At 34.1% G+C, this 72,089-nt stretch overlaps 2 protein-coding genes across 12 annotated transcripts; one reads left to right on the forward strand and one right to left on the reverse strand.

Annotated features, from left to right (window-relative positions):
* Positions 1 to 13,283: 13,283 nt before the first annotated feature.
* On the reverse strand, positions 13,284 to 14,329 carry LOC129906278 (60S ribosomal protein L13). Of its 3 annotated transcripts, none has more exons than XM_055981965.1 (4): positions 14,208 to 14,329; positions 13,843 to 14,102; positions 13,481 to 13,789; positions 13,284 to 13,418 (listed from the first exon to the last, which is right to left on the reverse strand). In XM_055981965.1, exons 2-4 carry the CDS (start codon positions 14,083 to 14,085, stop codon positions 13,314 to 13,316), a joined length of 657 nt encoding a protein of 218 aa, XP_055837940.1. In that variant the 5' UTR covers positions 14,086 to 14,102; positions 14,208 to 14,329; the 3' UTR covers positions 13,284 to 13,313. The 3 variants fall into 3 exon arrangements, with proteins under 3 accessions (XP_055837940.1, XP_055837942.1, XP_055837943.1); XM_055981967.1 differs by having other exon boundaries at positions 14,186 to 14,296; XM_055981968.1 differs by lacking the exon at positions 14,208 to 14,329 and having other exon boundaries at positions 13,843 to 14,126.
* Positions 14,330 to 40,760: 26,431 nt separating this feature from the next.
* On the forward strand, positions 40,761 to 45,446 carry LOC129906277 (E3 ubiquitin-protein ligase Topors-like). Of its 9 annotated transcripts, none has more exons than XM_055981956.1 (5): positions 40,761 to 40,873; positions 41,111 to 41,701; positions 41,761 to 41,978; positions 42,047 to 42,284; positions 42,341 to 45,446. In XM_055981956.1, exon 5 carries the CDS (start codon positions 42,949 to 42,951, stop codon positions 44,014 to 44,016), a length of 1,068 nt encoding a protein of 355 aa, XP_055837931.1. In that variant the 5' UTR covers positions 40,761 to 40,873; positions 41,111 to 41,701; positions 41,761 to 41,978; positions 42,047 to 42,284; positions 42,341 to 42,948; the 3' UTR covers positions 44,017 to 45,446. The 9 variants fall into 9 exon arrangements, with proteins under 9 accessions (XP_055837931.1, XP_055837932.1, XP_055837936.1 ...); XM_055981957.1 differs by lacking the exon at positions 40,761 to 40,873 and adding an exon at positions 40,938 to 40,989; XM_055981961.1 differs by lacking the exon at positions 40,761 to 40,873 and having other exon boundaries at positions 41,036 to 41,701.
* Positions 45,447 to 72,089: the final 26,643 nt, after the last annotated feature.

The following is a 72,089-nucleotide window of genomic DNA, read 5'->3' on the forward strand; positions in this document are numbered from 1 at the left end:
AATGCAGACGCATTATCTCGACGCCCGTGCAAGCAAGACTGCAAACATTGCACACGACTAGAAGAAAAGGAAGTTGTCGCTGTTAGAAGAACGAGAGCTGATCCCATTTGCGGCTGGAGTAATGAAGAACTCAGAATGGCCCAACAGGAAGATTCGGACATCGAACCCATCCTTGCATGGAAGGAACATCAAGAGAAACCAGAATGGGCCGACATCTCCGACCGAAGCCCCACTCTAAAAGCATATTGGGCACAATGGGACTCACTTCATGTGCAAGAAGGGCTACTCAGGCGTAAGTGGGAATCCGCAGATGGTAAATCCTATGTAATGCAGCTAGTCGTACCTCAGTCAAAGGTAAATGATGTTCTCCGAGAGATGCACGGTGGAACTTCTGGAGGCCATTTAGGCATCAACAAGACGGTGGAAAAGCTACGACAGCAATTCTACTGGTTACGTATGAGAGAAGACGTTGAAAAGTGGTGCCGAAAATGTGATACTTGTGCCGCTAGCAAAGGACCAGCTAGAAAAATCCAAAGCAAGATGCAGCAGTAAAATGTGGGTGCACCTTTTGAGAGAATTGCAATAGACGTAGCAGGTCCTTTTCCCGAAACCAACAACGGAAATCGATACATCCTTGTAGTGATGGACTACTTCAGCAAATGGCCTGAGGCATTTGCCATTCCAAACCAGGGAACCAAAACAGCAGGTTCGGAGTACCCATGGAACTTCATTCCGACCAAGGAAGGAACTTCGAATCTAAGATTTTTCAAGAGGTTTGCTCACTCCTTGGCATCAAGAAGACGCGAACAACACCGCTTCATCCACAATCTGATGGGATGGTTGAGCGATTTAACAGGACACTTAAGGAACACCTGTCAAAAGTAGTCAATGATAATCAACGAGACTGGGACCGACATATTCCATTATTCTTGATGGCCTATAGAAGTGCAACACATAGTTCTACTGGACATACACCATCGGAAGTCCTATTTGGCTCAACAATACGTCTGCCAAGTGAGATAAAATTTGGAAGTGTTCCAAACGAGCCATATGAAATGGATGAGTACGTAGATAACCTGAAAGGAACACTGGCTGACATTCACCAACGGACAAGGACAAATATAAAAGCGTCTAGTGACAGGATGAAAACAAGATATGACGCACGAGCGACAGCAACAGGGTTTCAAGAAGGAGAACTTGTGTGGTTTTACAATCCCCACCGACAAAAGGGACTATCACCGAAGCTACAACAAAACTGGGAAGGCCCTTACACAGTAATAACCAGAATTAACGACGTGGTTTACCGTATACAAAGAGGGGTAAGAGGCAAACTAAAGGTAGTTCATTGTGACCGTTTACATCGTTATAATGGTGATAGAAGCAATGGAGTTGTTCGGGACGAACAATCCTAAGAGGGGGGCAATGTAACGATGAATTACTGAACTACTTTTAAGATAAAAGTCTGAACACACTACCTACTACTGCAAAGGTAGAAATGTGAACGGACCTTTAGTAATTAAGAAAAATATCTCACTGAACACATCTAAAAATATCCCACTGAACATCTTAAAATATCTCACTGAACACATCTCAAAATATCCCACACTGAACACATCTCAAAATATCCCACTAGACTGGAAGTATGAAGTGCCCTTCCTGGAAAGGAAGTTTCGAGAGACAGGGACGAGAGCCTTCGAGGACGTTCTCGAGTCTCGAGATTCCGGTATAAAAGGCAGCGTAGACACCGACCGGATACAGTTTAATCTTGAAAGTGAAAGAGTACAGTACAAAGTGAAATAAAGTGTTGCGAATTGTTAGTAGTAAATAAAGTGATTTAAAAGTGTGTTTGTTTGAGCGAATAATAAAAGTAAATTGAGTTGAAATAAAAAGTGTTCTTATTTGAACGGAAATATAAGTGAAAATTAAATAAGTTTTATTGTGAACCCGGAATAAAACATTACAATACCATACAATCTCTTGATTTCCACAAACTTATGTTATTAATATTGTTAAATTCATAGAAATAAATCGTTAAACGGTATATTACGCCATTTTTACTGCGAAATAAAAATTTACCATAGGCAAGAATTATTTTTTAAATCAACTGTAAAACCTTCTTCGGCAAGTTTACGAACGGACAACAAATATCCCCCAATTTCTGGAATATACAAAACATTATGTAAGGTTACTGAAGATACTTGATTATTCTGATTGAGAAATTGTATGGTTCCACTTCCTCGTCCTTCAGTTTTCACTTCATTGCCATTCGCAACATTTATTGTTTCATGATGTTTCATATTTAGGTCGGGAAAGAAACGCTTGTTGCTTGAAATGTGACAAGTAGCTCCAGAGTCAATAATCCAGCCACCCACGTCTTTTGAAGCCATGAATAAAAACTCAGGACTCGTTTCAACTTTGTTTGCTTTATGTGCTTGAGTATGATCAGCTCTAGATTTACTTGCCTTTGACTTCCACTTTTTGTATTGAATGCAATCTTTCTTGAAGTGACCTTTTTCTTTACAGAAGAAACAGTTCCTTTCTCTTTTGTTTCTTATTTTTAGTGAAGATTCTTTGGTTTCTGTACTTGCTTCATTTCGACGACTGAACTCTTCCAACAACTTAGACTGGACTAAATCATAAGTCAAGTCTGCCTCCGGACGTGTCTCGAGTGCAGTAATGAGAGTATCATAGCTTCTTGGCAAGCTACTAAGAAGCATAGCAACTCTCCAAGTTTCAGAAAGCAATTCTTCACCGATGTCTCGCAATTTATCAAATAACTCCGTCATTTGATTTATGTGATTCTGAACATCACCACCTTCTTCTAATTTCAAGTTGCAAATCTTGCACATCAAATGGACCTTATGACGGAGAGTGCTCTTTTCATGGTAAGTCTTCAGAGCCAACCAAGCATCTCTTGCGGAAGACGCTCTTCTAATATGAACAAGCTGTCCATCTTCCACCAGCAAACCGACAAGTGCCTTCGCCTGGTTGTTTGCCTTTTCCCATTCTGATTCAGCAGCAACATTTTCCGCAGCGAAAGTTGGCTTCGCTTTATTGACGACATCCCACAGACCTTCTTTTATAAGCAAAAGTTCGAGCTTGAACTTCCATATTGAATAATTTGCATTATTCAATTTAGTAAGATTGAACTTCGTCCCTTCAGCCATTTTGAAATCAAATTGCAAATAAACAAAACTTCTTATATTTTAAAACGTGATTTTATTTTTAAAACGTGATTTCTGGGCCAATAACCTGTAGAAATTATAACCAGCTCAATTTATAAAAAGAAGAAATTAGTTTATTTCTGTTTAAGAACAATTAGAAGAATGAAAATATTTAATACATAAAAGTCAAAGTACAAATGCAAAGCCTACTTTTCTAAAAATCAATTTGACAAGTGTTTCTAAGAACACAGTGTGTAAATGTATCTCCAACATAAGGACCTATCAGATTGTTGACGAACGGCTTCAGACGCTCACATAGTACGACAGAGAGGATCTTATAGGCGATGTTAAGGAGGCTGATTCCTCTGTAGTTGGCGCAGGTTAGAGGGTCTCCTTTTTTAAGGATCGGACATACGATGCTGAGATTCCATTCTGTGGGCATGCTTTCCTCCGACCATATTCGGCAGATGAGCTGGTGCATACTCCTGACCAGGTCATCTCCTGCTCCTTTAAATAGTTCGGCAGCAAGGCCGTCAGCTCCAGCGGCTTTGTTTGACTTAAGCTTGGATATGACTGCCTTCACTTCTTCCAGGTCGGGGGGACGGAAATGTTGGCCTTCATCGTCGATATTGAATGGTGCAATGTGCAATCTGTCTTTGGGCGGGGTTGGCTTCGTCATCGCCATTGTAGAGATTGCAGAAGTGATTGCAGGAGTGATCTTTCCATATTCTCTACTACGATGTTTCCCTGTTGGTCTTTGCAGGCTTCAGTTCTAGGTTTATAACAAAGTAATTAGACTTTTAAAAAAGCAATAAAAATATCTATATGTGGTGGACTCTTTTCCCACTGTCATTTAATTGAACAAAAAACATTTAATACTTCCATAACTCCTCTTTAATTATTATTCAATACCTGCAATTGTATTTTTCATTTGAAAATTTTATGTTTAAAAACACACTCGCTCACAATCAATCTCCTAACAATACTCACCAAATCACCATAAATTACAAAAAAACCTTAAAAAATCATTTTTCTTTCAAAAAAAAAAATCGAAAAAGTCTACCTTTTTTTATTCCATCATCTTTAAATCCACCTTAATATAATAAATATCACCCAAAAGCCTATTGTTTCAGCTCAAAATATTTATATCGACCATGTCTATACAACATCTACAAAAAAAGCTAGAATTTTTTGAAACCAATCAATTTTTTCACCAAAAAAGTACAAAAATCAATCTTTTTTCAATTTAAGATTGTGTAACTTGTAGAGCACCTACAGTTATGTGTGATATATCAAATAAAAGGTTATGTTATCAGCATGTGTATTAAAGTTAAATCAAATTTTTATGTGCACTACATCAAAAGATATAACGTGTGTAGAAAAAGAACATCTTTGTACCGTTATCTCAGAATTTTGAATATGAAATTAATTGAAATTAAATGAAATGTACAATTATAGTTTATTTAATTACCTATCTACAGTGCAAATTTCATTCATTTATCTATTAAAACAAAAAAGTTATAACAAGTTGAAGTCGTGTCGCGTTTTCGTTTCATCTTGTTTCAAATCACTACGATACTAAAGAAGTTTTCACATCAAAAAAAATCCAAAAAATAAACAGCTGACTTTGAACTTGTTTTGTCACACCACACTCTTTACCACAAAAAAAAAACAAGTGCATTATATGAGCCCATGTATATTTAACATCCACTTTGTAAAAAATTTAATTCAAAATTTTGATTTTTAGAAAATCGACTTTTGTCCAGTTTTTCGACCAGAATACTCCTATGTTCGTCGCCTCTTTCCGCAAGTTATGATGCCAAAATTCTTAAAAGTTCATTAAACAGTAGTTTGGGGCAGACAATACTCCTGGCTTAAAATAGTCGTAACAATTATCCGACTTTGACCTGATTAAAAATTTGTAGGCCATCTTTAAGTGACGGGTAGAAAAGAAAAAGCACACCTCAGCAACTAACGTACTTGTAGCTTTGAAAAATGACTGGGAGAATAATCCTAGTTCTATTTTATTTAATTTTGCCTAGTCCAAGTCTCGTTGGTGCCAAGCAGTCTTCAAAAGAGAAAGGTTACTGAGCAAAATATTAACTTTGAAAATTAACATTAAGAAATCCGGTTAGTTTTTCACAGCTGAAATTCTGACTTTACTTCATTTTTCAAAGATAAGATCATTTTTTTCTGTTGAAATTGCTTAACTGATATATAAACGACCTAGAAAAAATATTAAAACAATATTTTATACCAGTTTTGTGTTATAAAATTTCAATTGATGACAAAAAAATCCGGAATGTTTTTAGCAGCACTGTAATTAGATCGAGTTTTGAATGGGTTCAGTGATATACAGGGGGGTCATTCCGTAATTTTGAAAACGATAATCGAATCGATGATAATCGTTTTACGGTTTGAGAATCTTTAAAGCTATTTTAAGTCAATTCTGATTCAATATTTTCTAAATAGTTTATATAAATAAAAGTTTTCGAATCCTTAGAAGTCGTATTAGTCTAGGTGATTTAGTAGTTGCCTCTTACTCGGGTGTCTGAGGTTCGATTCCAGAAATTGAAATTGTTTTTTTTTTTTTTATTTTCTCAATAATCGTCAATAATCGTCAACAAATAAACGATAGCTAAATAGGTCTCGTTTTTGGAGAATTTATTCGTTTTTGGATGCAATATTTGATTTTTTAATAGTTTATTCCAATCACCGATTAATTTGCAAACTCCACTAACAAAAAAAATATTAATGATTAATTTCTACGAATAACCATAATGTTAGAGTTAATTATTTTAATATGTGTAACAAAACACATGCATTTTCCAAAATTATATTAAATGTATGTAAGTTTTGACTTTTGGGTCATTAAAAAATTCACATTGATCCAGCTATAGCAAAATTTTTAGACGCATTAATTTTGGAAAATGAAAATTTTCAAAAATTATATAGGTACGATACGGTTAAGAAGGCAACTTAGAGACAAATCAAATACTTTGTCTCTTCCAACGCATATGTACATAAGTGTGCATGACCATTTTGATAATAATTCTCACAGATTTTTTCAAAACTTTCGCCTATCCAAAGAAGCGTTCGTTTTAGTATTAGAAACTATTAATTTAAACAACGGCCGCCGTTCAACATACATTCCGCCTATATCTTGTATTAAAAAACGAAGTTTTTCACCTATGAGGATGTACATTGGCCATCTAATAATCACAAATTTCACAAAATTTCATTTAAATTGCTTTCTGTGCATCGTTGTTAACATCCTCATAGGTGAAATATTAAGGGGTAATAACACCTTGTAAACCATGAAATCGAGCGTCATATTCATCACCGTATAAAACAAAGAAGAAATATTATTTTCTTTTGGTGTTTGTTTAGTTTAATTAAGTATATTAATAGGTAACAAAATAGGCTAATATTAAATTTTTTAATGATGTGAAATTTTTTAAATGGCGATGTAGTTCAGGATGATAGTAAAATCCTATGCTCCCATCGGGCGACCAACTAACTCCTACAGTTTTTAACCGATGGGGCTGAAATTTTGTGTGGAGCTTAAAAATACTATTCTCTAGTGAAGTACGTAGGATATTAATTTTTAAAGAAATGGCATTAGTTTGAAAAAATTATTTCATTCCAAAAAACAAAATTCGTTGAAAAAAGACCATAAAATCGTTAAATTTTAATATTTCAAAAAAATCCTACGTACTTCACTAGAGAATAGTATTTTGAAGCTCCACACAAAATTTCAGCCCCATCGGTTAAAAACTGTAGGAGTTAGTTGGTCGCCCGATGGGAGCACAGGATTTTACTATCATCCTGAACTACATCGCCATTTAAAAAATTTCACATCATTAAAAAATTTAACATTAGCCTATTTTGTTACCTATTAATATACTTAATTAAACTAAACAAACACCAAAAGAAAATAATATTTCTTCTTTGTTTTATACCCTAATGAAAATGACGCTCGATTTCGTGGTTTACAAGGTGTTATTACCCCTTAAGTGGCCCAATATCTTAAAATGAGGGTTACATATTGTACTAACAATCCTTTTAATTTTATCCTTTTATCACAAACCGCACAATTATTTTTCATACTTTTACTTTTGCACCTCACTCCTCCAAAACAATAATTTGTATGAAAATTTAATACAAAATTAAAGCAAGTAATTTAAGTTTTGCATGAAAATTCAATATTCCATGGTAAATATAATTCATTTTTTGATTATTTTTGATCCTCATACTATGTTTAAAATATATATGCAGTTCAAAAAAATGCAAAAATTTTCCATGTGGTGCAATGGTACCATTTCAAATGTGTTTTTTATCACTTAAAACAAACACCCTTTAAAATGAAATATTTTGATGAGCATATTTTATTATTTTTTTATATGGTATGGTAAACGTGCGTACAAAATCTTATCAACCTACCACTTTTTTTGCAAGGAGTACTTGGTAATATTCTGACTCTTGCTTTTTGAGTTAAAGACAATTCCTAAAGAGTCCAATAACTTTTTACATCATGGTCGAGACATTTTGGTATTAATTTTATTCGATCGGGCGTTAAGAAATACCTCGAAATCATGTATCATATTAATAAAATTGTTTTATTACTTATACTATGATATGCAATAAAGAAAGTGCAACACAAAAAAACCCTTGTATCTACCCTTTCAGATGGAATACAAGGTGGCCCAATATCTCATCAATATCAAAATAACTCTTATATTGATTTTTATTATTTAATTACCAATGATATAAATTTCATGCTTTTATCACAAAGTGCACGATTTAGATGCTAAGCCGCCTCACTAATTAAAATAATTTAATCTAACATTATGGTTATTTGTAGAAATTAATCATTAATATTACTTTTGTTAGTGGAGTTTGCAAATTAATCGGTGATTGGAATAAATTAATAAACACTATTAAAAAATATTGCATCCAAAAACGAATAAATTCTCCAAAAACGAGACCTATTTAGCTATCGTTTATTTGTTGACGATTATTGAGAAAATAAAAAAAAAAACAATTTCAATTTCTGGAATCGAACCTCAGACACCCGAGTAAGAGGCAACTACTAAATCACCTAGACTAATACGACTTCTGAGGATTCGAAAACTTTTATTTATATAAACTATTTAGAAAATATTGAATCAGAATTGACTTAAAATAGCTTTAAAGATTCTCAAACTGTAAAACGATTATCATCGATTCGATTATCGTTTTCAAAATTACGGAATGACCCCCCAGGTGTTTCGGGGTCGCCAAAATATTTTTTCTCTCAAGGGGGTCATGAACTCAAACAGTTTGAAAAACACTGATGTTATGTCGTTTTCTATTTGCTTTTGAGTTTTTTGTTTATAAATCTAGAAAAAACTAGATTTCATATTCTATTACTCCAGTCAAAGCGTCGGAAAAAAGGGCCTCACCTTGCGCAGAGAGGCACTGTCAGTTTTTATTTCATGGATCGATAGGGGTATATTTAAAAGGCTTAAACCCAATTTCTCACCACCTGATCATTCTTTTTAGCGGAGTTATTCACAAAAATGCATTTTTTGGGATATTTTACTTCTAAGCTAATATCTTTGCTCCAGATTGTCGTAGACCAAAAAATAAACATACATTCTCTTTCTTATAATATTTTCTATCGTTGTATGTAATTTCATTGTATTTGAGTGAGTAAATACAAAATGGCAGCCATTTAAAGTCAAATTCTTGCTGTTAAAAAACACATTTTTGTCATTATTTCGAAAAAAGCTTATGTCATGATTGACATTTTTCTAATTTATTTTGTAGCCCTATTCATGTCCTGCATTTTACAGAAAAAATCAACTCTTTATCACCAAAGATGGCCGAGCAATTGATAAATGAACGCATGCAAAACCGGTGCGAAAACACCCAAAAATATCGTTTTTTGGGAATAACTCGGCTTCAGAGTGTCCTACGACAAAAAATAAAGCTATTAATTGTTCGTTACAACATTTTCTATCGATTTGGTGCACATTATTTTTGTTGAAACAAATAAAAAATAAGTTAAATTAAGTCAAAGACGTTTTTTTGTTTAGCAAACTTTTGCCTTATTATTTTATAAATAGTGCAAGTATTTGCTAACAAAACAAAATACCCTTTAAATTATCTACAATTTAAAAAAAAAAATTAGCTCTCTACGACCCACACGAGCCGAGAAATTAATTTTTTAAAAAAGTTCCAAATGCCCAACGAAAAACATGAGACAAATCCTCTTATAACAAGAAACAATGAAAACAACCCCTCTCACTGAGAACTATTATTCGACTTATAAACGGGAATTTTTTTTTAATTTTCTTACGGAATGATGCTTTCTTAAAATTATAATAACTCGGCTCGTGTGGGTCGTAGAGAGCTATTTTTTTTTTAAATTGTAAATAATTTAAAGGACTACAACAGTATTTTATTTTGTTAGCCAATACTTGCACTGTTTATAAAATAATAAGGCAAAAGTTTGCTAAACAAAAAAACGTCTTTGACTTAATATAACTTATTTTTTATTTGTTTCAACAAAAATAATGTGCACCAAATCGATAGAAAATGTTGTAACGAACAATTAATAGCTTTATTTTTTGTCGTAGGAGACTCTGAAGCCGAGTTATTCCCAAAAAACGATATTTTTGGGTGTTTTCGCACCGGTTTTGCATGCGTTCATTTATCAATTGCTCGGCCATCTTTGGTGATAAAGAGCTGATTTTTTCTGTAAAATGCAGGACATGAATAGGGCTACAAAATAAATTAGAAAAATGTCAAAATAAATTAAAAAAATGTCAATCATGACATAAGCTTTTTTCGAAATAATGACAAAAATGTGTTTTTTAACAGCAAGAATTTGGCTTTAAATTGCTGCCATTTTGTATTTACTCACTCAAATACAATGAAATTACATACAACGATAGAAAATATTATAAGGAAGAGAATGTATGTTTATTTTTTGGTCTACGACAATCTGGAGCAAAGATATTAGCTTAGAAGTAAAATATCCCAAAAAATGCATTTTTGTGAATAACTCCGCTAAAAAGAATGATCAGGTGGTGAGAAATTGGGTTTAAGCCTTTTAAATATACCCCTATCGATCCATGAAATAAAAACTGACAGTGCCTCTCTGCGCAAGGTCAAATGACGCTTTGACTGGAGTATATTTGCAGTGGAAAATCTGAGATTTTTACACAAAAATCTCAAAAGCAAATAGAAAACGACATCAGATTCATTTTTTTGAATCTCAAGCCGCAAATAGATCATGGAATTTGAGATTCTTCCACTTTTTTCCCTCTTCATCCGCTCTTTCAGCTGTCACAAATCTGATTCTAAATTCCGTCGATAGAAAACGACATAAAGTATCTGATCGAAATGCTTCTCGTATAATTTTAAATGCAATAGAAGCATTAGGGCAGAGTTAAATTGGCCATGAAATTTCAAAATCAGCCTTACATTCAAGAAAAAAAGAGGAGAAGGTTCTCAATTCGTAAATATTTTTCTTTAATTTTAAGTTTGACAGTTCAGGCTCTTAAAAAGAAAAACGCCTTATTATGACTTGCGAATTTTGGATATGGGCAGTATTCAGCATAACAATCAATTCGGTGAAAACGATATTGCTGCATTATCACTTTTATGTTGGATGCATTACGAGAACACGTTGTAGTTTTCTCATCGGAATACTGCAACATAAGGGTTTGCCATATCAAACGTTCGACTCGCGAGTTATAATAAGGCCATTCCACTGAGATGATTGTTTTCATATAATTGTATACTATGCCACAGTAAACGCACCCATTTAACTACTCAGGCCAGCAAAATCAACAAAAAATTTAGCCAAAATTACTAAAACAATTAAAATATGGTAATTTTTCATAGGATACTCGAGGGAGCTGGATATGATTTCAATAAGCCCAAACTAAGTTTGCCGTGCCATTCGGCCCTAGCGAGGTAATCCGTCAGAGTGGATTTTGTCCGATTTCATCCGAATTTGAAAGATTTTACCAGTCGGAAACACACCTCGAAGCAGTGGCGTAGATAGGGGGGGGGATCAGGGGGATATATCCCCCCCATTGGAATCGATAAATTGTACAGTATAACCAGTCATGAACAAATAAGTTGAAGAAACGCACTCTGAAAAAACGCTATGGATTTCAAGTTCTTGATTAGCTTAAAGGTTATAAATATGGTTACCAACTCTCGTTGCCAATAAGTCGGTGTTTCAAAGAGTGAGTTTAGACTTGGTCTAAGCTATTGAGCTCGCCAAAGATTGAAGGGATCAACTAAAAATTAAACGGGCAGAAAACGACTCATTTTCGAAAATGTTTGTAGTTTCGAAAAAGTAGCTGAAGTCCTTGACATAGGCGTTAAACATAAGAGAATAGGGAAGCGACAAAAGAATCATTCGAACCCTTCGATTCAAAGAACAGAAAAGAATATTTTCGTGTTACTATTTTCAATCTTTACCTCGATTTCTATGTAATGGGCCTCGGAGAAAAATGTACAAACCATGAAAACATACTAGAAGGGTTTTCGGTTCTGTCAAAGGATTCTTCGTCTGAAATAGACAAAGCAGCTAAAGAGTTTAATGAAACTGTTTAGTTTTACCACACATTTGGCTCAAGGACCATCTTCTATTCTTCCACAGAGAAAACTAGACCACATAAAATAGAACAAACACAATAAGATTTCCTTATGATTTTCATCCAAAAAGGAAATATTATTTAAGCAATCGGGTTTTCCTTATTCTTTTGAAATATGTACTTTTGTAGGGTTTTGCCAAGAAAAAAAAAAATAACATTATGTCGGGGATCGAACTAAAGACCTTAACTCTCTAGTGGCACATCTTCCACCTTTACCAACTCAGTATAGAAATATTGGTCACAATTTTTGTTCTAGTGCCAAGTTGAAAAATTCGAAATTATGAAATTTTTACTAAAATTTTAAAAAGATTTTCTCCATGAAAATAATATTTAATTACACCGGCACACAAAAAAAAAAGTGTCATGTACCAGGAACCAGACCTATCTTTCTATATGTTTTTGGACCCGCTGAATCCGAATTTCAAGTCCGTTTGGCACTGTCACCCTCCAGTTTTGAGTAATATGCAAAAAAACTAAAAAAAAAGGAAGTTTTTTGACTTTTTTGGGGTCTTTTTTACACTTTTCTCAAAACTGGAGGGTGACCGGGCAAAACGGACTCGAAATTCGGATTCAGCGGTCCCAAAAACATATAGAAAGATAGGTCTGGTTCCTGGTTCATACAACTATTTTTTTTGTGTGCTAGCGCTGTCGCGACATGTCGCTGTCATCCCCGGCACACAAAAAAAAAGTTTCATGTACCAGGAAGCAGACCTATCTTTCTATATGTTTTTGGGCACGCTGAATTCGAATTTCAAGTCCGTTTTGCCCGGTCACCCTTCAGTTTTGAGAAAAATGCAAAAAACTCAAAACAAGTCATAAAAATTCAAACAAAATGCACGCACAGCTCAAAACTGGAGGTTGATGGGGCCAAACGGATTCAGCGTGTCCAAAAACATATAGAAAGATAGGTCTGCTTCCTGGTACATGACACCATTTTTTTTTTGTGTGCCGGTGTTATTAATTGTTGATTTTAATAAAGTTTTTTCATGAAACAGTTTAATAAGAAAATCTGTTAGTTTTAAGGTGGTCCTGGTCATATTTTTCTCTGTGTGAAGAATTAAAAACTCAGAAAAGATAATTGATCAGAAGGAATAATACTTCCTTTATGAACTCATTGAAAGCGCTCGATAGCTGCCCCGAAAAAAGTTTTCCTAACATTTTATTAAAGATATAAGCTACACTGCTGGTTTCAACTTCAACTACCTAAAAACTTTATCCAATTTTAAGAGAATAAAAACAGTACAGAGAAGCATTATTAAAACTTAAAAACATATTTGCGGACTAGATCTATCCCCCCCCCCCCCCCCCTTAGCGAAAAGCTATCTACGCCACTGCCTCGAAGCATATTTCGTATGAAATCTGAGAATTTCCGCTCAGACGGATTAGCGCGCTAAGGCCGATTATTTTGATGCACCTACAAGAAACTTTTACTATTCGAAGTCATCAACGCAAAACAAGCTTTTCAGGAAAATCATTGAAGATCATTTATTTATTTCTTGGCTTTCTTAACATCTTTAACACCATCTTCTGGGTTATCGGCATTTTCTTTAGCTTTCTTGGCGCGAACTCCTACCAAGCGAGCATCGGATCGGGCCTGTAATAAGTAAACACCAATTAGGTAAAGTCAAGTTTTAGTATGATTCACAGCTGGTATACCTTGCGGAGAGTGGCGAAGGCTCCAAACGACTTCTCTTCATTAGTAACATCCTTATAGGTGACCTCAGGAACAGCCTTAGTTAGCGGCATAATCCTCTTCGATTTAAGTTGCTCAGCTACCTTACATTCCTCAATAGTAGATTCACCCTTGGCAATCTTCTTCTCGTTGATCGGGAAGAGAACTAACTTGCTTCTGTATTCCTTCAAACGTTGGATATTAGTTTGACGGGATTCAATCGACTTGTTGCGACGCCTTTTGTCAACTGAGATACCAATTGACTTGGCAAATCCAGGTGTTAATTCGGCACCCTAAAATAAAGATTCTTTTTATATTGAACAAATTCTCAACATTGAGTCTGTACCTTAAGTTCTTCCAAGGTAAACCCTCTACCTTGACGTATCTTAGTGTGATAGCGAATAGTTGGGCATCGGACTACTGGGCGAAGTAAACCTGCAGCTGGGCGAGGGAATAGAGCCTTAGCTTTCCTTACCCTGTTTTGACGTCTTCTTACTTTCCTTGCCGGTTGGTTGAACCATGTCCTCACATGGCGTTGCCAATATTTGTGGAAATGAGCATTTGGAATCATATTATTTCCCTTCCCCATCTTGTTCAAAAAATGATCTATAGAAATGTGTAAAATTTAGCAATTAGACTACACTACTTATGTAAATAACACTCAATAATTTAAATTTTCAAAACAAAACCTTTTTTTAGAAAAACACGCACCTAAACTTTCTGACGGCAAATTTAAAAAGGAAAAGGAAATGGGCACAATGTTTCAAGCAACCATTTTGAGAACTATCGCCACTCATTTCGTTTACATGCAGGATTCGAATGTCGAGTTGAATTGAGATTTTCAGATTGGGCTTTTAAGCAATCTGTCCTTGTCTTTTACCTTTCTATCATAACTGTTTATTAAAGGAGTACAAGAAAAAACCAACCAATCAAATCAATTCTGAGGAAAACAAAACATACATGCATAATTTATAAACACATGCACGCACAAGCATAAAGGCCCCAACCCATAAACAAAAAATACCAATACCAAGATAGGTTCACGACATTCACCACACCTCGCAGCTTGTAGGCAAACGTCAGTTGACCGCCGAGTTTCCAGTCTTGGTATTTTTTGTTTATGCCCCAACCCATAGAATCCGTTGCGTCCATTCCGTCGAAGTTTTCAACTGACAGCTCGATAAAATACACACGGTCTTATGGGAAGCGACCCATAAGCGACGGATCGGACGGAGACGGACGGATTCGACGGAAGAAGTAGCCCAACTTTCTACTTTTTCATCCGTCGTATCCTTTGACATTGGTTGTCAACAATAGATCAGTTCGATTTTCTGGTTCTGAGTGCACACCGGAGAATTTCAGAACTAAGAACTGAGTTCTTTTCTTCTCCGATTTTATGAATTGTGAACTTTAATTGTATATTTGTGAAGAAAATTTAATAAAAGTAACATTTAATGATATATCTAATAAATTATATCAATAAAATACTCAAATTCTGTTGTAGAGTTCAATTTTACTGTGCCAAAGTCATACCTACAACTCATAATTTGTTAAAAAAAAATTGTTTTTAACTGAAGAGCAAGTACCTAGAGGAAATCTAGTCGTGCATTTTATTTTATTAAAAAAAAGAACAACAATAGTAGTTAAAAATTTCTTGCATCAGAACTTCCTTAGTGCACATTCAGCGATAAAATATCGAACACACCTCGGAATTTGACGTGAGCTGTCAAAAAACAATCCGTCGTACGACGTATTCTATGGGTCACCCTTTTCTGTCCCAAACTTCAACTTCAACGGATGGATTGACGGAACGGACGCAACGGATTCTATGGGTTGGGGCCTTAAACACATACGATACTTTTCCTCAAAATTAGGTCTGTTTGGGTACTGAATAAAACAGAAATATTTCTACTTTTTTCAACATTTTTAACCCAATTCCTGTTTGGGTACTCTGAAAATGTGCATTTTTCCACAAAAAAGATGGCCGCGAGAGAGAAAACAATTTCCTCTCTTCTTGCGAATTTCTGCCCAAAAAATTTCTTCGGCCAAAATCTGAAATTTGTCAAAGGTAGTGCTTTCTCTGTTTTTCTTTATTTTTTCTTGTCGCACAACATAAACAAAACAAACTACAAACATGGCGGTGTGGCTTTTTTCTTTGTTTTTTTTTTTATTTATTAAGTGTTAGTGGTGTAATACTCATGATAAATTAATATTTTATAAACAAAAAAATAAAAAAAGTTTTTTTAATGCTTTTAATTTCTCTATTTTTTTTTTTTTTTTCAATTGTGTTTATATTTTTTGATGAGCAAAACAAAGCATGATACAACTACTAAAGATATGGCATTGCGCATGTTTGGTGTTGCTTTTCACACTTTTGTGCGCCTCGAAGACGTCACTGAGTTGAGGCAAGTAGGTATTTTTGGCGGGTTTTCACTCTAATTCCTGTTTGAAATATCGTATGTGAGGTCACACAAGTTGAAATGAAACAAAACACATTTATTATTGGACGAGTATTTATTGACAGTTTTTTGTGAAAGTTAAGAAGAGACTGAAACTATATTAGACTGACGTTGCCAGCATCACAAAACATTCTGCCCCCAGGGTCGGACTGGGGCATAGGGGCCCGGGCGGCAAAATGATAAAAGGGGCCCGCGCCGCCGCTGCATCCTCCAAGGAACTAAAAAAAAAGTTACCTACAATAGATACCAAAACAATTTTAATTTTTGTTTTGGCTCCGAAAAGGAAAGTATACTCTTATCAAGATTTTTGGTGCTTCGAAACCTAATTTTTGCATATATTTTTTCCGGAATAACTTTCTGTATAATGATTTTCAAATTTTTGAACTTGCAACTGCAAATAGGCAATAGCCCTCAGTAATATGTAGGCCCGAATTTAGCGATAACCTTATTTTAACAAAAAATTAAATATACATCTCTTCCAAATTTAAATAAAATGCACGACTGGGGTCGCACGTACTTGCTCTTGCAATTCAAGGCACTTTTAGGTTAGTTTACTTGTAGGTTTTACGAGCTGCCTCTATAAGAATTTTAAAGAAATTTTGTTGAAGTTGGGGAAGAGCCGACATTTAAGGCAAATTTTTTTAATGAAAAAATTTTTTTTTATTTTTTTTTTGGAAAAAATAAAAATGCAGTTTTATTGCAATAGCTTTGAATATTACGTCTGCAAAGTTTAATTAAAATCGTAAGAGCCGTTTTCGAGTTATTTGGTTTAAATTGAAAAATGTGTATGGGAGGTACACTTTCTAAGCGAGATATAAAAAAATAAAAAATAAACCAACTTTCAGAATTCCATAAAAATCATCTGTGCCTACCAAATTTGAAGAAAATCCATCCACGCGTAAAGGCTGTGGAAATGTGTACAGATGTACGTACAGACGCACGGACGGAATTGTGAGACCCACTTTTTTGGAATTCTCCATCATAGTAAGGTTGGTTTTGATTAAAACCTCAAAATTTTTTTTCGACACGAAACCAATACTTGTCCTATAGAGCAAGTAAATAACGCAATGATTTTAAAATCGACTAAGTTACAGGTTCTTATTCAATTCCAGGTTAAGAAGTTAGATGTATGTTTTATTACTACATATTATTTATTTTGTTGCTAAAATCGAGTTTTGCTAGATTCGAGTCTATTACTAAGGGCCCATGAGTTTTAGACTTATAGACAAAAGAATTATTTAAAATAATCCTGTATTAATTTAAGAAAAAAAAGGTGTATGAAACTTGTTCTTTCCTTTTAAAAACTTTTTTTTTTATTTCAATAAGTTCTGAATTTTAACAAAGACAAAATAAAAAATAATTTTATTTTAAGTGTTTGCATACATTAAGAAATTCAGAGTTTTTTTTTTAAACTGGAAACATTCGCTTTCATTTTCCCCTGTGTGGAGAAGCTCAAAAAAGATCGCCTGTGATTTTGGAATTGAAATAATTTAAGTTTGTATTTGGAATTTGCAAAACCCATTTAATTTGTACAGGGGTCCAATAATGTTAGGTACAAGCAAGATCCGAGGACAAGTACGGTACGCAAAAAACCCTTTATTTTGTATCTATTTTGTTTCTGTTGATTCAAGTCCTTAAGATAGATATCTTAGGTGAAAATGAAGTAACTGAGTGCACATTAGAAATACCGCAAGAAATCGATTTTAGAAATTTGGTCGGGGGAACCCCATAAAATGTTCCGCCTTTTTAGATAACGCAGATTTTTAGATAACCAAAATTTCAGCTCTATTGGATTAATCTAAATGGTGCCGACACTCGCTCAAAGTAACAAAAATCTCTGTTTTTCACTGTTTTTCGCAGAAAATTAGCTCTAGCTCCCCAACAGATGGGGTTATTTTCACTTTCTATGTATAAAATTAAAGGTACTGTTGTTACACATAACTCAGATGCTAAATTTGTCTAGTTTTACTAAAAACAAAAAAATTGTCATCAATTTAAATTTTCAGTACTTACCTCAAAAAAAGCTGAAGTGCAAACTCGATTTAAAATAACAACTCGATTAAAAATAACAAAAAAACAAAACATTTAACAGATTTCTAAAAAACAAAATACTTAATATCGTGTTATGCCCACTTTTCACGAGTCGATTTTAGCCGCACGATATGTCGTTCGACTACACTCAGAGAAAAATGTTGGTAGTCCCAAAAGTTTTATACTTTGTCCCCAGAATATATGTGGGTTAAAAAATTCCCAACAACATGTTCTTAATTTAAGAATGTAAAGTGTTATAACAAAATATTAACAATTTCATTTTAAGAATAAAATGTTGAACCAACAACTTATTTCTTTTAAAACCAAAAGTATCAACAATAAAATTGTTGTATTAACAAAATATTTTTGAATCAAGAATTGAAGTCTTAACTTTATTCAAGAATGCATTGTTGAGCAAACAACAATTTTTTTTCTCTGAGTGTAAGATTTTTTTTCTATAGGGATTGTCACTTTAGTCGCCTGCGACTTACGTTCACACGAGTCGAAAAGCTTCGCCGCACGGCAAAAATCGACTCGTGAAAAGTCCCCATTACATTTCTTATACATAATTAATGAAGTAAATAATAAAAAAAATTTATCAAGAGATTTACTTAAAGTAGTTTTCGAAGCATCGCATACAATTTTCGGCACTCACAAGCTACTTGAAGTACATCTTTAATTAAAAGGTTATTAAAATCGGTTATTAATTTGACTCCTCTTTCTGCCATGTAATTTACGACTTTAAGTGATTGCACTTTTTTAAAGCCTTCTTTAAAAGGAAAAACCAAGGAAAAACCAGGAAAACCCGAAAACCAGTTTTTGTGCTAAAACGCTCGGCTATCAATCCAGGCATAGCGGGTTCAACCCCCAGTGGGTGCCCTTTTTTTCAGTCAATTTTACTCAGTGCTTCTATTGTTGATAAAATTATTAAATATTATTATATATTATACGAGAAGCATTTCGATTAGATACCTTACATCAATCTATAACATAGAAAGTTTCATTTTAAATCGAGTTTGCACTTCAGCTCTTTTTGAGGTAAGTACCTACTGAAAATATAAATTGATGACAATATTTTTTTTTTGTAAAACTAAACAAATTAAGCATCTGAGTTATGTGTAACAAAACTACCTTTAATTTAATATGTAAATAACCCCATCTGTTTGGGAGCTAGAGCTAATTTTCTTCGAAAAACAGTGAAAAAACAGAGATTTTTGATACTTTGAGCACTGCACATCTTAGGTATCTGTTTGTTTCGTTGTTTATTTCTTATGTCCTGTTTCTTCCCTAAATGCAATCTAGCGTGGGGCCCTGGCATGTGTACAAGGGTAAGCACAATTGTACACCCCTGGGGCCCCAAACCTTTTAATTTCTTATATAATTATATAATAACTTTCAAATAGTTAGAGTAAGGGCCTGCATTTGTTGAACGGGTCCCTTTTCTTTGTTTGAAATTTGTATTTGTACTTGTTTTTTACATGTTCCTTATGTATTTTTATTTTGTAACTATGGAATAGCTGAAATTGGTGTAAATTCATTAATTTTGGTGTAAAAGTGAGGAAATTGAAAAAATATGGTGTATTTCTCAAAATTATTGGAATAAAAATTATACCACTGTCTTTTTTCTTTTCTGTAAAAAATTTAAACATTTTTAAAGATTCAGTGCAAAAAATACACCTATATTCAGTTGTTTTTATAATATACCATTAATGGTGCATACAATTATTCGATTCTGAAATCAACCAAAACGGTATATATTGTACACTCTCTTTTTTGTAGGAAGTACACCCTGTGGACATAAAATTCACCAGAATGCAAAAGTGGGAGACGACATATTTTTCAATGGCCTACATTTAAAAAAGAAGACAGCGATTTATTATTATTTTACTATAATAGTATATTTATCGACCTTATTATCCCGCATTCTTGGTTTTTTCGATTCGGTACCTATATAATATTACAAAAGATGTAAAAACAACAAAAAAGTGAATAAAAATTCATTTTCATTTATTTCATAAGAAATGGTGTGAATAAGAATTCATCAAACTGTTTGAGGTAAAAAATAAACTTTGGCTCAAATTTTAAATCAGAATAATTTAAATGGTGTATTTTATCCATAAATTTATTGTGTATTTTTCAATTTCAAAGGGATAATTTTCACCAAAAACCAGATTATTTAATATAGGTACCACTAGCTCCGTTTATACACCAAAAATCGGTATATTTTTTTAACCACCGCACAGTGGCCCGTTTTGACTTTTTTGATTGCAAAACGAATATCTTCTAAACATATAAAGATATCGCCACAATTTTTTTTATCTTGAAGGAAATTTCTAAGGCTATGAAAATTGTGAGTTTCAAAAAATAAACTTTAAAGGGTGTTTCAGAATTTGGTGTTAAAGTAAGAAGTTTTAGATAAGGTTGTAAACATAATGGTATTTTGATATACAATCGTCAAAAATCAATTTCTGAAGTACCTAATCTGAGTTAAGTGACATAGTGGGGAAAAAGGAAAGGAACCGATTCGAGTGAAACAGTGGGGAGAAAAGTATTTTTTTTTATTTTTATGCAATTTTTTATTTTTCTTTATAGAAGAGTACATTTATAATGTATTTCAGTGATATATTACAAGTCAAACAGTGAAAAAAGATAAAAGTAACACAAATTAACATAAATAAAAAATACTAGATTTCTTTAAAACTATCATCTAATTCCGGGGTAATTGTAATAAACTCATCATTTCTGGAGAGTATTGATCCTTTCAGATCTTTTTGATTTCTTACATGCCTTAAGAAGAAATAAGTGTATCCGATGAGGTTGTAAGCCGAATCCTTGAAACTTTGCACGTATTTTGATATCTGTACTTCTTGTAGTCTTTAATTTTGCACACTTGGGCTTCTTTTGACAGTTCTCCAAGTGGAAGTGGTTGATATTCGATGATATTTTGACTATGGACCAATATTTTGTGAAGAGTAGGCATGAGTAGTTTTTCAGGATACCTTTTTTAGAAGCTCTGCTGTTTTCATGGTATACTCTCCAAATTTAACTGCATTCACTACTTCCCTGCAATTCAAAACATTCAGTTTGCATCTGATTGTTCTCCTTGAAGTGTTTCCATTATTAGTATTTCCATAGCCTTGCTTTGGTTTGTCCACAACAAGTCCAAGGTCATCTCGAAAACGCGTTTGGATCGCTTGTTTTCTTCTCTTTTCCATCTCCTTGGTCCCTATAGATTCATTAGAATCTTCTCCTTCTTATCGAAGGGTATACGTAAGTTTCAAAATAAATTCCATGCATCTGATTCTAGCATGCTTATGTTGGTCCTGATTTGATTCATCTTGATGGTTGAAGCTTTTCTGTGTCCTTTTGCATATCGGACATATGACCGCGTAGACTTTGTTTCTGTCAATTTGTTTAAAATTTTTCCGTCAATCATCAGGCAGATATAAACTCTTCACAAGTCCAAATGTTGACAAGAATTTCAAACAAATTGTTATGCGATGTATCCATTTTAAATATTTTTTTTTCAACTATGCGACTGCTCTTTTAAACTTTTAATGATAATTTCATCTAAGTGTTTCATCTTTTTATACCTTAAAAATAAATACGGGCCCTATTTCATAAAACTACAAGACTAATAATTATTTGTGAATTTACTTGTAGCTTGTAAATTATCAGCAAATTTCTGTTTCATAAAGAATTCAAATAGACTAATAACTACAAGTATCGTAGACTTGTAACTACAAGCAAATTTACAAATGAGGCGAATGTTTCTGTTTCATAAACATATTTGCGCAAAAATTTATTAGTGATAGACCTGTAACTACAAGCGAATTTCTTACAAGAGTAGAAAGACTAATAAAGAAAAATATGGAGTCTAATTTTGGATCATTTGCTAGTGTTGTTGACATTTAATGGAGGACATTAGGTAGTTAAAGTGAAATAACAATGCAGTCTTTTTAATTTTAATGATGCCAAAAAGTCAAAAATCTGTTCTAGTGACAAATAGTCTTGGCTTAAAAATCTGTATGTATTCATCTCCCTGCAATTAGGTACCATCTAAAATAGGAGGTTTCCAGTGTAGCTGTTAGCGTTTTATATCCATTAAAAGTGAAACAACTTGAACTTAAATTTTTGATACAGTAGGAAGGATTCATCTTGGTGCCAGTCATTTTTAGTCTATATAGTATTTTGCCCAAAATAAGACAACAAAATTATATGCGTATATTGCACTTGAATTTCCATATAACCTAATTATTGAGACTACAATACATATGAAACATAAAATTTAAAGACCCTTTCAAAAAATACCAATACCTAATTTTATAAATTTAATAAACTAACGAGTAATTTGCACTAAATTTCGATAGTTTCATTAGTTTTTGAGTTACGTTGCACGGCGCGGAAAAAAATGCGTTTCGAGAAAAATGCGTTTCGAGAAAAATGCGTTTAAATTTTTCGTTACCTACTGCATTCGATTTTGAGCGCATGGGTTTGAAGATTATCCAGGAAAGTTTGATGCTTCATATAACGCTAAGACCACTAAAAATAGTTTTTTAGATGGTAAAGAATTTTTTAAACAAAAAGTGCAAAAAGTTCCCGAGGGATTTTTACACTTAACGCGGAAAAATAGTGAATATTAAATTTGGTTATTTATCCTTAAAGATTAATTTACTTATAGATAAATATTTAATTAATTTATGGGTACAAGCTTTTTTGACGAAAATTGCAATAGATGATGTGTTTTGCCAAGTAATATTTAGTGCATCAATATTTTAATTCAAAGGAATTTCACAACATTTTGCCATTCAAAAATCTAACAAAACAACACTGATTCATCTTTAAAACTCAATTTCATTTGTTTGTATCTTTTTTCTCAAGAAACATAGACTTTTCTATCGCCTATTATTTAAACTAAATGTTAAGACCATAATCTACCAAAACCAATCTTTAAAAATCAAGCTTTTAGCTTTTAAAGCCAATAATGTTTATTATATTTCAAAAATATTCATCATAATATTTCGTCTCTCGCTGCTGCTACAGAAAGTTCGAATATTTGTTTATTTTTGTTACCCTGGTTACACTTGTAGTTTTTTAGAAGCAAAATAGTTTGAATTCGCCAGACTACAAATCAATCAAAATTTTTATCAAACAGAAAACTACAACTCCATACTTTATTTGTGCTTGTAACTACAAGTCTACAAGTACAACACTAATAGTTTTATGAAATAGGGCCCAGCACTAAAAAATATTCCAATTGTTTTATTACTTAGAATTTTATGACATCCCATGAAAACTATCTGTATATCTTTATATTAAAATATTAGAAAATTCTTAAATCCGGTAAAAAGCACTTATCAATTAATTAAAAGTGCATAGTTAATTAAAAGTTTTATAAGAGGTTTTAAAAGAAATTAGCTATAAAACCTTTTCAAAAAAATTAGGTTTTTCCTTTTAAATAAAAAATCATGTTATTAAAATCCACCACACACAAAACAAAGAACTCTAATTTTCCAAGATTTTATTTTCACACATTAAAAAAAAATGTCGAAAAAATGATTGACCTTATCAAATTAAATCGCTCTAGCTCAGTTGGATGCAAAATGACGCAGCTGAGCTTTTGGATTTTTTTTAAGAAATATATAAGGATTTTTAATCAGTTGAGCTTGGTTTCATTACGTAGGAATCTTGTTTTTCTATGCAATTTGAAGTCGAAAAAGTGTGCAAAAAACAGTGTTTCAAAAAACATTAAACTAAACAATTAAAAAATAATTTTTTTTTTTAATTTTTGGTTTAAATAATTACACAGCATTTGAAAAAAAAAAAAAATCAAAACGTTTTAGAGGCCCACTTCCTAGTTTTAACACTCAAAGCTAAGAAAAAAAAAAAAATAAAAAAAACAGATTTTTTTTTTTCATAATAAAAAATTATTAACTTTGACTTGCTCTATAAGGCACACCAATAACCCAAATTGAAAATTTTTTTCGAATACTCGAGCTCCAAACATTTGTGAATCCAGTGATCTAAAAAGTTTTTCATTATAGACCCACCCGAAAATTGTATATTGCAAGCACTTTTGCCTAAATGGGCCACTGTGCACCGGAGTTTATTATATACGAGCAAATGGTGTATTTTTTATATTAAAAATGTATATCACGAAAGTGCAAAAAATACACCAGTTATTTTGGTGTATTTAAGACTTGTGTGCTACTTGAGACACACCCTCTATTTCTTAAATCCTTGGTCAATTTAAAATTTTTTTTAGCCAATTAATTGCCACATTGGGTTAATATGTAAAATGTAAACTCAAAAAATTGCCGCGCTCTTGGTTTTTTCAAAAAAGTTAAAAAACCTAATTTTTGAGTCACTTTCTATATAAAGTTAGCAGGACATACCCTCTGTTTGTTAAATCGCTGATCAAAATTTAATTTTTTGTGTTGCGAAATAATTGCCACATTTGGTTTTTTTGTAAAATGCAAACTCGAAATTATTTTTGACCAGTTTTTTTTTCAAAGTAAAGGAAAAAAACTACTATTTTATTTATGTAACTATGTAGGTTCATTCTTTGTTAAGTGGTTCGGGTTCCTATAAAGTCATAAAAAAAAGAGGTTGCCTGTAAAGCCGGTTTACGGACGATGATTTTACGTGATAACGTCGTCAGAAAACAGGTTGTGTGCAGTCCAGCGAAGCTTTATACAATGCCTACAGAGAATTTTTCATCGCACCTACATATAATCCCACTATAAGATACCCCTAAGAAATTTCTTAGGAGTATAAATATCAGCGTTTACTGATAATTTTTTACCGTGGTTAGTATACCAGTTTTATAGGTGCGAATAGCCCTTTGGGCTCGAAACCCTAAGCAAGAATGTTAGTTGGGAATACCAGTTAATTTGAAACTCGGTGAAACGCAAATTAGTTTATCAAAAAGTACAAATGCACCTATCGAAAAATATTTTCTTTTTCCATATCCCTTTAAATACTACACGAATATAAAAGATCAAGGAAAATACATTAAAAATTGTTCTTGACAGAAAATTTACAAAAAAAAAAATTGTTGGCACCCGTTCAGATACAACAGTTAAAGTGTAAATTCCGCTTAAAGGCTTGGCCACACCGGAGGGTACGCGGTAGAGGTACAGGTATTTGTATGGAAAAAATTCCAAACTGACACATCAACGTTCGGGTGTGGAATTTTTTTAATACAAATATCGTTGCCACTACCCGTACCGCTACCGCGTACCCTCCGGTGTGGCCAAGCCTTAAGTTTATAGAAAATTCCGAAATTTCATTCAAAGTTGTGTTTGACACATCATTTTTTGCAAAAAGTATGTTTTTTAACAGTTAAAGTGTAAACTCCGCTCTATTTTTTTTAGAAAATTCCGTAATTTTATTGAAAGTTGTGTTTGACACATGTTTTTCGCAAAAAGTATGTTTTGCAACAGTTACAGTGTAAATTCCGCTTAAGTTTATAGAAAATTCCGAAATTTCATTGAAAGTTGTGTTTGACACATCATTTTTTGCAAAAAGTATGTTTTGCAACAGTTACAGTGTGAACTCCGATTAATTTTATAGAAAATTCCGAAATTTCATTCAAAGTTGTTGCAGCTGTCAAAAACTTAGGAAGCCATCTTTTTTTCTTTCATCTGACAGTTCTCGATCTCGATATAGACTTTCTTAGCGTGATACTACCTTCTTTTCTTATACCATGAAGGCCATATATTCGCGATTTTGAAGGCGTCACGTGTATCATAAATCGAATATGTGAATAGCGCCTTACAGATTAAAGCGGACTTACCTTAGAGGATAATATATGGAGTGTTTGTTCCTATACCTAATACTTTGTAAAGCCATATGCATGGATAGGGGTCGCTGCCTTTGTTTTTCACTTAGAGGATATAATATATGGAGTGCTTTTTCCTATACCTAATACATTGTAACGCTATATGCATGGATAGGGGTCGCTGCCTTCGTTTTTCAGTGTGAGTCCGGTTCCGCAGCTGTAAATAAACACGCTTGTTGATGACAGCCATCAAATGAAAATAAAATAGTGGCATGCACTCATCGAAAAACTTAAAGAAACTAGAGCCCTCTATAAAAGCTTCACGGAACTAACAGTACAAGCACTCCATTATATTATATCCTCTAAGGTTTTTCAGTGAGAGTCCGGTTCCGCAGCTGTAAATAAACACGCTTGTTGATGACAGCCATCAAATGAAAATAAAATGGAGGCATGCACTCATCGAAAAACTTAAAGAAACTAGAGCCCTCTATAAAAGCTTCACGGAACTAACAGTTCAAGCACTCCATATATTATATCCTCTAAGGTTTTTCAGTGAGAGTCCGGTTCCGCAGCTGTAAATAAACACGCTTGTTGATGACAGCCATCAAATGAAAATAAAATGGAGGAATGCACTCATCGAAAAACTTAAAGAAACTAGAGCCCTCTATAAAAGCTTCACGGAACTAACAGCACAAGCACTCCATATATTCTATCCTCTTAGCTCTTAGGGACTTACTTGAATGTGTTATTCATTGGGTGCGTTCACGTACTCGTCTTAAGACAAATTACATAGGAATTATTATACTTTTTGATATGTGTATTTTAAAATTGATTTAGGTATAAAAGTGTGTTTTTTTGTTTATCTATATAGATTTTGTGCAAAAAAACCACATCGAGATTTTTGAAATAAAAACAATTTACGTGTTAAAAACAACAAAAACTTTATCTGTATAGATTTTTGAAAAATCCAGATACTTATCCAGATTTTACTTTCTCTCGATAAAAAACAGTATTGCCAAGGCAGGTTAATTGTTGTTCATACAGAAATATCTGAAAATATTAACAAAAAAAAAAGCGGAGAAAACGAGGTTTGAAAAAAACTCTCATAGAAAAAAATAATCAAAAATTTGTTTGACATGGTTCCATTGAAATGTTAATATCTCGAGATATACGCAATGCAATTTTCAGATAAAAGCCTTAAATGGATCCTGATAAGATTGTTCAACAGATATGTATATAAAATTACCAAAGTTTTTTCGAAAAAATAAAAAAAAAAATAAAAAAGTTTCCACATTTGATTTTTAAAAAATCGACAAAAAATTCAAACGCTTGTAACACAAGAACGACGCAACTAATGTTAATGGTCATGGTTTTAAAATGAAGCTAAGAATATACAGATAATTTTTGGTTTTTGTGAAAAAATAAAATTTTTTGAATCCAAAATGGATGCCATGGCCATATGAAAATTTTTCTTTGCATCCAACATGGATGTAATGGCCTTCCCACTTCGGAGTTAAAATAAAAAGAAAACAAAAGCAACATTTTTGACAGACAGCTGCCAAAGTATATGTACAGTGTTGCCAAATGTTTGCATGGATTTCAAAAAATCCCGGTGTCGTTTTTTGCACAAAATCTATATAGATAAACAAAAAAACGCACCTATTGTTATCATTTTAAAATCATAAAATTGATATTCGTTCACATAAAAATAATTCTTAGAATTAATGTTTTTCGATGTCTTCTTTTTTATTATGGAAACTACATTAACAGCAAATCGAAAAAAAAAATTTATATCATTTTGAGGGTTCCCCTCCAAGTGGTAGGTGGCGTGGAAAGCTATTTGCAAAGTCTCAACAACCCTCCAAGCAAACGAGTCCGAATCGGCTCCGACGTGAGTCCGACCTCGACTACGAAACGGGTCCCGCGGCGGCTCAAATTAGTATGGAAATTATAATCAACGCGAAGCCGATTGCATATGCATTGGTATTTTCACCACGATTTCTCCTTTGACTTGGTGTTCATACACACAAAGTTACAAGTGTGTGAGTGCAACCTCGTTTTTCGCGTTTTGAGGTCGGAGTATTTTTTCTGAGCTCGGTTTTCTTGCTTGAAGGGAATAAACTGGGTAGTGGATTTCATAGACGACTCCCTTCAAGCAAGAAAAGACACTCCGACCTCAGAAAAGACACTCCGTGGGACCCGTTTCGTAGTCGAGTTCGGACTCACGTCGGAGCCGATTCGGACCGTGGTCGGACTCGTTTGCTTGAAGGGCTTCTACACGAAGACGTAGACGCACAAGATGCACAAGGGAGAGAGTAAGATCGATTTCTCCTTTCCTCGTATGTGCGTCTACGTCTTCGTGTACAAGCAGACTATGTATACCAAATTTCTTGACTCGATTGAATTTTTTGTCGTGGTACTTTTGCAAACAGAAAAAAGTGAGACAGACCCTTCAAGCAAACAGGTCCGACCTCGGTCCGAATCCGCTCCGTCTGAGGCGGAGCTGAGTCCGACTTCGGATCAGAAACTGGTCCGAAGGCGGCTCAAATTAGTATGGAAATTATAATCACCGCGAAGTCGATTGCATATGTATTGGTGTGGTGAAAATCTCCATTCCGAGAAAACGGAGCCGAAGGCGGACCTGTGCCGGAGCAGCGAAAACCTACCAGAAAGAGGAATAAGAAAGGGATGACATTTCGCATTTGCGACCAAAAAAAGAACAAGATTTATTTTTTTTTTCACTGAAACTGTTTTATTTTTTATTTTATTTAGGCAAACGAAATTTTTACAATAAATACAATATAAAATACAATACATTTTTTTTCATTTGATGCTGCTGCTGTTGTTGGTGTTTGGTGTTTTTTTTAGATACCCAATCGCATGTTTCACCTTCTAGATTTTTCTTCATCATTAGAGATTACATCTACATAACAAGAAGAAAAACATTTTAACCCAAACACTTTGAGCGATATATACAACATACCTTTTTTTGTTTCCATATTGTTTATAATTTGATATTGTTTATAATTATACTAATATTATAATAACAACGACACGAGACACGACGCGACGCGACTATACACTTCAACGAAACATAACAAAATGACGCTTTTGCTCTTGTTGGCTATGTCTGTTTCACTTTTTTTTCCATTTCTCACTTTCCACCACGATTCTCGTTCGACTTTGTGTTCATACACAAAAAGTTGCAAGTGTGTGAGTGCAACCCCGCTTTTCTCGGTCGGAGGTCGGACTGTCTTTTCTGGACTCCGTTTTCTTGCTTGAAGGGGAGTAACTGCCACAGACAAATAACACAAAAGATAATGTACTGAGGTGGTACTCATCCAATTTTCTATCTCACTTTTGTCAAAAAAAAGGGATGAACTAATAGTTCTTCAATTGGAGTCAATATTTTTATATGAATCCACAATTAAGTGTTTTATAAGGTGTTTTTCTCTTTTAGTTCAGAAGAAAGTTCAAATACAACACACAACCAAATAGAAACAATTATCAAGATCGGTAACTTCCATATGTTTAATCTTCGGAAACTTCAAATAAAAAAAAAATGAAAAATTAAAAATCAGCTGGAGGCCCGCGAATTGGTACAAAATAATAAAAATCTACAATCTAGGATGAGTTGAAGGGGCCCTTTGGTCATTAAAAAAATTTATAATTGATACAAAATAATAAAAATTTTCTTTCATTTTTAAAAATCAGCTGTGGGGCCCGGGATCAGTTGAAGGGGCCCTTTGGTCATTAAAAAAATTTATAATTGATACAAAATAATAAAAAATTTCTTTCATTTTTAAAAATCAGCTGTGGGGCCCGGGATCAGTTGAAGGGGCCCTTTGGTCATTAAAAAAATTTATAATTGATACAAAATAATAAAAAATTTCTTTCATTTTTAAAAATCAGCTGTGGGTCCCGGGATCAGTTGAAGGGGCCCTTTGGTCATTAAAAAAATTTATAATTGATACAAAATAATAAAAATTTTCTTTCATTTTTAAAATCAGCTGTGGGGCCCGGGATCAGTTGAAGGGGCCCTTTGGTCATTAAAAAAATTTATAATTGATACACAATAATAAAAGTTTTCTTTCATTTTTAAAAATCAGCTGTGGACCCGGGATCAGTTGAAGGGGCCCTTTGGTCATTAAAAAAATTTATAATTGATACAAAATAATAAAAAATTTCTTTCATTTTTAAAAATCAGCTGTGAGGCCCGGGATCAGTTGAAGGGGCCCTTTGGTCATTAAAAAAATTTATAATTGATACAAAATAATAAAAAATTTCTTTCATTTTTAAAAATCAGCTGTGGGTCCCGGGATCAGTTTAAGGGGCCCTTTGGTCATTAAAAAAATTATAATTGATACAAAATAATAAAAATTTTCTTTAATATTTTAAAGTTGAAGGGGCCCTTTTGTCATTTAAAAATTTTAAAACTGATACAAAATAATAAAAATTCTGATTAATATGTAACACAATTTAAAATGTTGGGCCCGGGATCAGTTGAAGGGGCCCTTTGGTCATTAAAAAAATTTATAATTGATACAAAATAATAAAATTTTCTTTCATTTTTAAAATCAGCTGTGGGGCCCGGGATCAGTTGAAGGGGCCCTTTGGTCATTAAAAAAATTTATAATTGATACACAATAATAAAAGTTTTCTTTCATTTTTAAAAATCAGCTGTGGACCCGGGATCAGTTGAAGGGGCCCTTTGGTCATTAAAAAAATTTATATTTGATACAAAATAATAAAAAATTTCTTTCATTTTTAAAAATCAGCTGTGGGGCCCGGGATCAGTTGAAGGGGCCCTTTGGTCATTAAAAAAATTTATAATTGATACAAAATAATAAAATTTTTTTTTCATTTTTAAAAATCAGCTGTGGGGCCCGGGATCAGTTGAAGGGGCCCTTTGGTCATTAAAAAAATTTATAATTGATACAAAATAATACAAATTTTCTTTCATTTTTAAAAATCAGCTGTGGAGCCCGGGATGAGTTGAAGGGGCCCTTTGGTCATTAAAAAATTTATAATTGATACAAAATTTTTTTTCATTTTTAAAATCAGCTGTGGGGCCCGGGATCAGTTGAAGGGGCCCTTTGGTCATTAAAAAAATTTATAATTGATACACAATAATAAAAGTTTTCTTTCATTTTTAAAAATCAGCTGTGGACCCGGGATCAGTTGAAGGGGCCCTTTGGTCATTAAAAAAATTTATAATTGATACAAAATAATAAAAAATTTCTTTCATTTTTAAAAATCAGCTGTGGGGCCCGGGATCAGTTGAAGGGGCCCTTTGGTCATTAAAAAAATTTATAATTGATACAAAATAATAAAATTTTTTTTTCATTTTTAAAAATCAGCTGTGGGGCCCGGGATCAGTTGAAGGGGCCCTTTGGTCATTAAAAAAATTTATAATTGATACAAAATAATACAAATTTTCTTTCATTTTTAAAAATCAGCTGTGGAGCCCGGGATGAGTTGAAGGGGCCCTTTGGTAATTAAAAAATTTATAATTGATACAAAATTTTTTTTCATTTTTAAAAATCAGCTGTGGGGCCCGGGATCAGTTGATGGGGCCCTGTGGTCACTAAAAAAATTTATAATTGATACAAAATAATACAAATTTTCTTTCATTTTTAAAAATCATCTGTGGAGCCCGGGATGAGTTGAAGGGGCCCTTTGGTCATTAAAAAATTTATAATTGATACAAATTTTTTTTTCATTTTTAAAAATCAGCTGTGGGGCCCGGGATCAGTTGAAGGGGCCCTTTGGTCACTAAACAAATTTATAATTGATACAAAATAATAAAAATTTTCTTTCATTTCTAAAAATCAGCTGTGGGGCCCGGGATGAGTTGAAGGGACCCTTTGGTAATTAAAAAAATTTATAATTGATACAAAATAATAAAAGTTTTCTTTCATTTTTTAAAATCAGCTGTGGGGCCCGGGATCAGTTGAAGGGGCCCTTTGGTCATTTAAAAATTTCATAACTGATACAAAATAATTAAAATTCTCTTTAAAATTTAAAACTAATTTTTTAAAAATTAGAAATCAGCTGTGGAGCCCGGGATCAGTTTAAGGGGCCCTTTGGTCATTAAAAAAATTATAATTGATACAAAATAATAAAAGTTTTCTTTAATATTTTAAAGTTGAAGGGGCCCTTTTGTCATTTAAAAATTTTAAAACTGATACAAAATAATAAAAATTCTGTTTAATATTTTAACACAATTTAAAATGTTGGGCCCGGAACCGGTTGAAGGGGGTCCTTTGGTCATTAATAAATTTTATAATTGATATAAAAAATAACAAAAATTCTCGTTTTTATTTAAGCATAATTTTGTAAAATTAAAAGTCTGCCTTAGGACCCGGAGTCAGTTAGAAGGATCTTTTGCAAATTTAACGTGTAAAGCAATATGTTTTATAATTTAAGAAATCTTGTCAACATTTAAGTATAAATAGTTAGATATAGGCCCGGGCTGTATTTAGGCCCTTTTAGTGATAAATAGTTATAAAAGCAATATTTTTTTTATTAAGAAAACAAAAAAAATTCGTATCATGTTAACATAGTTTTGAAATAGTAACGGTTTTGGGCCCGGCTAGCTTGAGGGTACCATTGAGCAATAAAAACGTAACATCTTATAATTAGAGCAAATTTGTTTGTTACCATTTAAGAACAGTTTTGAAAATGATATTGTGAAATTAAGGGCCCTGGATGGGTTGAGGGCCCTTTTAAATGATCAATACATTTATTATGTTTTCATTATTTTTTGTCCTATGGGCCCGTACATTGCGTGATTTAAAACAAAATTCGTCATACAGTAAAAATAACTTTGAAATTGTCCTTGGGCCCCTAGATGGGTTCACGACCATTTTAGTACTCAAGTAGTGAGTTATTATCTACAATAACTTTGATTTAATTTCACTCTATAAAATTGTCTGTTGTTTTTTTTTTTATTGTGAAACAATTATTCAACAAGTTTGTGTTATTGTTTTATTTTATTTCTTAAGCGTAAAACTGTTTTTTTTTTTACATCGATAAAAAAAAAATCCAACAGCAGGGGCCCGGATGGCATTCGCCAGCCTTGTTGTATGGCCAGTCCGACCCTGTCTGCCCCCATTAAAGTTCCCTTTAATTAATAGGTAATTTTGAAATTTTTACGATGGGACGCTTGAGTTCTCCCATTTTTGTTCGCAAGGTAACAGCACGCACCAGGTCATCCTTTCCAGGATGTACGGCGATGATTCGCCCGAGAAGCCAGGCGGTTGGAGGTAGATTATCTTCGTGTACAATAGGGCTGTAAAAGTAACGACAAAATGAGTACCCGCATGTATACGTTACTTTTGATACTAGTACCCGTATCAATAATATCGTTACTCGTTACTTTCGTATATTTCGTATGCTTCGTGTGTTTCGTATGTTTCGCATGTTTCGTATGTTTCGTTACTTTCGTTATTTTCGCATGCTTCGTACTTTTCGTATATTTCATGTATTTTATACGTTTCGTATGTTTGGTATTTTAAGTATGTTTCGTACGTTGGTATATGAGTGAAAAAAATTTTTTTTTGAAAAAAACCAAAAACAATTTGTATAACCTAAGCTACATTTTAAAGCCATAAACATTAATTTAAGTTGCGGCGTTCTCATGTTATAAGAGTTTGAAGGAAGCTATACTGATTTTTTTTCGATTTTTTTTTAATCAAACGTGGAAACTTTTTTTTATTTTTTTCTATTTTTTCGACAAAACTTTGGTAATTTTTTGTTTATATCCGTTCCGTAATCTTATCACAATTCTTTAGAGACCTTTATTTCAAAAGAACATCGCGCAGATCTCGGAATATTAGCACTTCAATACAACCATGTCCAACAATTTTTCATTTTTTTTTCTATTTACAGTGATTTTCAAACCTCGTTTTCTCGGCTTTTTTTTTTAGTTGAAAATTTTGCTATGAATATTAAAAAAATTTTTCAAAAACCAAAACACTTTTGTACATTCTTAAGCTACATTTCAAGACCATTAACAAAAAGGTCATGAACACATTGGTTTAGGCATGGGTATATTTCGGCCACATAGAGAAAATACTAAAACGTCTCTTTTAATACTTCTGTATAAATTATTATCGATAACTCAACTATACCTTAACACTACTGTTTTTATCGAGACAAAAGTAAACTCCAGATAATTATCTGGAGTTAGCATTCCGACTACGGTAATGATATCAATACGAGATGCTAAATGCGCCAAATTGAGTGTATCACTTCGTTTCGTATCTCATATATCGGATGATTTAGTATTGAAATTGGAATGGGGTCGTTACTCATATGTTTCGTATCTCGTATGTTTCGTTACTTCAGTACCCAGTAACGAAACATGGGAGTAACGATACTGTTTAGAAAGTAACGTTTCGTTACTCGTTACTGAAGCAAATACCCGCATTTTAGTAACGAATACATACGATTTGCTATAGCTCTAGTGTACAAGGACTAAATCATCAACTGCAATGTTTTTAGATTCTTTTCTCCATTTAGGACGTTGGTTGAGAGTATGTAGATAATCACGTGACCATTGCTTCCAATGATTGTACCATCCTCTGAATTTGTTGCCATCGATTAAGTCTGTGTGGGTTTGTCTCTATAAGATTCGTTTCTGGGAGTGCGGCGATGGTTGTGCCTATTAAAAAATGCCCCGGTGTTAAAGGGTCTAAGCTGCTAACATCGGAGTCGCTGATTTGAGATAATGGCCGAGAATTAAGAATTCCTTCAATTTGTGTTAGTAGTGTGGCCATCTCTTCAAACGGGAGTAAAGCATCACCTATTACACGTCTCAGATGTGTTTTTACTGCTTTTACTCCGGATTCCCACAATCCACCAAAATGGGGCGACGCAGGAGGGATGAAGTGCCACTGGCACTCATTTTGTGATAAAAACGTCGCTACGATGCTGTTGAAGTTGTTCGATAAAACCATTTTGTAGACATCTGACAGCCTTCTTTTTGCACCAATAAAATTGGTCCCATTGTCGCTGTAAATCCCGGCTGGAATTCCCCTTCGCGCAATGAAACGTTTCAATGATGCAATAAACGCATCGGTTGTAAGATCGGATACCATCTCCACATGTATTGCCTTTGTACTAAAACAAACGTACAGTGCGATGTATCCTTTACTTGTTTTGACACATCGTCCCTTGTTGAGGCGAATCTTGATTGGACCAGCGTAATCTACTCCGCAATGTAAGAATGGCCTGCTTGGATGGACGCGCTGCTCGGGAAGGCTTCCCATAAGTTGTTGTTGTTTGATGCGTTTAAGTCGAAAGCAGTTGAGACATTTGTGTATATAACGACGTATTGTACTCCTTCCACCGATAATCCAGTACTTTTGCCTCATGATTGAAAGAAGTAGGGTTGGACCTGGGTGCAAATGTCGTTTGTGATACTGGTCTATCAATTTCGGAGTTATACTGTGTTGCTTTGGTAATATGATTGGGTGCTGGGCGTCATAATTGCACGATGAGTTGTGAAGTCGGCCACCAACCCTCAAGAGGCCATCACAATCGACAAACGGAAAAAGAGACGACAGTTTGCTGCTGCTTTGAACTGACTTCTTAGTTTTAAGGCACCTTAGTTCTTCGGAAAATTCAGCTTGTTGTACCCAACGAAGGCAAATGATTGTAGCAGCTTTCAGTTCGAGTGTCGAGAGAAAGCTGAAAGTAGGTAATGGTGTTTTAATATCAGTTTTTTTTAGAATTACCTTGAACTGCAGCATGCTTTTGAGGCGCAACCAGTACGCCACTGTGCGAATAATTTTCCCAAACGATGATGACATCGCCAGTATGACTTCACAGACTGAAGAATTTGATGTTGATTCGTTTTTCCTCAATTTTGGTTTGGTACGGAGATGATGGTTGTAGCGATGGCCAGTGTGATTTTGATTTCTTTAGCCATAAAGGACCTTGCCACCAGATTTCTAAAGATGTAAGAGTCTTTGGAGATACTCCTCTTGATGCACTGTCAGCAGGGTTATCTTGTGAGGAGACGTATCGCCACGAATTCGCATCGCAGATGTTTAATATTGTTGCCGTTCTGTTTGCGACAAGAGTTGTCCACCGCCGCGGCTGCGAATTTAACCAACTCAAAACTATTTGAGAATTAGTCCAAGCTGTCATGCGTTGCAGATTATCATCGTTGAAGGCCTTTCGTATGGACTTGAATAGTTTAGCAAGTAAAAGAGCTCCACAGAGTTCAAGACGTGGAAGTGACTGCTGTTTAAGTGGAGCTACCTTAGTTTTGGCAGCGACAATTTTGACGAAAATGTTTCCTTGATGCTCGGTTCTGCAATAAACCACGGCTGAATATGCCAACTCAGAAGCGTTGCAGAATCCGTGAAACTCGCAATTTGTAACATTTCTGGTATGAATCCATCGGTCAACTTTAATGTTCTTAAAAAATTTGAATTCGTTTGTAAAAACACGCCACTTTTCAGCTAACCTTTCAGGCACGATATCATCCCAGTTTAACTTCGTCCCATCTGGTAGCTCTACCCAAAGCTGTTGGAAAAGAATTTTTAAGGTGATAGTTGCAGGTGACAGCAATCCGAGTGGGTCGAAGATTTTTGCGGACTCGGATAAGATTGTTCGCTTCGTAATTAAAAGTTTATCGGAGAGCGAACCATGGAAACTGAAGTAATCGCCGTCGGGATTCCAATATAGACCCAAACGTTTTGTGGGCTCGGAATCAAAATCTATACATTCCGATTCTCTTTTATCAGTGGGAACTTTGTTGATAAATTCCTTTGAACTGCTTTTCCACTTACGAAGTTCAAATCCCCTTTTTTTTAAGATGCTCTCCAATAACTCTCTAATATTTGTTGCTTCCTCGGGACTGTCTGCCCCCGTTAGCAAATCTCCACATAGAAATGATTTTTAATTATGCTTGATATTGTTGGGTGAGTTGAACTGCAATCGTCAGCAATTTGATATAATGCACGAGTAGCAAGGAATGGAGCTGAAGACGTGCCATATGTCACAGTTGTAAGCCAAAAATCTTGTATTTTTTTTGATGGATCATCTCTCCACACAATTCTTTGATAATTCTAGTCCTGAGAATTCATCTTAATTAGTTTGTACATCTTAGTCACATCTGCGCTTACTGGTACCATATATTGTCGAAAATTAATTAAAATTGAAAATAAATCTCTTTGAATCGTAGGGCCAACACCCAAGATATCATTCAAAGACACACCAGACGATGTTTTACGTGAGGCGTTAAAAACAACTCTTACCTTCGTCGTTGTACTTGACGGTTTCACAACAGCGTGATGAGGTAAATAAAATCCCTTATTGTCAGCAATGTTGACTTCACTTGAAGGAATTTTTTGCATATGCCCCATAGCAATGTATTCATTCATAAAGTTGCGATATTGTTGATACAGTTCGGGATCGTTAGCCAGTCGACGCTCCATAGAAAGAAGACATGATACTGCTGTTCTTTTAGAATTTCCAAGATGTTCAGATGATTTTGTAAATGGCAAGCGCACAACTAAACGACCATCCAAGTTGAAGCAAAGGTGAGTTTTTAAATGAGTCTCACAATGCTTCTCTTCATCGGTCAAATAGTTGTTTGTTGCTGAAACATTTTCTACTTCCCAAAATTTGGTTAGAGTTCTGTCGATGTCACAAATAATGGTTACTTGATACGACTTGGGATTATCATTTGATTGATTTTCACATTGATAGTGCGGACCAGCTACTACCCAGCCGAAAACCGTATTCTGGAGAATGGGATCATTAGGTGAAAATTTAATCTGTCCATTCTCAAGAACTTGGAAAAAGTAATCGGCTCCTATGAGTTTGTCGATATTTTGGCTCTTGTAAAAGATTGGATCAGCTAATTTGTGTTTGTGAATCCATGGCCATGCTTTCGTAGATATGTCAACCGAAGGCAATGGCGATGTAACCTTTTGAAGAACCAACGCTCTTAAGTTAATTATGCCGTTTAATGTATATAGTTTGAGTACGACTTCACCTTTGGTGACTGCAATTTCGATCGATGAGAGGCCACAAACAGAAGAACGATGATGTTTACGTTTGATACCCAGTAATTGTGCACATGACTCTGATACAAAAGATACCATCGAACCAGAATCCAACAGGGCTCTGTATGGTCTTGATTTGCCCTGTTCGTCTTGAACGTACACCAACGCCGTTGGTAGTACAATTGGACAAGCTGATTGTGTGATGTGTGATGCTGAGTATGATTGAGTGGGAAATGGTTCTTGGTGCTCCTCGTGATGTTGTGCTTCTGTCAAGCTGTAGCTGGGTGTTGATCTTTCAGTAATGCTTGGGACATCAGTGTAATGCGTTCTAATTTGCTCATGCTGGTGAAGAGAAGAATGATGTTTGTCATTGCAATAATGGCATCTATATGTTGAACTGCACGACGATGTCTGATGAAAAACATGCAGGCAATTGAAACAGAGCTTCGCACGAAGAACTAATTTTCGTCTCTCTGGGACAGGCAATGTTTTAAAGAGCTGGCATTTAAACAGTGGATGAGCACCGCTACACTTGGGACACCGACCTGGTTGTGAACTTGAGCCAAACCTGTTAGTTGATTGTGTATATACTGCATTTTGTTGTTGTTGACTGTTATTTGACTCAAAAAATGGATTATGTGCAGTGTAAGCTTCTAGTGCATCGCACCTTTCGTTGATAAATTGTATAAATTCGTCGAATGAGTGAAGTTTTTTTTCTGAAGCTTTGATAGCCCATAGCTGTCGGGTGTAATCGTCTGTTTTTTGAAGCAAGATGTATATCAACCATGGGTCACGTTTTTGTGCATCAGGTCCAACTGTACCCAATCCTCTTATCACTTCATCCGATGTGTCTGCAAGTCGCCTAAGCTGGGTTGCACTTGCAAAATTGAGTTGAGGTTGTTCGATGAAAGTTTTGATATAATTATTGATAATTTGTTTTTTCTTATCATACCTGTCAACAAGCTTTTCCCATGCAGTGTCATAGTTTTCTTCGGTGACGAGTATATGACGAATTTGATCCGCAGCATCTCCAATAAGCAATCCTTTTAAATATTGGAACTTTTGTATTTTGGACAGTCTCGAGTTTGTGTGAACTATGGATTTGTAAAGATCTTGGAACGAAGGCCAAGTGGCATATGACCCATTAAACTGGGGAATTGTCAGAGTTGGCATCCGGAGTTCACTTTGTGGACGTTCATGTAGTGCATCAATTAAGTTCAGCTGTTGTGAGGCTAAAAGACTGAGGGTCTCATCAAGTGATGCGTGTGGTTGTTGATGTTGAGAAATGTCATGTTGAATTGTATTTGCTGGGTTTATATGACGACGAAATGCAGCTTGGGCTGTGTAGAATATTTCTTCCACAATCTCTATGTTAGATGATTCATTTGGAAATGTTGCAATTTGATCATCGTATTCACAAAAATCACGGAATGAGTCTTTCAGGTTACTGAAGCGGCTTTCAATATCCACTGTATCGGAACCTTCAGCGAGTGTAGAAATATAATTTTTCAGTCTTGAAATTGTTCCTTGCGCTCTACCTCTTTTTTGTTTCAGCGTTGGTAAATCGGTCGTCATAATTATGAAAATTTTTGAATAAAATATTATTTTAAGATTTATATTAATTTATTGCAATTTTTTTTTTGGTTTTTGGAGGTTAGCTCGCTTTCGTAAACTTGTGATTCGTAGGTTTTTTGTGACTTGGATGTGTGTTGGCGGTGTGTGAATGTGTTGATGAGTGAATGTGTGAATGTGTGAAGTGCTTTGGAATTAGGTGTGTGTTTGAAATTTGTTCTGATGCTATTGTGTGTTTCTGTATAATTTTATTGCAGGTATAAAAGTTGTGTGTGTGAATATTCTCATAGAAATGAGTTGTGTGACTTGAATGTGTTGAAATATATTTTTTTTTTTTGTTTTTTGATTGTGTGCGTGAATTGTTGGAATCTGATGTAGGTATTGTGTATGTTTGTATAGTTTAAGAATTTATTTGTGTTATATTATAAAAATTTTGCATAGATAATTTGCGAGTGTATTTTGTTACGGCTAAAACGATAACCGTACGTACATATTTATGCTGGTATATACGAACGATTTGAATTTATTTAATTTAATGTATGGCAGTGGACTATATTATGCAAAGTAAAAAATAAATTTAACATTAATTGAAATATAAAATGCGAACACGATTGACATTGATTAAAGTTAAAATAGCTCGAAGGACCATGAAATATCGTATGTGAGGTCACACAAGTTGAAATGAAACAAAACACATTTATTATTGGACGAGTATTTATTGACTGTTTTATGTGAAAGTTAAGAAGAGAGTGAAACTATATTAGACTGACGTCCCAACTAACATTTTTGCTTACGGGTTTCAAGTCTAAAGGGCTATTCGCACCTATAAGGCTGGTATACTACCCACGGTAAAAAAATTATCAGTAAACGCTGATATTTATACTTCTAAAAAACTTTTTAGGAGTATCTTATAGTGGGATTATAGGTGTGATGAGAAAATTATCTATAAGCACACTATAACGATGTCGAGAAGCATTTAATCCTATAGGAATCCACGACAGAGGTCATATAAAGGTTCTTATCATGATAACAATTTTATTCTTATAAAGCTTTACAGGTGTACAAAATATAGCATCTGGACAGGTTTATAGAAGGCATGATACTCAGCTTCTCGATTGTTCTTTTAAGGACGTCAAGGGACGCCACGTGGTTATAACTTTACCTTTTCAAGTACAATATTGAAATAGCTACATTTTGGTTCATTAAAACAAATTAAAAAAATAATTGCTTTCATAAAAATATACACGTACAAGGCTAGGTACGCGTTTTTCATAATCGCTACGTATTTTTTAATTACTGCACATGTATCAAGCATTTTTAGTGGTTTGTTCTTTTCCATGACAATCTCTAGATTCTTCTGTCTCCTGATTGTATTACTATGTTTGTCAGTTACTTAAAAATGTTGTTTGTACTTGAGGAAATCTCGAACTGTTTTGGAAGAGCGACCAGTTGCATTGGCTTTTCAGATGTGGGGTTCCGTCGAAGTCAAAACCTATGATCTGGCAGGTAATGCGAAAGGGACTGCGTCCTTTGCTGTGTGTTTATTTATGTTTCAATTATTTATGTGAGTTATACATCTCTTGTGCTATTTATCTATGGATCAGTTCATCTGTCAAACATTTGTTAGCTATATTTTATTTTCTTCATTTCATTTCATTATAAAATCAACATCAAACAAATCAAACATAATTTCACTTTTTATTCTGAATTTTCTTGGTAATATTGTATTTTTTTTTTCTTCAGCTACAACAACTGTTGGCACAATACGGAGTCATAGTCCCAGGAAGATGAAAACCCAAATATCAAGACAAGTTTACAATCCATCAACAACAACAGCAGCAGCGTCGTCCACAACAAATTCAATCAATCGAGATGATGTGAATGAAAACGAAACGACTGTCATCGTCACAGCTGACGACCGTTATAGAGAAGTCAAAGAAATCCAAGAAATGCTCAATGAAATTACAAAAACTTCAACAAAGCAAAAAAAGGAAACTGCGGCTACGGTAGATGACCCACCCAAAGTTGTAGTCGCAAAACATTAACCACCAAAACAACAGCCGACAACTTCCATTCAGAGAAGTAAGACTGATACAAACCTACGGCGTCCTACCGCACGAAAGATTCAACCAAGTAAAGAAGCACAAACAACACGTTGCAAATCAGCAAATGTAGATGATAAAAACAGTCCAGCCAAGCTCCGTCAGAAGACATATAACTCTGAGGAAGCCACCTCCGAATTGTGCAATTTGCCTTGGGAAATGCAAAAACAAGTGTTTCACTGATTCGTGCATGCATCAATTCTGTTTCAAGTGTTTACTTGATTGTAGCAAGGTATTATCTTTGATGAGTCATCTGGAGTACTTTTACATGTTTTTCTTATTCTTACACAGGTCAAACCAGAGTGTCCTTTGTGCAAGCAAACCTTTAAATCCAATATACACAATGTCAAATCATTTGACCAGTTCGAGGAGTATCTGGTGCAACAGCCAGTGCCGGTACCACCAAATCCGTATTCGTTTGCTCCATTCACAATACCAGCACACCTTTATCCAAGACTGCCATCATTATATAATCGACCTGTTCACATCTATATGGATGATTTGGCCATGTAAGAATGAATAGATTCTTTCCTTAAGTCCTTGCAATTCTAATTTCCTTTTTTTTTTGTCTTTTAAGGAATACATTGGATTTAACAGGATCATCATCTTCGACATCAAATAATGCCAATGCTAATGTGATTCGTAGTAGTTCGACGTATTATCGAAGAATACTGCCACCACCGTCTCAGTTGTTGGACATGTATAGTCAAGAAACTATACAAGGCGAGACGGGCAGTGGTAGCTTGAGTCAACTATGGAGAAGATATGTTTATGATAGAAAATTGTTTGCACTGCCAGAGTGCTCTTATTTATAGGTAAGTAATTTAATGAATGAAAATGGGCAGATAAAGTTAATAATGTAGATGCAAAGACTTCACCATCGAAGCATCAAGATCCAAGTCCATTGGCTGAAAATCACAAGAAAATCGGTCTCTTGCGAAAGCCTGAGTTCAAAAATCACTCCTTCAGTGCCATAAAGGACATAAATATTGACAGAAAATCTAATTATAGATAATCTTACATCGCAGGTAGCTATTCTCACTTCCAGATTACAGACAAATGGAGAACATCTTCTTTCACATCATCTAACACCACAAACCATAGAACACGCTTCATCAAGATTCAAAGGGGATGACAAAGAACAATCCGCCTTAAGTAGCAACAAAAGTAGAGATCGAAAACTATCGGAATCAAATCTATCCGGGAGAAGGCTAAAACCAAAAAGTTCTCCCGAATTGGATTTGAAAATACCAGAAGCAAAACTTCGATCACGTACTTCAGTCCGTGAAAAATCTGTTCAAGTCGATCCAATAGGATCTTCCAAAGGCCAACAACAGCAAAAAAATACTGAACTACCTTATTGGCTAAAGCCAACATTAGTTCAAGCTTATCCTTATAACCTTATTATGGCAGTTCGCAAGAAACTAACTAGAAGCTATTGCAAATCCTCCAGCTGTTGCGTCATCTTCCTCCTCTTCAATGGAACAACAAGTGTCGAAGAAAACTTCCACAGAAACTCCAGTTTCTTATCCAAAACTCCAGCGAAATAACAATGTTAAAAGGCGAATAATTGATGCAAAAGATAAATCTCTATTTAAATCAGTTGAAAAATCATCTTCGAATAAGGAAAATATCAACGAACCCAGATTATCAAGAAGAGTCTCAGAAGTTACATACAATTTCAGTTCGATATCAATACAACTTCCTGAGTCGAATAATACATTAAGCATTCCCAAACCGAAGCCACCACAGCAACATCAATTTCATGACGATGATGACACAACGGTCTCTAGTTCTATATTCTCAAGTCCGGAGAAGAAAAAGAAGAATTTCAATGAAAGATCAAATAATTTTCAATCAGAAGCACTAAGTCCGCTGTATATGGACAATATTACGAATTTACATATTAATTTCAAGTCAATGATGAGTAATATCACTCTTAGAAGAGGGGATCATTTTGAAAATTCCAGTACTACCTCTTCGCATCGAAGAGGGGAAACTGGTTCGATTACAAATAGATCAGATGGAAGTGTTAATTTTCGTCAACTCTTGGATGACTTTCATCGAAGTCTTTCGCAAGTAATCGAAGTTAATCAGCAGTTGAAGACAACCTTGGTTAAGTCACAAATTTTCAGTCCTGAAAAGAAGACTAATTCAGTTTTGAAAACTAATCGTGTTGAATTGGCTGAATATGTGTCAGATTTTGAAGAATCATACAACGCCGAAGGCAAACTTGGATCTAAAAAATCATTTAAAACACAAACTGATAGTAGTATCCATGAAGTTCGACGAGAATCTTCAAAACAATCAAGAAAATCTTCTTCGGTTTCTTCGTCAAACGAAGAAGAAATTCCAGAAGGAGCATCACAAAGTTCACAAAATTCAATTAAAAATATCCAATCATCATCTCGAACACTCAATCAATCACCTATTTCTCTGGGAACACAAACATTAACTGTGTCTTCAGAAGAAACTGGAGTGCAAACACCAACAAGAACTCAAACAATTCATGATAGCCCAGTCGGGATGTACAAAAAATTAAGCTGAAATGGAAATAATTAGATCGTGCAATTTTTTTTCATAGGATGATAGAGGGGATCACTGGGAGCTTAAAACCAGTTTTTCGGGAAAATCGACCTTGTGCTTAAGCCTCCATCTTGGATTAAAGGTAAAACACGTTTTAGTGAATAACTCGGCCATTTTTGATTTTTGACAAAAATTATATATGTAAAACTTGTAGAAAATTTTATTTTCTATAACTTTTGTCTTAATAAATTTTTCTATATGACCTATATTTTTCGAGTTAATTTGAAAAAACTATACCCCTACTCAGCTTAAACTTTATACCCGCTTTGATTATAGATTTTAAGATCAACGCAATATGGGAGTGTTTTTATATGTTTTTGGGGATGATAAATCTAGCTGCAATGTTAGTTTTTGCAAATTCATGAAATTTTATAAACAAAAGGAACTATCTCAAAATCGGAAAGTGTCGTTTTAAACAAGATTAGTAAATATTATAATTGATGTCTAGCAAGACAAGCAAGTTTTTGAATTTTTCAATTCGGTTCATTAATGCCTGAGATATGACCAATTGTTTATAATAAAAGCTTAAAAGAGGGAGTGAGTTATAAACAATTGGTCATATCTCAGGCATTAATGAACCGAATTGAAAAATTCAAAAACTTGCTTGTCTTGCTAGACATCAATTATAATATTCACTAATCTTGTTTAAAACGACACTTTCCGATTTTGAGATAGTTCCTTTTGTTTATAAAATTTCATGAATTTGCAAAAACTAACATTGCAGCTAGATTTATCATCCCCAAAAACATATAAAAACACTCCCATATTGCGTTGATCTTAAAATCTATAATCAAAGCGGGTATAAAGTTTAAGCTGAGTAGGGGTATAGTTTTTTTCAAATTAACTCGAAAAATATAGGTCATATAGAAAAATTTATTAAGACAAAAGTTATAGAAAATAAAATTTTCTACAAGTTTTACATATATAATTTTTGTCAAAAATCAAAAATGGCCAAGTTATTCACTAAAACGTGTTTTACCTTTAATCCAAGATGGAGGCTTAAGCACAAGGTCGATTTTCCCGAAAAACTGGTTTTAAGCTCCCAGTGATCCCCTCTATCATCCTATGAAAAAAAAATGCACGATCTAATTTTTTCCATTTGAAATGTTTAATTCTACTGGAAAATATTGGCGAATCACCCAACAAGGAGAATATATCAGGAAATCAATACTCTTTGGATTCGTTAGAAACCTCGCAACATGATGACTATATTAAAAGTCATATAAACACTTCGCGTGGGGATTATAATGATCGAGTTGAATTACTATCAACTGTACCACCACCAAGTTATAAAGTTTCTTTAGAATCTCAAGCTAGATTTTCGTCGAAATTTATAAATTCCTCAATGGATAATGTATTTGTTAGAATTTTTAATAAATCTGATATCGAAATATCTGTGTTGTCATTGAATAGGAGTTTTTCGGCGTCGACTGTAAATTATTCGAGTATTGGAATGGTAAGTTAAGATTTTAATTTTAATGATTTTTAGTTATTACTGTTATTTTTCTCCTTTAGTACGAAAAATTGATTCAAAAGTAAATCAGACCATTTAGTTGCATTACTTAAAATGCGAGAAAAAGCTTTAATTGAGGTCAAATTGCATGGTTGGAAGAAGCAAAGAGGAATTCTTATGAAAATGGAAAAAGAAAGAGAGGAAATTAAAAAGTAAGTTAAATATTTGGTGAGGTTTTACATTTGAGTCTGGTATATGAATAAGACGATTTTGCCAAGTTGTATCCTTATAAAATACATCACAAAAATTTAAAAATTAGAAATCCCCAAAATATCATTTCAGAAAACTATGCTACAGTTAGCTGTATGGTATAATCCAAAATATTCAAACGGTGGAGTGAGTTTAAGGGGGTATATTATACTGCCCATAATCTCGTAAAGGCCCTAACTACATTTTTCTTACTTCTGTCCATGAATTGGACACTAAATCCAATATCGCAATTTGCATATAAAAATGAAAGAAAAACAAAAGTGCATTTTGAATTGTCTGACTTATTTGAAGACTTAGGCTAGTCGCGCACATTCAACTTTTAGTCACTCAACTGTTTGGTTGAAAAAATGTAGTACACGGTCTTGTATGGGACCCCGCGCACATGCAGATTTGTAGCACAGGATAGTTAGTAAATTTGAATTTTTCAAATCTGAAAGAGGGGTATTAAAAAAGCTTAACGGCCGATTTCTTCACAGAGTCCTAGCGCTAGTACCGGTCCTAGTCCTAAAGTTAGTACTCAAATCGGTATCAACTCATTTCTTCACTCAAGTACTAAGCTTTAGAACTGTCAATTTAGGACCGAGTACTAGTTAGGACTCGGTACTAGCTAGGTCCTCAAAATCAGCTAGGACCTGGTTATTATACCAATCGTTAGTACTCAAATCGGTACCAAGTGATTTCTTCACACAAGTACTAAGTCCTAGTACTGTCAAATTGGTACCGATTTTTGCTTAGGACTTCCTAAAAGTTAGAACCTAAAAATCGACAGTCTAGCGACGATAATACTTGATTTGGTTGGATTTTTTGAATTTATTTAAAAATTTAATGAGCATTTTTGAGCTTTGGTGTCTTTTGAATTGTGTAATTTTTGAGTTTATTGAATTTTATTCTAATTTTGGCATTTTGTAATTTGTATTTTTTTTAAAGATGTATCGCAATAGCAATGCAGTTTTTGAATAAATTATTATGGAACAAAATCGTTGGCACTGCAGAAGATTATCCATTTCTAATAAGAAAACCACAGTTTATGAAAGTATAATTGAAGCCACCTGCATACAATTTTCGCTCAAAATATATTCTTTCTGCACTATTTTACGGTCATCAGTGATGGCCGTCCGACATCTCTCTAATAATTTTCAACACAAAATGTCTTTGCAAGAAGATTCTATTTACAAATAGTATTGCAGACTATGATCAAAATTATCTTCATTCAATGACTGCTATAAAACAAAACTGCACCAAAACAATAAAGATTCAGTTTTCAAAAATGTTATTTTTATTGAGATATACATATATAAACTGTCTTTTTTAATAATAAAATAAATTGGTTTCTCTGTGGCTTTCCCAGGTTATTGAATTAACTTCAAGTCGTTAGTGAACTAGCTATCAGGCATGCCGGCACTTATGCACAAAATCGTCACATTCTCGTCGTTCTTGATAGTGAAGGTTCTTGATAGAATTTATCTTCTTTTCTTGTTGTCTTTGTTCTTCAATCGTCACAATATTTTTTAAATTATTTTAATGTTAATTTCATGAATTGACTGTTTTTTGTCTGTTAATATTTTGTAAAATCTGTTGAAATATCAAATAAAATATTTCAAGCATCAAAATATTGTCAAAATGACAGTTATACCAGTTTTATACGAATTATTTCTTAGGACCGCGTTGTGAACTTAGATCAGGTCCTATAAATGTGAAGAAATGCTCAGGTACTAACTTTTCCTTAGAACCGAGTACTAGTGCTAGGACCTGACCTAGCTAGACCGGGTACTAAGCTGACTTAGGACTTATGTGAAGAAATTGGCCGTAAGTGTTCTGGTTTTCGGGACGCCAGCCCCCTGGCGAAATCCGCTATTTTGGAAAACGTGAATCGCTCTATATTTCCAAAGCTATGGGTCCTATAGAAATGGTGATCAGACCAAAGTTCTTGGAAATTTAATTATCTTCTTCTTTGTCATACATTATTTTTCTAAGCGTGCAATGCAGTTTTTCTCTCCCGATATAACATTAATTATTTTTTTATTAATTTACAGGATTAAACAAGGAATGCTCAATGCACTTATGACGATCCGATGACGAAAAATCCGTTCGCAATGCCATTGCACAGTTTATTGGTGTTTTGATTCGTCATGCAGCTGAAAAGAAGGGATAATGGATTCAAGACGTCTTACAATTTTTTAAGCTGATCCAAGGCAAAGTGAATTAGGTGCTTCATTAACCGATATAGCACCAGAACAGTTTGTCGCACACATGGAATCTATTGTTTAAATGTTTGCTGCTGCGATAAATGCTACCGAAACCAGTCTAAATTTGGATCTATAAAATGCTTATGGGTATCACCTATTTGGTGCCATTCATTTTTAGACACAAAACTGCTGAATTGACTTACTAGAAGTCGATTGCTATGGTTCTTAACACTCTTCAAGCTTTTGTCGTACTGGACTCTGAGAAGGCAAGACTATTTCTTATGTATATTTATATTTTTCCCAAAAATTTTAAATATTTTTTTTATATTTAAAAGTTCATTTAAGCTTTTGGAATTTTGGAGAGCATGGCCGACTATCGTACAAGGTAACGATCCGTTGCCACGTAAGCCTGCCTTGCTAACCATGGCTCATTGCTGAAGGTGGCTCTAAAGCCATTTGCAACAAATATTTGGAAACTATATTGAATATTTTAAAAGTGAGCATCATGACTCTAACATGAATTCAATTGTTCGTAATGGTGGAGATGAAAAATATGCCGCTGATACCACCCTTACTGGAAAGGAGAATAACATGCTTGTTTTTGGGAGGAAACATCAAGTGTAGTGTACTTTCTTATCCAGGTAAATTTTCGATCAATCACATTCACAAATCAATTAGTTTTTTCATCTCTTGTTTTTTATTTATAGAAGTCTTCCTGGTGTAATGGTAAAGTTGAGCATGAAGTTGATTTTGTACAGAAAGCAGCTCGTTATCACTAGTTTAGTTCGTAGAGACTGCAATCTTCCAAATAAGATAAAATCTGAAGCCTTTCTTCACGGATTCTCAGCCCAACAACAATGCGATTCTGTTCGAAAATTATTTTGGACAAAGAACCAGGTCAAGGATGTGCTGTTTTGGGTAAATTTGACTTGTGTTTCTTTATAAAAATAAAAATTAAAATTAAAAATTGTATAAATAATTTCTGGTTTTTTATTTTATTTGATTTTTTTCCTCCCTCCTGGTGAGTATTGAATAGTCCTATTATGCTTCCAATAAGAATTCTGTGGAAGGCTTATAGGATCGAATACCACTTTCGGCTACTGATGAGAAACCTTACAGTAGTCTTACAGTGTACTTCTTCGCACATTTATAGGATCGAATACCACATTCGGCTACTGATGAAAAACTTTACAGGAGTATTTCATTGTACTTCTTATAGGTTTAATAGGAGTAAAAAAAGGGGGCCTTTTTGATGATAAACAGGGTTATATGAGTCTTTTAGGTGTGAAATTAGTGATGACAAAAAGCTTCTCACCATCGTTATAACATCAAAATTGTTAGTTGGGGTTGCCAGCATCACAAAACACTGTTGGTATTGCATTTAGTATTTACTTTTAAGGTGCGTTTAATTGATAAAAACAACATCAAATTGCTTTAATCGACAAGAAAAAACAATTTTTTAAACTTTTAATCCATTTATGAAAAAATAAATGTATATTAACATTTTAATATAAAAAAGAAAACTGCAAACCAAAATACTAAAATGTTTTGCTTTGAATTCCTATGCTGAAGAAGAAATGTCAAACTCTTTGAGAGTCTGTGACGTAGATGCGCAGAACGAAACAAAATTATAAACGCGAGTGCGCTATCTGTTTAGTTGTATCATGAAAACAAAGTACAAATATGGCTATGCAGCTATGTTTTGTGCTTTTATATTTATTTATTGCGTTTTAGTGGATAAGTGCTTAATTTTATAAGTATTTTATGAAAAAATAAATAAAAAAAAAGTGTTTCAATTTTTTTTTTCGACACTGACGTTTGCTTAAAAGCCCAATGGACGTCAACTTCTACATCTAAGGCCGTGTGTGAATTGCGTTAAATAGTTAACCCCGTGTAAAATTTTTGACGCTATTGAGGCGAATAAAAAACTTTCAGCTGTATAACTTACGGCCATATTTCATTAGGAAATACATCTGGATGTAAAATTGTCAAATGTGAAAAATAAATCCAAATCCAAAATAGTTAGGTATCCCGATTTTAACTATGAAAATAGTTAAAAAGGACTAATTTTTCCTCTGTGTGATAGTGAATATTATGGATTTGGATTTATTTTTGACATTTCAATTTCTATATATCCAGATGTATTTTTTAAACTAGTGAATAATATGGCCGTTAATGTTTAATATTTTTCTCTGCCTCTTTTCTGCCATGATACTACTTTTTTTTGTAATTAAAAAAAAAAACAAAACCATCTGCAAAAATTTAACCTAAATTTAACCAAGTCCCAGAGCCCATTGAATTTTTAACAGCTGAAAATTTTTTATTCACCTCAATAGTGTCAAAAATTTTACACGGGGTTTACTATTTAACGACATTTTAACGCAGTTTGCGAATTGCGTTAAAATGTCGAAGAAATGGAAAAAAAATGACTTTTTTATATCAATGGCTACAAGACTGTGTCCACAACAAAATTATTTCTGGCTTAATACAATATTTATAGCCAAAACAAATAATCACTTTTCGGATATAATTGCTTATAAAGTTCTTAGTTGACATAGAACAATTTGCCTCATTTGAACCCCATACAAAAATGACAACTTTTAAGATACATAGAACATTTTACATTTAAAAATTAGAAATGAATTAGAAATTTTATCCCGAATAGGGCTAAAACAATCAAACCGAAAGAGAATTCGTGGTTTGATTCGAGCTGTAAAGAGGTTATCAGGGAAAAAGAGGTTATGTTCCGTTATTATAAAGCCAACCCCACTGAGGAAAATCGGATAAGATTTAAGCAAGCTAGAAAGGCCAGCAACGCCCATATTCGACGAATCAAATTTTTGCATGAGCAAAAATTAAGAAAAAAAATACTACAGTGTCACACAGGTAGTAAAAATTTTTGGTCATTTGTGAAAAATATTCGAAAATCCACAACATCTTCGGTTCCAACGCTCGTTTACAATGACACTCCTTTTGTTAGTTCTCTTGAGAAAGCCAACCTTCTCGTCAGGCAGTTCGCTGCCAATTCAACGTTAACAGAAAGTGTCATGACTCCCTCTTCACTTGAGCGAGTAAATAGTTTTATGGGTCCTATCTTTTTTCGTACTCGTGCAGTGGCAAGAGTTCTTAAAGACCTTGACATACACAAATCCGCTGGCCTGGATAGTATCCCTCCCATAGTTCTGAAGAGGTGTTCTTCTACGCTGGCAAAACCACTGCGTAAGCTTTTCCATCTGTCCTACTCTACAGGTCTCTTTCCGAGTGAATGGAGAACAGCATTTCGTCGCCCTAGTATTGAAGTGCCGTATACGCCATTTTTACATTTTTGGGAAATCGCATTTAAATGTTCGGAAGATAATTGCGAAAGAACTAACCGCTCGTATTTTTTGATATTTTAGTATGATATATAATTAAAATGTGTCTTTTATATACATGCTATTGGACATCTGCAATTCGTTTTGTTTTCAAAATATTTAAATTTTTGTCCAAAATGAGTTTGCCGTATACGCCATGAAAATCAGAAGTTTCTTTTATTCATATACACGTACGTCAAAGAAAAACATAACGTACGTCAAAACAATTCTCAAAATTTTCTTGCATTGCATGAAAAATTTGACGTAAATGCCAAAATTTCTTGTTTTTGTCAAAACAATAGTGAATATCTCGGCAACGAAAAAAGATAGAAAAAAACGGATAGCAGATTTGAAAAGAGCAACTTCGAAAACATACGACTGCATACCTAGTTCAAAAAATGCAATTTGGCGTATACGGCACTCCAATACTAGGGCGACGATTTGTCCAGCCTGTCCCTAAAAAAGGCGAATCTTCTTCACCCTCTAACTATCGTCCGATAATATAAACGCTGGTGTGCCCCAGGGCTCCGTTTTGTCTCCGACTCTCTTTCTCATTTTCATTAATGATTTGCTTTCTGAAACTTCTAATCCATTAAATTGTTTTGCAGATATTAGTACCCTCAGCTTTTCATATTCGTTTGAAGATTCACACCCATGTCCTTCGGATGTGGAACTCCAACTGCAAAATATGATAAGCTCATTAAATTCTGATCTCGAATGCATTGTCCAATGGGGAATAAGAAACCGCGTAGAATTTAATGCTTCTAAAAAACAATGCTGCTTACTATCATTAAAACGAAACCTTCCCCCTTTGCCACTATCCATGAGTGGTACTTGCATCTAGGAAACTGATCAGCTTTCGATTCTAGGTATGTCCATTACAAACCACCTTTTGTGGAATGGGCACATATTCGATGTAGCCAAAAACTCTGCGAAATGCTTAGGTTTCCTCCGAAGATGTAAGAAATATTTCACCCCTTCTGATCTGGCTATAATCTATTAAGCATATATTCGTCCAAAGCTCGAGTATAATTCCCATATCTGGGCAGGTGCTCCTAAGACCCTCTTGAGTTATTTGGATAGAATTCAAAATAGAGCTTTTTAAAATGATAGGTGACAGGTCCATTACTGATACAGTCCCACCTCCTTTGCACCGCCGGAATGTATCATGCCTGTCCTTATTTTAGCTGCGTTCCTTTGGAAATATTTATCTACTTTTTAGTACTTAAAGCTGCTTTGAACTACTTTTTCAGTATAGCAAAGTAGATCAAAGTAGTTTTAAGTACTAAAAAGTAGATAAATATTTCCAAAGGAACGCAGCTTTTATAGGTACCTACTTTTTTAAAAAATGTTCTAATGAAATAGCTAGCTGCATTCCTCCCCTTTAACAATTCAACCGTAATACTCGTACTTCAAGGAATGCCCATCAGTTTACACTTGAGCCCAACTTCGGACGTACCGTCAAATACAGAGATTCTTTCTTTAGTCGTACTACTAGAATGTGGAATACATTACCCAGCTCAGTTTTTCCCTCCCATTTTGATGTTCAGAACTTTAAAACCAATGTGCATCGGTATCTCCTTTTACATCCCTTCCTCTTTTCCTAAAGCTCGTACTGTGTACTGTATACATATTAAGGGTACACAAAACCCCTTTAGTGCACGCTCATTATGTAAAAAAAAAAAAAAAATAGCTGCAAAATAAAATCCTTTAAAGCAATAGCCGTTTTTTATACTCACTTGATCCATATAGATCATTAATTAACACATATTATAACAACTACATGAGATCTTGCTTTTCATCAGGATCACGAATCGTGATCTCACTTTTCATCAGGATCACGAATCGTTTAGAATGCATAAGTTTTTTTTTTTTGAAAAAAGAGTAGCATTTCAGCTTCGGTTAAGGTATTACAAAAGCTTAATTTCAGCTTCTTTTAAACTTTAGTAAGGTTGTTTGGCATGGAAAAAGGAGAACGTTATACAAGTTTGACCCTCTATAAGAAGTTTAAACGAAGATTAGAAGCTCTACCGAAGCTTTGAGATTTGACAGATAGCTTCGGAAGAGCTTGTATAGCTCTTTAATACATGTCTTATCGAAATTAAAGAAAAAACTACAAAAACAAAAAAGAATTCTTTTTTAACTGGTTTTAATCATGAATTTTATCTTTTGATCTGATATTATATATAACATTCCATTAGTTTTTACTTCTATTATTAATAAATTTTAAAAGTATATAATTTTTTACCAAACCCAGGAATCGAACTTCGTATCTGCTTGGTGGTAGTCCACCACTCTACCCACTCGGCCATCCTAGTATATTCATTAATGAAATCAAAAACTTAATCAGTTCAAATAGCAAAAAAAATTATCCAATGCGAGCTAAATTATTCAATGTCAAAACCAAAAAGTGTCCGAGCTAGATTATTTAATATCAAAACCAAAAATCAAATACAAAACTTGGTAATTTCTGTAAAGCTTCTATAAATTCATTAAACAGGCTTATAAAAAAAAACAAGCTTTCTTCGTTTAAGTTCCTTTAATAGTTTTTAAAGAACTTATTAGGAGTTGTTAAACAAGTCCGAACTTCTATAAGCAGTTAAATTCTAAAGCAAGCTCAATACAAGCTGTATAAAAAGTAGAACCTGTGAGATTTCAATTTAGAAGGTGTTGTGCTAGTTGGGTATAAATTGTTTTTTAGACAAAAAAATTAAGCTTTCTGCGATATTTTATTAAGTTTTCCATCCAGAAATATATTTTATTTTTTTTTATTTTAAAAAAACCATAAATAACGTGTTTCATAAAAAATATAAATTTTCACGTAGATAAAACGTTACGCTTTGCGAACGACCATATTACTGCACTCCGTCCCTATCTTTCATCAAAAAATAACAAAACTCTGTTTTTGTTTTCATTTTTCCCGCTTGTTTCCAAAAGACAAAATCTTTGAGTTTGTTTTGTAAACAAAACATACACTTTGACACATCAACAATCTCAATAGGGTTCAACTCACATCATGGAGGTGAGTTGGAAATAGTTACGATTTGTAACTATTTGACACTTCAAAACGAGTTTAGGAACGATGTTCATCTGTCAAATAGTTACAAATCGTAACTATTTTGTAGTTTAGGAACGACAAAAGTTAACGATAGTTAACAATAGTTAACTATTGTTAGAAAAAGAACGCACCTCAGTGCTTATATGTGGTAGTTTTCCCGTGCATTTTAAATGGCACCAACACATTCAACTGTGGAGTTTTGCTCAAACAAATTTAAGTGCTCAATTAGACAAATAAATGCATACAAATATGTTAAAAAAATCAAAACACGAACCTTTATTGTTATTTCTGCACATATTTATTGAAAGGTTTGTGTCTTCAGTGAGCTATTTTAGCTAGTTATAGTTATATAATGTTGTTGTGTGTTCATTCTTCAACTTACATCGATATTCAAAAAACGTGTTCCCGATTTAAGAGAAAGTACTGTAGTAAACAAATAAAAAACGAGTTAATTATATAACTTTGAATAAAATATTGGTTTTAAATATACATAATATACGCTTGTTTGTGAATAAAATGTATGTTTTTTTTAATTTTTTGGTATTAAACGTGTTAAAAGCGATTTTTGAAAAAGTCTGAAAAAAATGATTTTCTTTACCAAGGTAAATCTCTAAAAATATAACAATTAAAAATCTGAAAAATGTTCACATGGTAGCTACACTTATAAGGTTTGAGTCTTCAAAGTTTTAAATTTTTTGAACAAATGGTGGCAATGGTGCAGTGGATGTAGTGCATGATTGCTAGCCTAGAGATGTGGGTTCGAACCCTACCTCAGGCAGCATTCTTTTCTTTATCCCCCAGCTTGGAAGCCACCCGTGGGATTATATGAGATAATAATCATCTTATTCTCAATTCACTGTACCAACAAAAAATTCTTTCCTATCTTTCTATTCCTTCTAACTAGTGCCGTGCAGTATGTATTTAAAAGACCTTAGGTCTTACAGGCATATAGTTAAAATTATTAAAAAAAATTGGTTTGGCTGGAATATAAAATTGATCGAACTAGGTCCAAGAAACCCCATGTAATTCCCATACGAAACATGCGCGTAGGAATGGGGGTCCTGGGTGGGCCAGGCCCACCCTAGAAAATCAATGGCCCATCCTAGAAAAATCAACAGTTCTACGGAACTTTTAGTCTGGTACCTATTAGCTCCCACTAACATTTTTTTTTATAATATCGCTTGCTGAGAATTATAGGGCTGTATGTATGTATGTTTAATAATTCAATTAATTTTTTAATTAAAATTAATTTTTTAATTAAATTTAATTTTTCAAAATTAAGATTTTTAAACGGTTAGATACACGAAAATGGTGTCCAAGGCCTTTCTTGTAGAGCGTTCAATTTCCTACAAGAATATGTTAAGAAACCTAAAAAGCCGATTTATAAAAACATGATTTTTTTTAGTTGAAGGATAATGTTAAAATGAAAAATTGGGAAGCGAAGGACCTTCCCATTAATACAAAGATCTCATTTTTCGTGAGTATATTCTAGAGATGTCTCGCAATCTATCGGAGTATAAATTAAAAAAAATTCGATTTTTTTGAACCAGCCTTGTGTTTATGTACATATATTTTTCTTAGCCAGCGATATGTATAAAAAACCCCGTTTATATGAGCAGACTAAAAGGTCGGATTCAATAATTAGCTTTTTCAATTTAAAATTTTTATTTTCAGAGAATAAATTTTTTGCAGAATTTTTTGTCTTAGGTCTTACAGGCATATAGTTAAAATTATTAAAAAAAAAATGGTTTGGCTGGAATATAAAATTGATCGAACTAGGTCCAAGAAACCCCATGTAATTCCCATACGAAACATGCGCGTAGGAATGGGGGTCCTGGGTGGGCCAGGCCCACCCTAGAAAATCAATGGCCCATCCTAGAAAAATCAACAGTTCTACGGAACTTTTAGTCTGGTACCTATTAGCTCCCACTAACATTTTTTTTATAATATCGCTTGGTGAGAATTATAGGGCTGTATGTATGTATGTTTAATAATTCAATTAATTTTTTAATTAAAATTAATTTTTTAATTAAATTTAATTTTTCAAAATTAAGATTTTTAAACGGTTAGATACACGAAAATGGTGTCCAAGGCCTTTCTTGTAGAGCGTTCAATTTCCTACAAGAATATGTTAAGAAACCTAAAAAGCCGATTTATAAAAACATGATTTTTTTTAGTTGAAGGATAATGTTAAAATGAAAAATTGGGAAGCGAAGGACCTTCCCATTAATACAAACATCTCATATTTCGTGAGTATATTCTAGAGATGTCTCGCAATCTATCGGAGTATAAATTTTAAAAAAATTCGATTTTTTTGAACCAGCCTTGTGTTTATGTACATATATTTTTCTTAGCCAGCGATATGTATAAAAGCCCCGTTTATATGAGCAGACTAAAAGGTCGGATTCAATAATTAGCTTTTTCAATTTAAAATTTTTATTTTCAGAGAATAAATTTTTTGCAGAATTTTTTGTGTACTTTTTTCAATTACTGACCAAAAACTGAAATTAAAGAAAGCAAATTGAGAAAGCAGCACAACATTATGAGTGTGTATTAGGAAAAATTTATATTTTTCAATATATTTCACTTTATTGATGATGAAAAAAATTGTTAGTTACCCATTAATGACAACACAGAAATAAAATTCATATGACAAAGGGTGTTGGAAGTTTGTAAATTGTTAATATTTATACATTTTTTTTAACCCTTTCGGACCCAGCGTTAGGTTAGGTAGCAGTGGTTGTCAGGCAAGTTACCCGACACACTTAGACCCTTATAGATCCATTGTGATACCACAAAAGACTAGCAAGTTGGAACTCACTAGCCGAACCACTCGGAGCTTCTTATGAATGAAGATAGACTTTTAACGTCCGTTTTCACTAGATCACTAGTGTATTCATAGAAGAATTCTCTATTCTCCTAGATGGAGTTTTCTTCTACTAGAGAGAGCAGGGCAGGTGCACAGATGTTGAACAGTTTCCTCTTCTTCTTCATCCATGCAACTTCTGCAGAAATCGTTAGAGAACACGCCCATTCTTTTTGCGTGTCTACCTATTAGACATTGTCCTGTAAGAACACCTATGGTGGAGCTAATATGCATTCTGTTTAAATTCAACAAACCCTTTGAACGTTTCAAGTCTATACAAGGCCATATTTGTTTAGTATCTAGGCAAGTATTACTCTGAGTCCATCTGAGGTTGGTTTTCTTTAAAGCGTCCTGCTTTAGCATAAGTTTACATGTAGCGATAGGTGTTCCTATATTGTTCCTTTCTGGTTGTAGAGGAGTGATTGTTCCTTGTTTGGCAAGTTCGTCTGCCCTGCAATTGCCTGGAATGCCACTATGTCCCGGCACCCATACATGGTGAATATTATACTGCCCAGGCATCTCCCTTAGAGATGTTTGACAGTCGAGGACCGTGATTGAATTTGTAGTGATAGAGGCAAGAGATTTGATAGCTGCTTGGCTGTCCGAGAAGATCCGAATATCCGTGTTGGATATTACGTTTTCTCTGAGCCAAGAGAGAACCTCCTTAATCGCCAGAGTTTCTGCTTGGAACACGCTACATTGGTTTGGTAGGCGGAAGAAAACACTGAGATTCAGTTTATCCGAGAATATACCACTTCCTACACCTTCACTGGTCCGTCAGTATAGATGTGTAAAGAGTCATTGTCCAGAGTGCTTAGGTCCTCCCATTCAGTTCTGGAGGGAATAGAGTTCTGGAAATTATTATCGAACACCAATTGAGGTGTGGTATAGTCTTAACAATCCGGAATGAATCCGAAGTTGTTTATAATGTTAATGTGGCCAATATGATTACTGGTCCACTGAAGGCTCGCTTTTAGACGAGTAGCTGAGCTTGCTGCTACTTGTTTGCTGAAAATGTCTAGGGGGGTGAGATTTAATAGTATGTCGAGGGCGTCAGAAGAGGTTGACCTTAGCGCACCGCTTATGCACATACTAGCTGACCTTTGGACTTTGATAAGCTTGTTTAAGTTTATCGCTTTGTCCAGTGCAGTCCACCAAATGTTAAAGCATTAAGCTATAACTAAAATGACCTAAAAAGTGAAAAAGTGGGAAATTTAAAAAAAGTAAATTTTTTTTATTTCCTTTTAGCGCTATTTGTTTTTGGAAAAAACTACAAAAATTGATATTCAAACCAAATAATAAGCTTTCTGCATCGGTTGTTTGTTTCTATTTTATTGACAGCTGGTGAACTATGAATTAAGCCAGAACTATAATTGGCGGATGGAGTCGGATGCTACTGTCAATTCGTCGCCCTAGTATTGAAATGCCAAAATTTCTTGTTTTTGTCAAAACAATAGTGAATATCTCGGCAACGAAAAAAGATAGAAAAAAACGGATAGCAGATTTGAAAAGAGCAACTTCGAAAACATACGACTGCATACCTAGTTCAAAAAATGCAATTTGGCGTATTCGGCACTCCAATACTAGGGCGACGAATTGTTGTTGTTTTCCATAAGTTTTCATCCGTCGAGTGCGGTTGCGAGCGCACTCGTCGGATGAAAACTTATGGATAACAACAACAATTGACAGTTACGGTTGCGAGCGCACTCGTCGGATGAAAACTTATGGAAAACAACAACAATTGACAGTAGCTTCCGACTCCATCCGCCAATTATAGTTCTGGCTTTAGTGTTCGGAAAGTGAATTGAAAATTGTCACAATTGTATTTTTGATCGTAATGAATTGGGAATTTATCGACAAAAATAAAGATATTTGGTATAGAAATTTATGAAATCTCAAAATCTTGGTGGTTAAGGTAACTTATGGTTTTTGAAGCATATTTGAAGCAAATTCCAGCTTTGGACTCCTGGATAAAAAAAGTAAAATATTCCAGAAAAATATATATTTTAGATAAAACGAAAACATTTCATTCAAGATTAGATTTTGGGACTTCTAGCGAAAATAGTGATGAGCAGAGCTCAAAAACTAGACGTGATGGAATAAATCTGTTAACAGTTTTGAATTCAGCAAACTTAAGTTAATTGTAATCACCTTACAGAGTTCTTGCTCCCGCCTTTTTTTGTTTTTTGCCGACCAGTGTTACTAGAAAACGATAGGGACACATATCAACCATTCGTTAACGAACGTATGCCGTAATTCGACCCCAGTTGTATAACCAGTTCGATTTTCAATATAATATTTTCTTGCTGTATTGTTAACTGTAGACTTACGGCCATATTATTCACTAGTTTAAAAAATATATCTGGATGTAAAATTGTCAAATGTCAAAAATAAATCCAAATCCAAAATAGTTAGCCCGCTTTTAACTATGAAAATAGTTACAAAATAGGTAAAAATGATTATTTTTTCTCTGTGTGATAATGAACATTATGGATTTGGATTTATTTTTGATATTTCAATTTCTTTCATAGAGTCAAAATTGAAAAATAATAGTAATTTTTTTTGGACTTTCATTAAATCAAAAAAAAAAAAAATAATGGGTTTCCAAAAAATATGGAGTAGGTATTTAGGTTCACATCACACTAACTTAGATGATATTTGTCAAGCTTTTGCAGATTTTTTTCAATCGAATTATGCATGTACAAGGCATAATAATAGCAATAATATAACGGTGTTACAAAAATGAGGTTTCAAAATAGAGGTTTTGTAGAGCTAGTCGCATTGAATACGAAACGGTATTTGAAAATCCCCTAACACCCCCAAAATCTGAAGTTACGGGCAAAAAACGGTTTTTTGGACCTTCACCCATTGAAAAAATTCTAGCTTCGACAATTTTTTACCCATTTTCGATTTTTTTACAGTTTCTGATAGAAGATAAATATACCTTTTCAACAATGTATAAAACATGTAACTCGGTTAATTCACTTAGAATTTATAAGCTGTCAAAGTTCAAAAATTCCATTTATTTCGTCATTTGCCCAACTTCGGCATCAATTTAAAGTATATGTTTTCAAAACAACATGCTATTTAAAAAATATATTCATAAACTATATCTATTTCCCAATCAATCGAGGTATTTTTTATAATAATCACTCCAAAATTGGCTTAGAAAAAATTTTTTTTCGATTTCAACCCAGATACAGGTATAGAAGAAAAATGTTGTTGTTTCGGCACGTAGTAGGATAACCTTGGCGCCAGGATTTGATATTGGGTTTTTGTTGAGGAGCTCAATACAAACATTTTTTTCCTTGGAAGGGGGGTCTACCTCCCCCCTTTAGGTGGGAGGGGCAGTTTACTAAAAAAAAAATTATCAAAATAAAAAAAAATATTAAAAAACAACGGCAACACTTACAGTAATAAATGATACCATTTCCGAAAGGAAAAATTCTGTATTTGATTCTAATTTTTAAATCAATATAACACAACCAATAGTTTTTGAAATAATCGATTTCAAAAATAAAAATTGGCGAAAAAAAATTTTTTAAAACTCATTTTATACTATTTTTGTCCAGACTGTGAATTTTAGTAAAAAAAATTACTCACACAGAAAACTGCCCCAATTGATTCCTTATCGAACAGTGAAAACTATATGTTTCTATGTCTTCTAGTTTTTGAGAAAATTGAAAAATTATTTTATCAGATTTTTCTTTTTTCAAAATATTTTTTGTTTTTATTTGTTTTTATTTTTCAATTTTCTCGATTATCTTCTATCAGAAACTGTAAGAAAATCGAAAATTTGTAAAAAATTGTCGTAGCTAGAATTTTTTCAATGGGTGAAGGTGTATTTGTAGTGTGGTTTCGGATAATTTTGTTAGTATTGGCAGCTTACAGCTTTCGTTACATGAAATTGAAGTAGCTTTATCCTTCAATTGTTTTAAAGAAATGTGCTCCTTCTTTTTCCAGAATTTTATGTTTCAGTTTTAATAATTCGTTGGATAATGGCGAATTTCTTTCTGAATGGAAAACAACTTTCGTTACTCCGATCTATAAAACTGGTTCAAAACAAGTCATTTTAAATTATAGACCAATTAGTAAATTATCTATGATTCCAAAATTGTTTGAAAAAATTTTATGCGATCGGTTTTTATTTTTTTAAAAGAAATAATATCTCCATACCAACATCGATTTATATCTGGTAGATCCAATTGTACTAATTTTACACTTTTCACTAACTTTCTTTTGAAAAATATGGTAAAGGGTTATCAAGTGCGAAAGCTTTTGACCGAGTGGATCATAAAATTCTGATAAATAAACTTAATCAAATAGGTTTTTATTCGAAAATGCTGGATTGGTTGAGTTCATATCTAATCGGTCGCACACAATATGTTAAAATTGATTCAACAACCCCCAAATTCATAAAAGTAACGTCTGGACTTCCACAAGGTAGTCATCATGGTCCACTACTTTTTCTAATATTTATAAATGACTTACAACATAATGTTTTTTCTTCTTCGTCATGTCTTTTGTTTGCAGATGATCTAAAGATGTTTTCTTGTATACAAAATCCTAATGATTATTATTTGTTACAAGAAGATCTTAATAGGCTTTCGGTATGGTGCAATAAAAACAAATTGTTTCTAAATATTTCTAAATGTCATAGTTTTTCCTTTACTCGTCGTTTATCTCCCTTGTTGTCTAATTATTGTATTGATAACGTTGTTCTCGGAAGAGTATATGAAAAGAAGGATCTTGGAGTTATATTTGACTATAATTTAAAGTTTAATCTGCATGTTGACTTTATAGTCAGTAAAACCAATTCAATCTTAGGTTTCGTTATTCGGAATTCCAAAGGCTTAAAACTTAAAAGATCCATTTGCACTTAAATCTTTGTTTGTAACATACACTGCCGCTCATCTGAATAGGTTCACATTTTAGTTCATCTTACTTTTAGCCTGTCTTGGTATTTAATGCAATGGCACATCTTTTTTATATATGTAACGAGAGAACATCTTTATGCTCTAAATTTAGGAGAAAAAAAAAATGTCCTAGGGCCTACCGTTCTTCTCACACGGTAGCTAGACCAAATCTATTCATAAAAACAAGCATATTTTTTGGCTCATCTGAATAGGTTCAAAAGCAAAAATGTTAATAAACGATGGGTTGCATGGGTCAGTTGGACTCAAAATTGTGTCTGTCAATAAATCTGATTGTGTATAATCTGTAAGGTCGAAAACGGGTCGCGAAAAATATTTAGGCGCGGAAAAAATGGGGAAAATAAAAGAAGTCTTTGAATTAGGCCGAAACCCACGATGCATTGGGACAAAAACAAAGCACAAGTTAAAATTTAGTTGGCATTTATTTGCACAGTATCCAAGGGTATAAAAACAACATTAAAAGTCAAAGTAACTCAGTCACAATATGGGCCGATAGAAGTGCAATGATCAGAACAGCATGACTTCTCGCTAAAAACTAAGCTGAAAACCGGTATAAAATGCAGTTTAATGACGGCAAAACGGCTTTTCAGAAGTGGGAAACATTTGAGAAGAACAAAACTTCGCAAAAATTACCACTTTACAAACCACGAAAAGAAACTCGCCTCCAATAGTAAAAAAAACTGTGTTAGCAATTGCAGATCGAAAGTTTTGTAGAAAGAAATAGCTTTGCACTTAATGATACTGCGTTCACAGTTATCTAGACAACTTAAAATAATGGTTCTCTCTACGAAGGTCATAACAATAGGAATTTAGCACTCAGGGTCCACTTAATTCATTTTTTTCCTTTGAAAAATCACCGGTTGCAAATTCGATTTTCACGTTTTTTGTTTTTGTTTTTTAATTGGAGTCGAGTTTCTTTTCGTGGTTTGTAAAAAATATGCTTGTTTTTATGAATAGATTTGGTCTAGCTACCGTGTGAGAAGAACGGTAGGCCCTAGGACATTTTTTTTTTCTCCTAAATTTAGAGCATAAAGATGTTCTCTCGTTACATATATAAAAAAGATGTGTCATTGCATTAAATACCAAGACAGGCTAAAAGTAAGATGAACTAAAATGTGAACCTATTCAGATGAGCGGCAGTGTATGTCAGATCTTGAATATTGTAGTGTGGTGTGGAATCTGTTTTATAAATCATATTCACTAAGAATTGAGAAGGTCCAAAAAAAGTTTACTCGATTTGTAATAAATAAACTGCATTGGAATATAGATAGTATGCCTTATTATAATCCTGCATACTCTTGAGAATTGACGCAAAATATATTCAATAACTTTTATTAGAGATATATTATCTTATCGCATTAATTGTGTTTGTTTGCTTGAATTAATTAATTTGTATGCTCCAAGTCGCTTCCTTAGAAATCGCATTACCCAACTAGCACAACAGCTTCTATAAATTGAGATCTCGCAGGTACTACTTTTTATACAGCTTGTATTGAGCTTCCTTCAGAATTTAAATGTTTATAGAAGTTCGAACTTGTTTAACAACCTCTAATAAGTTGTTTAAATACTGTTAAAGAAACTTAAACGAAAAAAGCTTTTTTTTTCGGAAAAGCCTGCTTAGTGAATTTATAGAAGCCTTACAGAAATTACCAAGATTAGTATTTGATTTTTGTTTTTGATATTGAATAATCTAGCTCGGACACTTTTTGGTTTTGACATTGAATAATTTAGCTCAGACATTTTTTTTTTACATTTCTGCTATTTGAACTGATTAAGTTTTTGATTTCATTAATAAATTTACTAGGATGGCCGAGTGGGTTGAGTGGCGGACTACCACCAAGTAGGTACGAAGTTCGATTCCTGGGTGTGGCAAAAAATCATAGGTATACTTTTAAAATTATTATCAACAGATATACTAAAAACTAATGGAATAATATAAATAATTTCAGGTCAAAAGATAAAATTCATGATTTAAAAGCAAATAAAAACCAGTTAAAAAAAATTCTTTTTTGTTTTTGTAGATGTTTTTTTAATTTCGATAAGACATGTATTCAAGAGCTATACAAGTTCTTCCGAAGCTATCTGTCAAATCTCAAAGCTTCGGTAGAGCTTCGGTAACGCTTCGTTTAAACTTCTTATAGAGGGTCAAACTTGTATAACGTTCTCCTTTTTCCATGCCCAAAAACCTTACTAAAGTTAAAAAGAAGCTGAAATGTAGCTTTTGTAATACCTTAACCAAAGCTGAAATGTTTGTTGGGCCCAACTAGCACAACAGCTTCTATAAATTTAGATCTCGCAGGTACTACTTTTTATACAGCTTGTATTGAGCTTGCTTCAGAATTTAATTGTTTATAGAAGTTCGAACTTGTTTAACAACTTCTAATAAGTTGTTTAAATACTGTTAAAGAAACTTAAACGAAAAAAGCTTTTTTTTCGGAAAAGCCTGCTTAATGAATTTATAGAAGCCTTACAGAAATTACCAAGATTAGTATTTGATTTTTGTTTTTGATATTGAATAATCTACCTCGGACACTTTTTCGTTTTGACATTTTTTTTTTAATATTCCCACGCCTCTTTCCCCCCCAGATACCGCACGCGCTGGGGTCCATTTTCACCGAGTACGAAGTCATTTGCGGATGATCATCGTATCGTTATCGTTTGAAGGTAAAAACAAATTAAAAAGAACTAAAAAAGTAAAGAGAATGGTGATACGAATATCAAAGGAAGGTCAAAGATTGGGACTGCTTAGTACAAGCATTTATTATATCTATGCAAAATAAAAAAAATTTAAAATGAACAAAAAAATAAATTTAATATTTCATGTTTAATTTTCAGAAAGTGTCAAAATTTTAAAACAAAAATGTTTTAATAGTCAAGAGTGTTGAGAAAAAATAATTCAGTATATGTACATATGTACATAAAATTAGGTAGGTATAAAGATATTAAATGAGAAAAGAATCAGTAAACATTAAACATAAATACAAAAAAAAAGTTTATGAGCGTGGTACACTGGTTTTTAGTATTTTTTTCAGACTAGTTTTATTAATATTAAAATCAAACAGATTAGTATTCAAATTTACAAGCTTACACATGCGAGTTAAGGGCACATGCATACCATAATTAGTACGGTGTTGGGGGAATTTTATTAAATCTAAGCTACGAAAGTTATAACCTCCTCTCCGGTAGTTAAAATTAATAGAATTAAGCAGTTCAGGGCCATCAATTACACCCGTTATAAATTGATGAATAAATACAAGGTCGTTATTTACTCTCCTTTGAGACAAGGTTTGGATCTGCAGTAGGTTGATTCGATGCTCATAGGAAGGAAGGTTAAAAGGGTCCGTCCATGGTAAGCCTTTTAAGGCAAAACGAATAAAATTACGTTGGACTGATTCTATTCTTTCTATATGGATGCTGTAAAAAGGTGTCCAAACTTGAGATGCGTATTCTAAGTGGGGGCGAATTGAATAATTTAGCTCAGACATTTTTTTTTTTTACATTTCTGCTATTTGAACTGATTAAGTTTTTGATTTCATTAATGAATTTACTAGGATGGCCGAGTAGGTTGAGTGGCGGACTGCCACCAAGTAGGTACGAAGTTCGATTCCTGGGTTTGGCAAAACAATTATATACTTTTAAAATTATTATCAACAGATATACTAAAAACTAATGGAATAAAGCAAATAAAAACCAGTTAAAAAAATTCTTTTTTGTTTTTGTAGATGTTTTTTTAATTTCGATAAGACATGTATTCAAGAGCTATACAAGCTCTTCCGAAGCTATCTGTCAAATCTCAAAGCTTCGGTAGAGCTTCGGTAAAGCTTCGTTTAAACTTCTTATAGAGGGTCAAACTTGTATAACGTTCTCCTTTTTCCATGCCCAACAACCTTACTAAAGTTTAAAAGAAGCTGAAATGTAGCTTTTGTAATACCTTAACCAAAGCTGAAATGTTTGTTGTGTAAGGCCGTATGTGAATTGCGTTAAATAGTTAACACCGTGTAAAATTTTTGACACTATTGAGGTGAATACAAAATTTTCAGCTATTAAAAATTTATTGGACTCTGGGACCTGGTTAAATTTGAGTTAAATTTTTTTTGCAGATGAATTTGTTTTGCTTTTTTTTTTATTAAAAAGGAGTATCATGACAGAAAAAAGGAAAAAAAAATTTAAACAATAAATTTTTTTTTTGAAATTTTTTTGTTCACCTCAATAGTGTCAAAAACTTTACACGGTGTTAACTATTTAACGCAATTCACACACGGCCTAAATGAGCCTATAAATCGCGGTGTGAAAGAAGTAAATGCTATTTTGATTTTAATTTTCAATATAGTAGAGAAACTTTTAATAATTTGTTAAATTTATATTTTTTAAATAGATAATTTTATATTGTATTGCATTATTTCTTAGTCTGTAGAGTATTGTAACTCGATTGATGAAAAATAAAGAAAAATTAAAAATAAAATAAAACGTTCAGACAACGATGTCACATATACGGAATTGTGCAACCGTCATGTCATGCAGATGTGTTCTTAGTATAGATGGGAAAGACTCGGATGATGCTTCACGGGTAAGGTTACTTCTAAGAAAGCTTGATGAAAGTTCGTACAATCGTTATGTGAATCTCATATTGCCAAAAAAGCCACGCGATTTAAAATTTAATGAGACAGTGGAAAATCTCTCAACATATTTTGCAAGAAAAATGTCTTTATTTGCAACTCGTTATAATTGTATTAACATCGAGAAGACTGTGGTAAATGATTTCCAAGCATATGCCAGTGTAATCAATAAACATTGTGAAAATTTTCAAGTAACCACGTGCAAAGCAGATGAGTTCAAATGCCTAATGTACATCATTATTGGTTTGAAAAGTACATTAGATTCTGAATTAAAAGAGCGACTCTACTCCAAAATTGAAGTCGACAAGGAAAAGAAGTTAACCTTGAAAGACCTAGCAACAAAATGTGATCGCATCTTTAAGTTTTTCGATGAGTGCATGCCTCCATTTTATTTTCATTTGATGGCTGTCATCAACAAGCGTGTTTATTTACAGCTGCGGCACCGGACTCGCACTGAAAAACGAAGGCAGCGACCCCTATCCATGCATATGGCGTTACAATGTATTAGGTATAGGAACAAGCACTCCATATGCACTGACTGTGATAAAGTGGGACACAAGGAGGGGTTTTGTGACAGTTCTAAATCGGTAAACAACAATTTCTTCAAAAAGAAGTTCAATCACTAAAGAAAACATAAAAACACACAAAATTTCTCAAAGTCCAAGACTAACAGCATTTATTCAGTCTCAAAGCACAGATAATATAATCATACAGATATCTTGTCTGCTCAGAAAAATATGAATCATTTTTTTTCCTTACCAGACAAGCCTTAGGTACCAGACAAGGATCTTTAAAAAATAAAGCTGAAAAAGCTCTTTTTCAATTGGACATTTTTTTCTCACTCATCAAACTTTTTCTTCTTCTCTTTTTTCTTCCAATGGATACAAAAATAAAGTTAGGTAGATTGAACAAAAAAAGTAAACAAACATTTTTTTTATAATGTATGAGAGTTGGTGTAGGTTATGTATCTTGTTCTTTTTTCTGTGTGGATTTTGGTGTGTAAAAAGAAAAAAATGTTGATAATGTCGCGTTTTTTTTGGTGAATGTTAGATGGTATGGAAAATAGATACTTTTTCTTGTGTGTTGAGATGTGAGATTTGTGTGGGCAATTGTAGGCAAGTGTATGCGCACGTGCATTAGTTGCTCTGTTTTTTTTTTGTCTTTTGTTGTATTTCGCGCCTCTTTCGAAATTGCTTTTTCAGGATTAAGTCCAGTGCATTTATGATGTTCATATATGGGCGCCCCAGCAGCACAGATAATAAATTATACAGAAATGTTTTATTCATATGGAGAGAAATGATATATGAAACTGAAATTGACCAAAAAAAAAAAGCTTTTCCAAAACCTTTTACATATTCAGTAAATAAACACAAAATCGTCTCGCTCATCTTCTTTCTTGAAAAAAAACCTCTTCTTTCCTATGAAAGAAAAGACAAAGAAAGAACTAAAGTGTTTTTTTTTTATTTTCTTTTGCTCTCTCAATACCTAAACCACACATTTGTGAAGAATGATCATGTGCGTACTATGTGAGTGTACACAATACGCATAATTTTCAATTTTGTTTTATTGAACATACTATATACAATTGACTTAAGCTTAACTTATTTCTAATAAGATACATTGATTGATATAAAGTTTGTTGGCACATATGGGGCCTAACCTTATACAATGAATAAAAGATAAAATATATATAAATATAGTCCATGAATAGGCTTAATTTTACAAGTCTGCTGACTAGGTTATCCTCGGGGTGTTCCTTCCCGGTTGTCCAGTTGTGGTATTGATTATGGTGGGTTGGGTGGTATGGCAATTAGCCGCGGTAGTAGGCCGATTGCGTATCGGCGTAAAAGTAAACTACTTCCTCGTTGTCGGTTGGGATTATGTGCTCATCCAGAATATCCAAAGCACTATGGTATCTGGGTTCGGGATGTCGTTGTTGGGTTCTCATGCTTCTCATCAGCTGATTGGGGTGGTTGGCGATGCTTTCTTTGCAGATTGCAGCAGATACTTTTCCAACGTCATGATGTTTGCTTCCTCGTAAAGTCGCTCGTTGCTGTAGTATTTTTGTCGCTGTCGATCGAAGTAAAGTCCGGTGCAGATCCTCAGGATTTTCCTCTCAAAAATTTGAAGTTCCTTCATGGCTGTCTTGGAAATGGTATACCATACCGGAAAGCTATAGGCGATGACAGGTCGAAGAAGCTGCTTGTAGATCAGGAGTTTCGTTGGTTGGCTTAATCCGTTTCTTCTCTTCATCAGGGGGTGAAGGCGATGGAAGGCGTAGTTGGCTTTTTTCAGGACAGACCTAGAGTGAAGGTTGAACCTCAGGAGCTCGTTAAAGTTGATCCCTAAATACTTTGCGTTGCGTTTGGCTGCCAATTTAGTACCATCAGGTAGTGTAAGTGTGATGCTCCTACAGATTGCAGCTGACCGAATGCTTCGTCCTCCTGTTCGTCTAAAGCACAGTAATTCCGATTTGGATGAGTTGATCCGGATACCCCATTTACTGTAGAACTCATACAGTTTTCGAATGTAAGCTTCAACTTTCCTGGCAGCTATCGTTGGCGAGACGGACTTGTAGTATGTGAGCAAATCGTCAGCGTAAAGCAGGTTCTCGCATTCACTTGTAAGCGGCTAGTCTGACGTCAGGATACTATAGAGGAAGGGACCAAGTTTAGATCCTTGGGCAACTCCAGCTCTAATGCACTTCATTGCTGATTTTCTATCCTCCACTTGTACGAAGAAGTTCCTAGAAGAAAGAAAAGAAAAAATGGGAAGCCTTGTAAATGAAGTTTATGGATAAGGGCTTCTATCCATACGCTGTCAAATGCTTTCTCGACATCCAGAAAGCATGCGACGGTAACTTGATGGTTGTTCAAAGCTGAGGTGATGTCTTGGTGGAACTTCATGAGCGGATGCAGTGTGGAGTGCTTCTCCCGAAAGCCGAACTGCATGTCTGGGATAATGTTGAAATCGCTGCAAAACTTCTTGAGCTTCCTCAGTGTCAGCTCTTCCAAGAGCTTACTTAAGTTGTTGAGAAGAGAAATTGGCCTGTAATTAGATATAATGTTAATCGCACCTTTCTTAGGAATTGCCACGATTCTTGCAGTTTTCCATTTCTGCGGGAAGTAGCTGTTGTTGATGCAGTTGTTGAGGATAATGGTTAAGAAGATTAATATTGTCTGCGGGAGCCTCTTAATGACGAAGTTGGAAATGCCATCCAGTCCGGCTGATTTTTTAGGTTTGGATAGGCTAATTATTTCGGCAATCTCTTCTGGGGTGCTCAGGTTTGGCCTGTCAACTGGATCACTTGCGGTATTGGTGTTGCTGAATGTTGCTACATCGATGTTAGGTACTAAGGTCCTTCGGATGGATGCTTCCATTTCCTGTAAGAAGACTGGGTCTGCGGGAGGGTTCGGTGTGAAGTTACCTTCGAAGTGGGCTGCAAATGCTTCTGCTTTTTCCTGAGATGTTGTTGCTTCTCCATTGTTGGTGTTAATAACTTCCGGCATTGGTGACTTCTGTCCAACAATTCGGTGATATTCTTGAAGGCATCAGGTCCGGGCTTTATTGACTGCAGTTTCTTCTGGAACTGTGTGTTGTTGAAGTGTTGAATGGCGTTACGGAGCATGATGTTGGTGCACTGCAGCTCACTCCACACTGTCCGGTAGTTGGCATTTGATGTGTTTAAGTCCCGCTGGTGGATCCTTTGGAGGCGTTTTCTTAACCGCTGTCTGTGTGCGTATAAATTTTGCACGTGTACTGGAAGATGTTGGTAGCGGTCCCTTGATGTCTTCGGCTGTTTTTGATTAACCAGTGCACTTGTGATTGCCGTTTCCAGAGAATCAATAGCAGCATCAATTTCAACATTCTGGAGATTTCTGTTGTGTGGTGGGAAAGTGATGGATTGTTCAACCTCTCTCTGCAGCCTGTCTATATCCAATCTTCTATAGTTGATGAAGTGTTCCGCTGGTTGTGTCACTAAGTTGATGGGCTGATGAAGCTAAATACTGAACTGAACTGCTTCATGGTCCGAGTCGCTGGATACTGTTGAACAGTTGCAGAAATCAGGATGAATATGCACAAAATTTGATGTTACTAAGAAGAAGTCCAATGTTGAAGGTGTTCTTGGGTAGGTTGGTTTCGGTTGAGAAATTACAACTAACGAGTGTTGGGCACTGTTGAAATCCAACCAGTCGGATATTGCCTTCCCTTCAGTGTTGATAGTTGTATCCATCCAAAGGTGATGTCTAGCATTGAAATCACCTCCGATGAGTCCATAAGTGCTTCTCGAGAGTGTGTCGTTGAGGGTCTGTTAGTCGCTCTGGATGTTTTTGGCCGTGGAATTGCATTTGAAGTACACGCTTATTATGGTGAGTGTCTCATCTCTTCCTAGGTTTAAGATTACGGCAGTAGCTTCACTGGTCAAGAGTCCTTTGATGATGATTTCACTGGTGCTTATATTTTTCTTTACAAAAATTGCAGTTCCTCTGCGGTTCTCGGCTTTGTCCTGTCGGAAGGTGTTAAATACAACGATGTCAATGTTATTTTTTCGTGTCACGTTGGTCTCGCTGATGAGGGCGATGTCTGGGCTGTTGTTCTTCAAGAACAAGTTGAATGATGTCCTCTTCTCCAGGCTGTACAATGAATTGACATTGTACGTCAGTATGCGGAGCTTCTTTAATGACATAGTGTGTAGATGAAGGTGGCTAAGGCCGCGGACTTATCTTTATCACTCAGAAGCCCATAGTAAGAAGGAACGGCACTCCGGGCTTTCTGCATCACTGACAAGAGGTCACTTCCGAAGAGGCGCTCAACTTCGTTGTTGAGATTCATCGGTGGTGGTGCTGATGTAGATGCTGGTCTGGTCGGCTTAGTTGGCCCTGTCTTAACTCGGATGCTCTTTGCTGGAGTCCTGGTTTGCTGTTGTTGTGTTTGGTTCTATATTGGTGCTATTGGCTTGGGTGTTGCTGCCTTTGGTGGTTATGCTTTTAGGGCCATTGCTGCATAGCTCACTGCTGGCCGGGTAATGGTACATGCTGTTCTTGATATCACCTTGACGAGTAATTCAGATACTTGCCAATTAGAACAATGGAAGGTTTTAGATGAAATCTCTTTTTCCGACCATCTCTTAATAGAATTCTACGTCCCTGATGCTGCCCGGCACATTAAACCTTTTAGGAATAATAGGCGTACCGATTGGCATGTCTTCAATAGGGAATTATTAAAAAACATTAGTCACTTAAACAATGACAATAACCTAGACACAAATAGTCTTGATAAACTGACAGAGGAATTCAC

This window comes from Episyrphus balteatus, chromosome 1 (assembly GCF_945859705.1).
Source record: "Episyrphus balteatus chromosome 1, idEpiBalt1.1, whole genome shotgun sequence".
NCBI lineage: Eukaryota > Metazoa > Arthropoda > Insecta > Diptera > Syrphidae > Episyrphus > Episyrphus balteatus.

Coding starts and splice junctions, on each gene's coding strand:
- LOC129906278 (XM_055981965.1), bottom strand. CDS start 14,085: ATGGGGAAGGGAAATAATATGATTCCAAATGCTCATTTCCACAAATAT. Junction 13,790..13,842: donor TTACCTTGGAAGAACTTAAG/GTACAGACTCAA, acceptor TCTTTATTTTAG/GGTGCCGAATTAACACCTGG. Junction 13,419..13,480: donor CCTTCGCCACTCTCCGCAAG/GTATACCAGCTG, acceptor TACTTATTACAG/GCCCGATCCGATGCTCGCTT.
- LOC129906277 (XM_055981956.1), top strand. CDS start 42,949: ATGGAACAACAAGTGTCGAAGAAAACTTCCACAGAAACTCCAGTTTCT.